Here is a 72089-nt window from a genome sequence, read left to right as displayed (position 1 = left end):
TAGGCCTACTGTTAAATATCAAAAATATCAATTTTTTAATCATTTGCCATAAAATGTGTATTAGGCCTACATTGCAAATTTCAAAAAATCAAAATTATTTTATATCAGAAGGACATTCTTTGAATTCAGAATGCAATTCGACATGTCTGATGAGCTCTAATGTCCCACAATACTGTCCAAACGTTCATACCCCATCCCTTAATAAATAAATAATAAATAAATAAATAAATAAATAAATAAATAAATATAACTAACTAAATATATAAATAAATGATTAAATAAATAAATAAATAAATAAATAATATGTAGATAGGCCTAATAAATAAATAAATATAACTAACTAAATGTACGTCATCCACCAGTGGAGCTCCTGCGCCCCTCCGCAGAACTTCCGGTAGTGGATGTTCTGCGCTCGGGGGCGCAGAACATCCACTATCGGAGTTGATGCGACCGGGCGCAGTCCCTTATATGTAACGGTGGATCATTGCTGCGCTCGGGCGCAGAACATCCACTGTCGGAGTTACTGCGCTCGGAAGTAAAATAATAGATTTTCGTATTATAATAACGGTGGATCATTTCTGCGCTCGGGCGCAGAACATCCACTGTCGGAGTTCATGCGCCCGGGCGCAGTCCCTTATATGTAACGGTGGATCATTGCTGCGCTCGGGCGCAGAGAATCCACTGTCGGAGTTGCTGCGCTCGGAAGCAAAATAATAGATTTTCGTATTATAATAACGGTGGATCATTTCTGCCCTCGGGCGCAGAACATCCACTGTCGGAGTTATGCGCCCGGGCGCAGTCCCTTATATGTAACGGTGGATCATTGCTGCGCTCGGGCGCAGAACATCCACTGTTGGAGTAACTGCGCTCGGAAACAATATAATTCATTTTCTTATTATAATACTGGTGGATCATTTCTGCGCTCGGGGGCGCAGAACATCCACTGTCGGAGTTGATGCGCTCGGAAGCAAAATAATACATTTTCTTATTAGGCCTATATTAATAAATATACATGCGTATAATAACTAGTATTAGGCCTATTATAACTCCAAATTGAAAGCAAAATAATACATTTTCTTATTGAAATTACGGCGGATCATTGCTGCGCTCGGGCGCAGAAAATCCACTGTCGGAGCTTCTGCGCTCGGAAGTCAAATAAATTATTTTCTTATTTTATTAATAAAATATAATTATGCATGCGTATAATAACTAATATTTTCTTATTATATTAATAAAAATAATCAAAATAATAGATTTTCTTATTATAATAACGGTGGATCATTGCTGCGCTCGGGCGCAGAACATCCACTGTCGGAGTTGATGCGCCCGGGCGCAGTCCCTTATATGTAACGGTGGATCATTGCTGCGCTCGGGCGCAGAACATCCACTGTTGGAGTAACTGCGCTCGGAAGCAAAATAATGGATTTTCTTATTGAAATAACGGTGGATCATTTCTGCGTTCGAGCGCAGAGAATCCACTGTCGGAGTTGATGCGCTCGGAAGCACAATAAATTATTTTCTTATTATATTAATAATATATTTTTTATTGTAATAGCTCTACGGAGAAGTTTATTTCTATTAGGCCTATGCATGCGTATAATAATAACTATAACTCCGAGAAGTTTATTGATATTTACTATTAGGTCTGCGCTCGGAAGCAAAATAATGGATTTTCTTATTAAAATAACGGTGGATCATTGCTGCGTTCGAGCGCAAAGAATCCACTGTCGGAGTTGATGCGCTCGGAAGCTAAATAAATTATTTTCTTATTATATTAATAATATATTTTTTATTGTAATAGCTCTACGGAGAAGTGTATTACTATTAGGCCTATGCATGCGTATAATAATAACTATAACTCCGAGAAGTATATTTATATTTACTATTATTTTAGGTCTATATAATGCGCTCCCAAGCTCAGATTATAATAAAACATATTATATTAGCGCTACGGAGAAGTTTATTACTATTAGGTCTATAGGTCTTACAAGTTTCATTTCTTTACTGTTGTCTTTCTTCTTCATTCTTTTTTCTTCATCTTTTTTTTCGTTCACGTTTCCTTGTCGGTTCTTCTCATGTAACCGCAAATAATTCCTATTCAAATATAATTCTGATTGACACATGACCACTTGCAATTCGGCCTTTGATATCAACATGATCAAACGAGAGATCCTATTTTACTCTTTATTGAAATTATGCGTTCAAAATCAATGTATTTCCACATATATCACCAAAAACATTTTCCAAATATATCGGGCCACATTCCTTTAAATTACTATGATGAAAATTGATAGTAATACCGTGTATAACATACATAATTATATACAAAAAAAGGAATAAAACACAATTAAATGTAGAATGCACAATTATGTCACAAAAACAATTAAAGGAGGATTTCGTGATCCATAGCATCCTCTTTTTATGAAATTTTTCAATAGATATCCACGAAAGTAGGTTATTCCCAAAATTTAAGTTGATTCCGAGTTTGCGTTTGTGATTTCCTTATTCGTGTATATATCGTAGGCCTTGGTGTAGCCTAGATACCGGCGACATGAAACCACGTTTATCGGTTCCTTTAATCTATAACCACAAAATGACGGCGCATAATTATCCTCATTGATATTGTTCTGTATTGTTCTGAATGTTTTGTGTGCCGTGGATTTAAATTTGACATTGATCTTCGGTTATTGCTAATTTTTGGACCCCCTCCGCTTGTTTGGGAATCCAATGGATTACACCTACTTATCTGTTGACTAACAAAGGCCGAATTGCAAGTGGTCATGGGTCAATCAGAATTATATTTGAATAGGAATTATCTGAGATAGCAATTACGGTTACATGAAAAGTACCGACAAGGAAACGTGAACGGAAAAAAAGGGAAAGAAAGAAAGACAAAAGAAAAAAAGAATGAAGATGAAATAAAACAGAAAATAAATGTAAAATGAGAAAAAAAACCATATTATATTATATTAGACTCTAGACTCTTTTTTTTTTTACGTCCGAGCGCAGTTACTCCAACAGTGGATGTTCTGCGCCCGAGCGCAGCAATGATCCACCGTTACATATAAGGGACTGCGCCCGGGCGCATTGGCAACTCCGACAGTGGATGTTCTGCGCCCGAGCGCATCAATGATCCACCGTTATTATAATAAGAAAATCTATTATTTTGCTTCCGAGCGCATCAACTCCGACAGTGGATGTTCTGGCGTCCGAGCGCAGCAATGATCCACCGTTATTATAAAAAGAAAATCTATTATTTTGCTGTCAATTCGGTTATACTAATAGCAATACACTTCTCGGAGTTTAGTTATTATACGCATGCATATTATATTTTATTAACATAATAAGAAAATAGCGTTTATGATTTCCTTATTCGTCTATAATATATCGTAGGCCTTGGTGTAGCCTAGATACCGGCGACATGAAACCACGTTTATCGGTTCCTTTAATCTCTAACCACAAAATGACGGCGCATAATTATCCTCTGCCGTGGATTTAAAATTGACATTGATCTTCGCTTATGCTAATTTTTGGACCCCCTCCGCTTGTTTGGGAATCCAATGGATTAATTTTGTTACCAGTGTGTTATTAGTTTTTGAGAAAAATGCAAAAATAGACACACATTTATCGAGGGGTGTAGTACCCCCTTAATTTTTGTACTAAGGCCATAATTTTGTATGTAGGACTATATTCAATTGTGTTATAATTTTGTTTATATATAATGTATATTTGTTGTTTTTGAACGCACCGCTGGTTAGGCGTGTGCCACTGATACAAAAGTGTATGTTCCAATGAATAAATAAAATAAATATACTAATAGCAATAAACTTCTCGGAGTTTTTTTTAATCTCTAACCACAAAATGACGGCGCATAATTATCCTCTGCCGTGGATTTAAAATTGACATTGATCTTCGCTTATGCTAATTTTTGGACCCCCTCCGCTTGTTTGGGAATCCAATGGATTACACCTACTTATCTGTTGACTAACAAAGGCCGAATTGCAAATGGTCATGTGTCAATCAGAATTATATTTGAATAGGAATTATCTGAAATAGCATTTGCGGTTACATGAAAAGTACCGACAAGGAAACGTGAACGGCAAAAAAGGAAAGAAAAAAAAAAGACAAAAGAATGTATATAGATGAAAGAAAACAGAAAATAAATGTAAAATGAGAAAAAAACCCAAAGCAAAACTAAAAACATATTATATTATATTAGACTCTAGACTCTTTTTTTTTTACTTCCGAGCGCAGTTACTCCAACAGTGGATGTTCTGCGCCCGAGCGCAGCGATGTTCTGCGCCCGAGCGCAGCAATGATCCACCGTTACATATAAGGGACTGCGCCCGGGCGCATTAACTCCGACAGTGGATGTTCTGCGCCCGAGCGCAGCAATGATCCACCGTTATTATAATAAGAAAATCTATTATTTTGATTATTTTTATTTGACTTCCGAGCGCAGAAGCTCCGACAGTGGATTTTCTGCGCCCGAGCGCAGCAATGATCCGCCGTAATTTCAGTAAGAAAATGCATTATTTTGCTGTCAATTTGGAGTTATTATAATAGGCCTAATACTAGTTATTATACGCATGGATATTTATTAATATAGGCCTAATAAGAAAATCTATTATTTTACTTCCGAGCGCAGTGGATGTTCTGCGCCCCCCGAGCGCAGAAATGATCCACCGTTACATATAAGGGACTGCGCCCGGGCGCATCAACTCCGATAGTGGATGTTCTGCGCCCGAGCGCAGAAATGATCCACCGTTATTATAATACGAAAATCTATATTATTTTACTTCCGAGCGCAGTAACTCCGACAGTGGATTCTCTGCGCCCGAGCGCAGCAATGATCCACCGTTACATATAAGGGACTGCGCCCGGGCGCATGAACTCCGACAGTGGATGTTCTGCGCCCGAGCGCAGAAATGATCCACCGTTATTATAATACGAAAATCTATTATTTTACTTCCGAGCGCAGCAACTCCGATAGTGGATGTTCTGCGCCCCCCGAGCGCAGAAATGATCCACCGTTACAGTGTAAATATTTTTTTATTTTTTATTTTTCATGTTTGAAACGTATCATTTGTATTTACTGCTGTTTAATTTTAAATTAATTTAATTTTGTTTTATATATTTATTCACATTGTTATTATTTAAATGTTTTTGGATGCACCATCATATTGATGAGTGCCACTGATGTAAAAGTGATATCCGAATAAAAACTAAACTAAACTAAACTACATATAAGGGACTGCGCCCGGGCGCATCAACTCCGATAGTGGATGTTCTGCGCCCGAGCGCAGAAATGATCCACCATTATTATAATAAGAAAATATATTATTTGCTGTCAATTCGGTTATACTAATAGCAATAAACTTCTCGGAGTTTAGTTATTATACGCATGCATATTATTTTTTTATTAATATAATAAGAAAATATTAGTTATTATACGCATGCATATTGTATAGGCCTAATAAGAAAATGTATTATTTTGCTTCCGAGCGCATGAACTCCGACAGTGGATGTTCTGCGCCCGAGCGCAGAAATGATCCACCGTTATTATAATACGAAAATCTATTATTTTACTTCCGAGCGCAGTAACTCCGACAGTGGATTCTCTGCGCCCGAGCGCAGCAATGATCCACCGTTACATATAAGGGACTGCGCCCGGGCGCATGAACTCCGACAGTGGATGTTCTGCGCCCGAGCGCAGAAATGATCCACCGTTATTATAATACGAAAATCTATTATTTTACTTCCGAGCGCAGTAACTCCGACAGTGGATGTTCTGCGCCCGAGCGCAGCAATGATCCACCGTTACATATAAGGGACTGCGCCCGGGCGCATCAACTCCGATAGTGGATGTTCTGCGCCCGAGCGCAGAAATGATCCACCGTTATTATAATACGAAAATCTATTATTTTGCTTCCGAGCGCAGCAACTCCGACAGTGGATTCTCTGCGCCCCCGAGCGCAGAACATCCACTACCGGAAGTTCTGCGGAGGGGCGCAGGAGCTCCACTGGTGGATGACGTACATACATGACTAAATATATAAATAAATGATTAAATAAATAAATAAATAAATAAATAATATGTAGATAGGCCTAGATAGATAAGTTAATAAATAGATAAGTTAATAACTAAATAAATAAATAAGTTAATAAATAAATAATAAATAAATCAATCAATCAATCAATCAATCAATCAATCAATCAACCAATCAATCAATCAATCAATCAATCAATCAATCAATCAATCAATCAATCAATAAATAGATAAATAAATAAATAAATAAATAAATAAATAAATAAATAAATAAATAAATAAATAAGATAAGTTTTGTTGTTGACAATTCTAAGCGGATCATCTTTTTTAGTGGTATTTTCATGCAAAAAAACATGAATTTAAACTTCTCACCACAAAACATGAATAGCCAATGAACCATCCAGGTTTTGAACCATACCCAATAGCATGGAATAATTGGTAGGAAACGGCACTATCTCATTAGCATGAGGTGCACTGTTATTTAAGGTGGCTGTGTACTCTCAGACATGCATGGAGTAAAAGTACAATAACTTTGTAATTATTCGCGCAAGACATATAAAAGTATACATTTTTATAAAGGCAAGACATCAATGAATCTTAATATAAATATAGATTTGGTGTAAAAACAACAGTTATGAAGAAAATCTTAAAAACGTGAGTTTTGGCAATATTTGTTCGGTACATCATAACAAAAAAACACTCTTTCCAAAATATTTTATTTTGTTTTTATCTCAATCTTGAGGCTCCATTCCAAAAACGGTTTTTTTATTTTTTTGATATTGGCCTTATTTTTTGAGATATTGACCATATAAGGCATCAAAATGAACTTTTTAAAATTCACAAACGCCTATTTGTACAAAATGATGCCTAAAATCGGAAATAGACCAAAATATACAAAAATGGGAAAACCGTTTCTTGAGTCGATCATGCTTCATACGATGATCATATTTGCTTACCTATAGATGCTGTATTTATTGAGTTATCGTGTACCTAAATCGTCATTTTACCGAGAAAATGAACATTGAAATAATGGCCGTTGAAGTTTAAAGTGGTCACATTTTGCACTTTCATCGAATCTCACATGAGAATGCGGCAGTTTTCGTTTTTCTACCTTACATTACATGAACATCGGATAAATCCACGGCCCCTTGAGAAGTTTGAGCGAAATCCATTCATAACTTGATATCTAAATCGGGGGAAAGAACTTGAAAAAAAACCCACATTAATTATGAACTAAAACGGAGCCATTTGACCACTAGGTTTTTGTGAAATCAGTGCTTGCGCGTGGTGTTTCCATAAGATGCGCCGCGCATGCAGATAAGCGTCGCGTATGCGTAGCGTATTTGTGCGTTAACAAATTGCGCGATACGCAACGCGATACGCTGTTGCGCGCGTGTACCCTGGCTGGTACAACAAAGATTTTCTTTCCTTTTCAATTTCAAACACGAGTGGAATAGTGAAATAAAATCCTTAAAATATTGCAGTTGGAGTTTACAAATCTGGATTTTCATTCCTTGTATTTATAAAAAACATAACAAAGTAAAAACATATCAAAAAAACTCAATTTCGCGTAAGAAACAATGTCTATAGTACACAGCCGCGATAGCGTATTGTTATTTAAATTTGGCCTCAGCTCGTATAGATGGCGCTAGTCATGGCATGCAGACGGAGCCTGTTTGAACCAGTGGAAGTGTACAGGCATGTTTAATTGATGCATAAATCACCGTTCTGTATATAGGTATAAGCTGGTATATTGTGTACACGATTTCTTTATACAACAATGGGGGTGATATTGAATGTATTAAGTTTATAAAATGTGACATTTACGTGCCTTTTTATTGTCTGTTGAGTGCAGAGCTCCGCCGACTGAAGCAGCTTGAAGCTATAGATGGTGCCAGCGTGGCCGTCCCTGGCTAGACTGCGGAACTCAGTCCTCAATGATAGTCAGTCATTTATCTTTTGGTCGTTATATGACTATCATTTGAGGGACTGAGTTGTTATAATGTATCTTCCGAGGTGCAATTTCAGACAATAGCTGGGGATTAGTGGGGCAGAGGTTATCTATTGAATCCTTTCATGACCACTGAAGCATAGTCAAGTCTGCCAAGGACACTCGGCACAAATTGAAAGACCATCACAAAAGAATGCATGCATGTCAGGTCATCGACACCAATTTGGTGTTTGTTATGACACAAATTTGGTGTCTGTTATGCACCTCGAAATATGTACCTTAAAGTCTGTATCTAGTCCCTGGCTGCATGTAGAATTCAATTCCAATATTAAATATTGAATTATATCAGATTCATTTCAAGCAAACACCCTTGGTCTGCTTTTGAAAAGATATGTTAATTCCCAAAGATATATAATCGAGTATCACAATGTCATTATATATTCCCTCATTTCAAATATATAGTTTTGGTTTCTCTATTGGGCTATTCCAGAAAATAGATACACACCCCTTATAGAGGAGTTAGGATTTCCGGAATTTATGTCCAGTCGTGACTGTTGGAAATCCAGACTTTTAAAGTGTCCAAAGGTGAAAAATCCAGCAGAAAAGTAGTTCAAAATCAGAAATCTCCAATAAATAAATAATTGAATAAAAGTCAATTTAAACCAGCTTTCACTATGATATTGATCTTCCGTCATGGGACATGCACATAAATAGAGTTGTGTATAATAGTGTTTATATCACTCAAGTCAAGTGTCTTTTGTAATGTATGTGAAAATATTTCGATGGTCTATATAATTTTCACAGTGAAATAAGCTGATTCGTAGTCTCAAGTCAATGCTTTCAAACTAAATCAATGCTTTCAAATGTAGACTGCTTTGTTCGACTTCTCTGCTCGTGAATACTATGCACTGCGAAATTTAAACATTTCTTTTGTATACTTAGAGCAGGTAACTTCAAATCCTGTAATTTTCTTCGTCACACCACTTATAAGAAACTGAAACCAAAACCGAAACTATCTGTCACAAATGTTTAGTTTTAAACAAAAGGTACAAACAATGAGTTCGATATCTTGTGATTCAAGTGGTTAGGCAGGACAATAGGAAACCACGTGACCAAAACCAAAACCAAAACTAAAACTTTATATTTGAAATGAGGCAGTCCCTCATTTCAAATATATAGTTTTGGTTTCTCTATTGTTCAGAAACCAAAAATCAAGGGATTAAAATGTGGAGATGAACTGGTATGCAATCATAACACTATTGTGCTGGGAGGACACAAGAGGGTATATATAATCAAAAGTATAATGGCCTATAACCATACGTATATAATAGCCTATTGTGCTCACATTTTCATTATCGATATCTATCAACGCGGGCGACTTTTGCCGTAGATGGCACACTTCCATGACACCATAATACACCCGAGTTCCGAGATTCGTTTGATAAGTTATGCATAGACATCGTTGGATATATACGAGACCTAGGCCTACATGTAGAAATCATGTGCATATATTGAGGGGTGGGGGGGTGTTTTGTTTATTTGTCTGAAATATATACGATGCATGATGATGTAGATGATTTGATTATGAATTAGATTATTCCCCGGAAAGCACAACCCATACCTCTTACCTATGTTCCCTCCGCCTCCTATATATAACCTCCTCCTCCCCCTCCCCCCACGCGATATCGACTCTTCCCTATTATTCCACTCCACTCTTGAGCCCCCCTCTCCCCCTCCTTCCCTTCCCACTTCCAATGCTCTCTCCCCTCTGTTTCTCTTTCTCCCTTAATACCCTTACCCCCTCCCCCCTCACACACACACCCCCGCCCACCCACACATACCCTCTTTCCCTGGCGATCTCTTCTATCTCTCTCTCTCTATTCTCCAATAAATAAATTGAATAAAAGTTAGTTTAAACCAGCTTTCTATGATATTGATCTTCCGTCATGCGACATGCACATAAATAGAGTTGTGTATAATAGTGTTGATATCAATGAAGTCAATCTGTCAAGTGGCTATTGTAATGTCTGTGGAAATATTTCGATGGTCTATATATTTTCACAGTGAAATCAGCTTAGGCTAATTCGTAGTCTCAAGTCAATGCTTTCAAACTAAATCAATGCTTTCAAATGTAGACTGCTTTGTTCGACTTCTCTGCTCGTGAATATTGCACTGCGAAATTTAAACATTTCTTTTGTATACTTAGAGTAGGTAACTTCAAATCAAATAATTTTACGATCCACACCACTTATAAGAAACTGAAACCAAAACCGAAACTGACTGACACAAATGTTCGGTTTTAAACAAAAGGTAGAAACAATGAGTTCGATATCTTATGATTCAAGTGGTTAGGCAGGACAATAGGAAACCACGTGACCAAAACCAAAACCAAAACTAAAACTATATATTTGAAATGAGGCCCTGTCAAAACAGCCGTAGATCTTAAAATGTTCAAGGACATTGGTTACGTAATTTCCACAACGGCGTTTGGTGATAGACCTATGAATAAGGGATGAAGTGGTCTTCATTTCTGATCGGTCAGATGTGGTGTAAAAGATTTTGACTAGAAATTGATACTACTTGTATTTCATACCTTCTCGAATTTCCATCGCATTATTGACAGCAAGTCCTAATTTTGACATTGCTGTTGTAAAAAGTCATTCCCTTCTCAAATTAGCAGACTTTCAATAAAAAACTTATCTCTGGTGCCTAATGGAAATACCAGTCCGCCATTACGGGTGCAGAGGTCAGTGGTCTCAGCTAGCTCTCATAGCGGGCGCACTTTCAAGCTTGGTACTCGCATTGAACAGACAAAGTTCGCATACTGAATGGCGGCTTTAGTTGTCAACCGTAATTAACATGATCAAGGGGTCGAACATGAATATTCATAACCGATCAATAACTGGACTTATTTTCTACCAAGCAAACCATCGGGATTTGTCATTGCTTTGCGTGTTTAATAGAACAACCGTGAGTTTAGTGTCACCCCCTTGCCAATAGGCATACCAACTGAAATAGACCCTATCAATTTAGGTATGTCACAGTGGCTGCACAATAATTCTGCTACACTGTGCATGCAAGCATAACAGTGAATTGAAAAGGGCGCGCTTCAAATTTGGCCAATTTTAGAAAACATCCATGTCGATAAATGAATTTCTTCATATGCTTCATTTATCCAATTTTTAATATGTGATGTGTGAAGCCTTTCCGAGGCTAACATCGGGTCCTCAAAAATTAAAAATTGTTTTGTTTAAGAGCTACTGCCTGTTTTTAAGGATTTTTGAAGATCGCTCATAAATCAGTTAATATAGGCCTATTGAAGTAAAGGAACTACCACCATTTAGCTGAAATACTAATCTTTCTTAGCATGTAAATTAATTCCGTCGACAACAAATAAAACCAGTTGAAGCAAAACATTAATCAATGTTTTTTTTTAGGGAGTAATTTTCCAAACCACAATAGCTCTAAGCCATCGTGTGTGTCCAAGGCCTTACTATTTTTGTACACGCGGTACAGTAAAATTGCTGTTCACTTTACCGATTGTCCTCCCATGTTAATCCAGATGACAAAATGTTAATTTAAAGTCTCATTGCAACTGAATTTTAATTTTTACTTTTCGGACTTGGCTTTGAGTAATGGTGACACATACCATGTTTACAGTAAAAATGAAAATTATATTCTAGACACCGTCAAAATGTCAAACTTTTTTTTTTTTTTGTATTGTTTTTAAATAATTAACTGCAGTTCATTTATTCAACCTCATAACAGGATCATACTTAAAAAATTATGATGAATGAACAGACGTTCATTAAATATTGAAAAAACCTAAAATTACTCATGCCTAATTTGCATAATAATATCATAAATACATAATTAGCTGTAATTACCTAATTTGCATAATTACTTTTTGTGTATTTGTGGTTATCAATTGAAAGAACGTTGTATACATATGTGTGCAAAAAAAACCGCACCTTTATATCATGTACGGTTTTCTATTGGCATCAATTTTGCATATTAATTAGCTGAACTTAGTCATTTTTTGAGATTTAATTTGTCTGCAGATTGGCCGAAATTGCTAAAATAGTATATTTGGTTAATTTATTATGATTATTCAATGATAGATTTTTAAATTTTGTTTTCTGTAACGAAGTCAGGAAAGATAGGCATTTAACATGTGATATTTAAATTAACGCTGCTTTTTCAAGCAAGCGTCAAAATATACCTTCAAAATCTCGAAATGTGCCAATTTTGTCATTACAGCCATTTGTGGCAGGATTTCATTCCATCTACGAACATCTTTAAATTGACACTACATCACAATGCATTGACCGATTTCAAATCTGTGTTTTGATTTTTGATGCTTTAATAAAGCTCAATAATGTAGGAACATTAAATAACGTGTTTCTGCTGCGATTATTTTTGAGGTGATATGATAGTATCATGAGTCGGTATAGTAACAAAGATTCGAATCCTGAATGGCCGTGGATTTTTTTCACTGGCTATATTTATATGATCGTGAGAAATTAATTCATTTATTTGACAAATTTACCCATGCACGTTTAGTCACTTTTCTGAAGTGATTTCCAAATCAGCAGTAGACACATTCAGTATACCTCATCAATACTGCTTCAGCTGTAGATGGTCCTGTGTCACAAGCTGGGGCACAGTGTCATCGCACCGATATCTTCATGGTAGAAATCGCCATGGTAGGTTGAATCCACAGCCACGCATGGCCATTTTGTTCGGACCTTATGAGACGTATAATTAGCCAAGTGACCTGACTAAGGCTACTGACAATAGCCGGGGTAATTGATTTATCGTTGTGTGAGTAAGCTTGTATACGACATTGCGGTCAATGGTCATACTGCCTCCACTGGAGCAGTGAGTGCAGCTATAGCCTGCGCACTGTAGTCCATACAGGACCAACGCAAAATAAAATTAGAATTTTGGTCAGATTTTGAGTTCAAGACGCACGACCTTTTCTCAAGACGCAAGCTAACGACTATCATATCTGTTCAACGCGTATTTTCAAGTGTATGAGACCAGATCTGGTTTCTTGAGACGAAATCATTTACGGGAGATATTCATCATTTTCTACCCCGGTATCCGAAGATTTTCGTCTGATATCAAAATCGTGCATAGCAATTCACGTGTATCGATCCCGGGTATTTATTTTAGTATCTCTGCTGCACCAAATAATTATTAGCCAGGCGATGTCGGTGTGTGGGGTACCTTTGTGTTACAAAGTAAAAAAATGAAATGTTTCAAACATTTTACCTACACGTCTCATTTGAAGTGGTTCATCCTCCTGAGCATTTTGACACCTTTTTTTAAAATGGAAATCGGTTAAAAAATGAGAGAGTGCGGGCAAAAACAATCACAAAGTAGGTGGGATTTAACCCCACCTCTTTTTTCCACATTTACAATCATTCTGAGCAAGTATTAGTAGGCATGTCACAGTGGCTGCACAATAATTCTGCCACACTGTGCATGCAAGCATAACAGTAAATTGAAAAGCGCGCGCATCAAAGTTCTTCAATTTTGGCAAACATCCATGTCGAAAAATCAATTTCCTCATATGTGCTATTTATCACAATTGTTTGAATTTTTGATATATGGTGTGCGAAACCTTTCTGTGACTACCATCGGGTTTTGATTAAATAAATATTACTACCTGTTTTTATGGATTGTTGAAGATCCCTCATAAATCAATAAATATAGGCCTTTTGAAAAATCAAGACCTACCACCATTTAGCTGAAATACTAATCTTTCTAAGCATGTAAATTATTTCCGTCGACAACGAATGGCACACTTGAGGAAAACGAGTTAAAACAAACCATTTTTAAAGTGAGTTTAAAGGGAGTAATATTCCAAACCACAATAGCTCTAAGCCATTGTGTGTGTCCAAGGCCACACCATTTTTGTATACGCGGTATAGTCGAGTGGCTGTGCCTTTTACCGTTTGTCTTCTTATGTTAATCCAGATAACAAAATGTTAATTTAAGGTCTCATTGCAAATGAATTTTTATTTTTACTTTTCGGATTTGGCTTTGAGCAATGGTGACACATACCATATTTACAGAAAACATTAAAATTCTATCCAAGACATCGTCAAAATGTAAAAGTTTGTATTTTTTGTATTATATTAAACTAATTAACTGCAGATTCTTTACTCAACATCATAACAGGTTCATACTTGACAAATTTATGATGAATGAAAAGACTTTCATGAAATATTGAAAAAAAAAAAAAATTACTCATGCCTAATTTACATAATAATATCATGAATACATAATAAGCTGTAATTAGCTAATTTGCATAGTTAATTACTTTTTGTGTATTTTTTGTTATCAATTGAAAGAACTTTGTATACATATGTGTGCGAAAAAAACCGTACCCTGATATCATGTACGGTTTTCTATTGGCATAAATTTTGCATATTAATTAGCTGAATTTTTTCAGCTTTAATTTGTCTGCAGATTGGCCGCAATTGCTAAAATAGTATATTTGGTTAATTTATTATAATTATTCAATGATAGATTGTTTTATTTTGCTTTCTTTGACGAAGTTAGAAAAGATAGGCAATTAACCTGTGAGGCTGTGATACTTAAATTAACGTTGCTTTTTCAAGGAAGCGTCCAAATAAACCTTCAAAATCTCGAAATGTGCCAATTTTGTCATTACAGCAATTTGTGGCAGATTTGCATTCCATTTATGAGCATCTTAAAATTGACACTACATCACAATGCATTGACCGATTTCAATTCGGTTTTTTGATTTTTTATGCTTTAATAAAGCTCATTCATGTAGAAACATTAAATAACGTGTTTCCCTACGCCTATTTTCGAGGTGATATACCTAGTATTAGTCTTTTAAATGACCTTCTGTATTTATTTATTTACTTGGTTTAGATGTCTGGAAGTTCATTTAGACATTGTTTTACTGAATTCAAATTTTTAATGGGGGTTTTAGATCAAATTTACGATACAAATCCCTCCCCCTAATCCTCCTCCTCCTAATCTTCAACCACCCTTGGCACATTTCATGCCAAACATCATAAGAAAATAATTAAAAATTATTTTAGAACAGGATAAAAACATGAGTAATATAGAATAAATTAGCCTCAATTTCAGACCTATACTCAAGCGACACTGTTTTGAAGTCCAAGCTGCACATCAAAATGTAACAAAACCACCTTTTTGGGTACCCCAGTATATGACACAGGATCAGATATACCTACTTCACAATATCAGCAGTACTATGGCCACTTCATCAATACTGCACGGTTGTTTGTGATGGGATCGTTTTATTAATTTGTCTAGCAAAAACATTATAATTTATAATGTTCAATTCTAGACCTAGACAATACGAACAGCGATCATACTAATACAAGCTAATACACATTTATTTAAAAAATTGTTTTTAAGATAGATTTTCGGTTTTTCTATCAAATTCATCTTTTTCTGCTTTTTGTGGTAATTTTCATTCTATAAAATGTACATTTGAGTGTAAATTGAGGGCGCTATTTACATATATTTAAAATTTAAATTAGCTAAATAATATGAGTTATTCCTTACATTTCATGATAAAAAGTTTTGATTTCCTTGCCATTTGTTAATCTTTTATCTGATGTTCTAATGCCATTTTTACAAGATGCGAACAAGGTTTTTAAATAGCGCCATCATTGATCAACTACTTAAAATGACACAGTTTTACATTATATTAGGGATAACCATCAAAATTTCATGTTGCCCCTATTGCTACAAAAGATTGTTTTCTGGATAGAACTCATCAACAGAAGTATTTTGGTGGTTAAATGGTCAAAATCGGACAAAAACTTTTCGAATTATGAATTTTCAAAGTTTCCCATTCTGACCGGTCATTGGAACGAAATAAAATGACAAGGTCCAAAAATAGCAATTGGGAGCAAAATTGGCATAAGCATATATTTACCTTTATATATTTCTTTATTTTAACATATATGCAAACATGAAACAAGCATATTGTGAAAGTATCAAAGGGGTTTCTTGTGAAATGGCACTTTACTAGTCAATGGCATAAATTATTTTTTCAAACTGAGGCATTGAAATCATGCATTTAGAGAACATTTGCCAAAAATCATCCAAGATGGCCGATATGGCACAAAATCAAAATTGCACTAAGTCCAGGTGAACTTTTTTTTCACAACCAAAAATTTCAATGTTATTGGGTTTAATATGACCAATTAGTAGGTGTATGCAAACAAAATCTTCAGTGTCATTGAAGGTCATTGACTCATTCACAACAATAGAGGTTAAATCCACTTCACTCATCATGCTCATGTGTGACTTCTAACAAAAGGTGCTGGTTCCCATAGTATTCTTCATTCAAACCAATTCAATGCATGACCTCGGAGTCACCTGCATGACTTTCGCGGGCTATTTTGAAACAGTTATATCTGCACATTCAGGTACTTCTTTTGAAAGTTCTAAACAAGGTATAGCCAGCAGCAAGTTGTATATAGATGGTATAGGCCTAAATATAAGAAAATGTTTAGGGTTGAAATCAGGTGAAAAATACATCGAATAAGCACGAAACTTCACATTTATGTTCAGAAAGGTGTCTTCTTAGCATGATTCGAAAGGAGTATGGAAATTCTAAAGGGAAGCTGGTGATTTAATTTGTAACTCGAGATCTACTTGTTCAATTTTTTTTTCTTTTTACAGAGGGTATGATAGAGGTATTACTGGCAACTCTGCCAAATTACAGCTCAGTAGACCACGTTTTTCACCTGAAATTATTTACATGAATATTTTGTGCCATTCTTGAGCAGTGCTGAACTCAGCCACTGGCAATTAAACGCACTGTGGCGATGGACCAATTTTGACTCGCACTTACAGAAAAATGAAATAAGTTGTGTTGCTGTAATGTGCAAGATAGTTACAAAATATAATTGGCATTCACTTCCCCAATTTTTACAGAAAAATATTGAAAAATAAAAGAATGAGATCAATTTAGAAATGTCTGTGCAAGCAGTGCACAGTTGAGCTCCCTGCATGTCTATGGGAGCGTTCTAATCAAGTTGATGGTTCATTGGTCATCCCTAATTATATCAAGCAACCGTGACTGATATCGTTATCGTCATCAGCAGTAGATAGCTACTGTCTGTTCAATTAGCTTAGATTCTTGAATTTTTAAGATATTTGAAAAAATAAAAACTTGTGGCCAAAGTCATCAAAGAAAAGTGTTAGCACAGCCTTAGACCTAACGTGATTTATACTTTTCAAATTCCAAAGTTCAATTTAAAACCCCATTTCTTTTCAATTTTGCCTCATTTTAGGCAGTTACTTGGGTCCACCGAAAGGGTTCGCGACCTTTTACAAATCGAGTGGGACGGTCCATTCTCAACTTAGGGCATAGACCCTATCCAATTTAGCAAAACAATCTGTCCACCAATCTGCCCTGCCATTTCAATTGTTATAGGCCTACCGTTCCGGTTATTGGATAGGTTCTATAGGTGATGATGGTCCACCGGTTTTTGTTACACGAAATTATAATGGCGCGATTACGTTTTATGCATAACATTATTCTGGGCATTATTTTTTCCTAAATAATAAATGACATTAAAATTATGGATTTCGTTCTTATTTCAACTGGTTTACAATGTAAATTGAGTTTTGTTTAGTACCACCATTCCTTCCCAAAAATATCAGCATTCGCTTGACATTTTCAGATACAGTGACTTTACAAGAAATGTTTTCTGTAACCTGATTGTTTTAAATACTATTTTCTTGTACAAAAGTTCTTTTGTTTCACAGTTTTTTCAGCTTGTATTCAACAAACAAGTACAAAACGAAATAACAAATTGAAAATAGATGTGTAGTTTTATGCCTATAGGCCTACACCTTCACAGACCCATTCGCACAATAAATAAATACATAAATAAATAAATAAATAAATAAATAAATAAATAAATAAATAAATAAATAAATAAATAAATAAATAAATAAATAAATACGCAAGGAATGTATTTATATAAGCTAGGCCTATCTTAGAAACCTTAGTTCGTAAATAATAACGTAATGTTTCAACAGTCAACACAAATTGGGCATACTGGCAAATATTTTGCTGGACAATACTTCCTGATGCGGATGGTCGAATAAATACTATCTATGCGCATTGTGACATTCGTCCCCATTGCTCTAGTGGATTGATTCAAAAAGTTTATGGTACCCGACGTTCTACGGCTTTTTATGAAAATATCGCAGGAAAAGACCAAAATTGAAAAGGAATGGGGGTTTAAATTGAACTTTAGAATTTGAAAAGTATAAATCATGTTAGGTCTAAGGCTGTGCTAACACTTTTCTTTGATGACTTTGACCACAATTTTCAATTTTTTCAAATATCTTAAAAATTCAAGAATCTAAGCTAATTGAACAGACAGTAGTATAATACAGTACTTCATCAATATCCTTTTCAGCAGCAGCAAATAGCTACCACTTTATCAATACCATGCATCAGCAGTACAGTTACCGATATCAGAGCTTATCAGCAGCAGATAGCCTTCATCAATACCGTGATTAGCAGTATAGATACTTCATCAATTATACTTCATCAACACCCTTATCAGCAGTAGAGATAGCTACTTCATCAATGATATCATTAGCAGCACTAATTCATCAATAGCATTCGCAGCAGCAGATAGCTGCTTCATCAATACCAACATCAGCAGCAGATAGATGTTTCATCAATACCAACATCAGTAGTATTAATAGGCCTAGTCCAATAGATTACCGCAACCATTGTGAAAATCATCAGACTTGAAAATCATGTTAAATTTGCCATATTTGACAGAGATACAGTACTCATAGAGCTCATTATTCATGTTATTATAGGCTATATATGAATCCATTTCAACAGGACCCATATTTTGTGGGAAAAGATCATTGAACTTTTACACGGGGTCAAGTTCAAAATTGCTCGGACTTGGTTAAAAACAACAATAATGTGTTCATCTAGTCATAAGGATTCAGAAATTTTAGCTCCACATGGGGCGAAAATGAAAATTGCTCCGATTTGGTTGACAATGGTCTCAAACTCTTTGTTTTGCCAGAAATCAGAAAAAGAATAGTTTTCTCCATGTAGGATGTTTCGTTATCATGGTAATAAAGCAAAATAGAATAATATCCAAAATCCGGCGCATACCGTGACAATTTATTGTTGTGTTATACCTGGTTAAGAAAGCACTCTTTGAGAGTTATATAATTATTCTTTTTCTCATTTCTTGTAACAAGTTAAAAAAAATTCAGACCATTTTCAACAAAATCAGATCAATTTTCATTTTGGCCCCACTACGGAGTCAAATGTCGACATTATGACGTCACAATGTTACATTTTTACCCGTAACTCCACAACCATACGTCATAAAGTATCATTTTGTCTGAAGTCTTATGGCGATGGTGTGGGTTGTGAGTAAGTTTGAATAGCTTTGAACTTGACCGCCTGTGCAAAGTTCAATGACCTTTTCCATTAAATGAGGGGTGTTGTTGAAATGGCTCCATAACTTATAGATTAATCACCTCTATAAGTGCTATTACTCTGCCAAATACGGCAACTTTAACACGATTTGCACGATTGTAGTGCCTATGAACTGAAATCTCTTGAACTATTAGAAACAGCGCTTAAGATCTTCTCAATGTGAAAAGACGAAGTAGGGGACAGGTATTTGAACTTTACAACATGAGTGGAGTCATTGATGTAGACCTCAAGCTCTGTGTGTCTTTACGAGCAAGCGTGAGGAAGCTGTTGTTTAGCCACTCAGCAACATGGGTGAGTTCATAGTTCAAAATGTCATCAATGGTCCCGATAGTTTTAGTTATACAAACATGACAAAAATAGCAATGTCATCAGCACATTTATAATGCTACCTTGGAGTCAAGATGGGTAATAATAACACATGAAAAGTTATAGATGTACAAGGTAAAAAGGAGGGGCCATAGTATTGATCCCTGCGGGACCAAAGTTTACTGAAGCAGGACTGAACTCACCAGTACCGCCGAGAGCCATTACGGGCCCGGGGTAAAATTATCGCATGGGTCGCCTTTTTATACGAGCCCCCTGAGGTCTCTTTCTTTTTACCCCCTTGTCGGCGGCACTGGGAGTCACTGTCACCAATTTTAGTGACCCTGGTGACCTGTTGGCGATCTCTAAGGTAAGATCCAAACAAGTCAAGTTCAGTGTCATGCACGCCTATGCTAAGTCGTTAATCATGTTAATCAGGACGTTGTATACGTGGTGTATTGTGTCAAACGCCTTCTTTAGGAGCTTTTAGGTCTAAAACGATAGCACAAGTGAAGAAACTAGAGTTAAAATATACAGTCAGCCACCTGGACAACCGATTCTTTAGAAATGCTTAGTCGCGCTAAAAGTCGATCGATACATGTTAAAATCAGCACAATTCAGAGATACACCGTTTTGCTATGAAATTAATTTTCTCGGTCAAATATAAAGCAATAATTTTTTTTCTTCAGTAATGTCAGTTAAAAACTTGGTGCTTGGATATAAATTTTTTTTTAAATCCTGGTGTTGAAATTAAGCATCAAATTATGTCTTTTAGTGTGATATTTTTGATTTTTATAGGCCTTGAATTCGCCCACGAGCTTCATGTTTTAGCGTCTCAAACTAATATAGTTTGCTAAAGAAAGATATTTCCCACCCCTGTAAAGCACATCGTCTGGGTCTATATGTTATAGTTTTGTCAGAATTTCCGTTTTTGTTTTACCCTTTTTCCCTTCATGCTCCGAAAATGTCTAACTCAGTACTTTTATCTCGAGAGCAACCAGCAGAAATAGTCGATATTTCCTTTGTTGTTTATCCAGGTCAATTTTCCATTGAAAGCAAATTGCCCGACCAGCGATTTGGTAGCCCAAATCCCCAATTGAGTGTTCTGGTTAAACATGATCAGTAGGGGCGCTATAGGCCTGGGAATTTCCCGTACAGAAAGACAGTAACACAAGTTGTCTCAAACAGCTTGATTTTTGTTCCGATTGGCAGGGATGGGCTTCTCCAAAGGCGTTCCAGTTTCCAGAAAGCTGCCCAGGCTAGTGCTTTTCTTCTTTTTAGGTCTCCAGCACTAGAGCCCATTTTGGAACCCAAGTACTTAAAGTCTGTGACATGGTTGATGGTACTACCATAAACTTGGTTGGGCATTACAGTTTGCAGTCATATATTTTGTCTTAGGTGCGCTGATGACAAGGCCTAGATCTGCTGCTGCAGTTGCAGTCCTAGTAAGCTGCGACTGGGCCCGGGCTGTGGAAGATTCCAACAGGGCAATATCATCAGCAAAATCCAGGTCATTCAGCATCCTAGCAGGATACCTGCTTGACCGACGTGGGTAGGTAACAATTCCAGCGTCAATTCCAGAAGTTGATTTCTTCAGAAGGTAATCTACCAGGATAATGAACAGGAATGGTGCTAACACATCACCCTGAAGCACTCCAGTTGTTACTTGGAAAGGCTCTGCGATACTTCCATCTACCATAACGGCACTATTGGAGTCCTTGTAGAGCACCTGGATGGCATTTACCACAACCTTTGGTATTCCATAATGCCGCAGCACTGAAAACATGACGGACCTGTTGATGGAGTCGAAGGCTTTTTTGAAGTCCACAAAAGTGACGGTCAAGGGAAGTTGGTACTCCTTGAAGCCTTCCATGATCCTCCTCAAAATGTGTATTTGCTGAGCACAGCTGCGACCTGATCTAAAGCCAGCCTGGTTGCTTCTCAGTAGAGGATCAACGTGATGTCGGATCCTGTTCAAAAGGATCTTGTTGTACACTTTTGCGGCAATGGACATAAGCGAAATACCACGGTAGTTTGTCATGAGAGAGAGGTCGCCTTTCTTTGGTAGAGGAATGATGACATTTGTGACCCATTGACGTGGCGGTGTCAGCGTTGAAAATACTTCCATGCAGAATTTGAGAATCATATCAATCATGCTATCCCCTCCTCCCTGAAGTGCTTCAGCAGCTGCTGCCTTGTTGGTCCTCATGGCTGCTATTGCTTTGACTACTTCTTCACGAGTTGGAGGCTCAGTGATGATAGGAAGATCTTCAACAGCTGGTGCAGGAAGTTCTGAAGCTGCTGTGCCACTGTCGTTGTTAAGGATTGAGCTAAAATATTCCTTCCATTCTTCAAGCAGTTCATGGTCACTGGTTGGGGCTGTGCCATCCCTCTTTTTGACTTTCACCCCTTTCCTTGAGTTCTTCCCAGAAAGCGAGTGTATGATTTTCCAGGTGGTGGTGTAATTCCCCATCTCGTCGGCCAGCTTCATGTCTTCCATCTGCTTATTGAGGGTAGCAAGCTCGTCAGCTTTATAAGAGTTGTTAAGGCTGGTGTTCAAGTTCCTCCATCTTTCTCTAGCTTGACGAGACTTTGAAATGGAGTACCGCTTTTTGGCTTCATCCCTTTCAAGTTTAAGTCTGATGTTGAATCTGATACCCAACTTGGCAGTCCGCATGGCTCTTGCTTTCCAATAACTTTGTCAGCAACTTCACGAACCGCTGTCTCAAAGGTCTCATACCTATCAGAGATGGGTGTGGCATCATCCATGCTCAAGACCTGGAATCTGTTTGATAGCTCCAGCTGAAATTCCTCCTTTGTTTCAGGATCTTGCAACTTCTTCCAGTTGAATTTTGGTCTCTTGCAAGGTTTTCCTTTGCTTGTTCGCAGACTGGCAGCTAGACGGACACTCACAATACGATGATCGGAGTCCACTTCTACTGAGTTGTATGCTCGACAGTGTGGATGGGTCCAAGTCCAGAGACGGTTCCTGGGTTGGGGGAATCTCATCTGGGCTGGTCTGAGATTGTACTCCTGGCAAGTGTTGACCAGGCGCTCACCATTGTCATTTGTTGAATCATGGTAACAGTATGGACCAATGACCCAAGGATGGGAAAGATGACTATCTGCTCCTATTCTGGCATTAAAATCGCCGAGGATGAGATAGATGTTGTGCCTTTTCATACCATCCAGGTGGTCAGATAGTGATGAATAGAATTCCTCCTTGTCAGAAGATGTTGAGCTCTCAGTGGGTGCATATACAACAGTGATGCTAAGCTGTGGGTTACCATGGTATGTTACAAATAGTATTCTCTCGGAAACAGCTTCAACACTCTTAAGACATCTGTGAATGTGCTTGGACATGACCAGACCCACTCCTCCATGTCTTTGCTTGGTAGCAGAACTGAATATTAAAACCCAGTTCCTATCGTCTGACCAAAGTTCATCAGTTGGGCTTGGTGTAATGAGACGATGTTCTTGAATTCCGGCAATGTCAATACCTGCATCAGCACAGCCCATGAATAGCTGATGGATTTTTCCTTGTTGATTTACAGTACGAACATTATAAGTAGATATTACAAGAGGTTTGAAGGTAGACAGGCGACAATAATCAGGGCCAACAGTTCGTGATGGTGTGCCGAGTTCCCGCTGGTCCGTCATGGAGTCAACAGTAGACTGCCGCTCATCTACCCTCTGTATTTTTGAAGATTTGCTTGTAGTTTTCGTAATCGCGGGTTTTGCTGGGACTTATTTTAGTCCAGTCCCAACAGCTTTACGGGTGATCAGCCCTGTTTCAGCTTCTTTTCTGAACACACAGCAGCCGAGATCTACCAATATGTAGTAGTTCGCCCCTGATCTGGAACATGTTGGCCAGTGTTGGAAGGTTGACCAATGATGACATGTTCAACACCAGCCTAATGACCGTTGAGAAGTAAATCTTCCTCTTCCGCTCTTTGGCCCATGATGAAAATTAGAAGCCATTGAGATAGGCTACTCCAATATGAAGAGAATCACTACCGTCCTTTACCCCTTAGAATACTCAGAAAAATGAAGATGGAGCTATTATTTTAAAGCAAATTGTTTGTTAAGTCAAAAACTTGAATGATTCTGAAAAAAGAACAGTTTACACTATCTGTCATGTAAACGTTACCGAGATAGAAGACAAATAACTTGACAATAAATGTAATTGGTTGACGAACAACTTTGCTTCAGTATTTTTCGAGAATCGCAGGCATTCAAAAACAAACCGGTATAGCAGCGTATGTATGTATATAATCCCACCGATAATACCGGGTCCAAATATGCAACCGGGATTTTTGTTGTCTTTGCTCCCCCTTACCAAAACCGGAAAGAAATTTTGTATTACATCCCCTTCCCCAAGCTGGCTACACCCATGTGTAGCACCAACACCAACAGTACAAACAAATAAAGATTAACGTTGTTACATCAATATTTAAGACAAACATGCATTGCATCCATCAATACAAAATTTCTATTCTTCCAGCAAACAACGTTAGCCCATTCAATGGACTTTGGATAGGAGCAACAAAGGTATCCGGAACTTGGATATGGACTGATGGGACCCAACCTAATCCACCGCAGACCGATTGGGGGTACTGTACGGCATCGTGGGGAGCACGATTTTATCAACCCGACAATACCGGTAACTGCGCTCACTTGTGGACTGGGAATTGCACACCCAGACCATCTTGGAATGATCTGCATTGTAACACCTACACTACATACTACATGTGTGAGAGACCGTCAGTAGAATGTTGCTTACCATGGCGACCAAGTGAATGTAAGAGATTACCAGTACTCCTAGTATAGCTATGTACCTGGACAGGACCCCCGCTTGACCCGTGGGTCCGATGAGTTCCCAGATCGGGAATTTGCAAGGCGCAAAACTGAGATATCGTCAACATATAGCGAATGTTGGGAGTGGCCTTCTTTTCTTATCATCTGATTCTCACTTATTTTTTCCATATCGGTCAGCATGCTCATATAGACTTTTTAGCCTAACTTGAGCATTCTGTTTGAGCTTGGTTCCATACACTCCCGGGCATACACTGTACTACATCTTAATGTAGTGTTGCAGGAATGCTGACGAAATCTCAATTTTGCTTAATATTTTTGTCAAACTCAATCCACTTAAGGTAGCTGTGTACTCTAGACATTGTTTCTTTCGCAAAATTGAGTTTTTTTGATATGTTTGTACTTTGTTATGTTTTTTATAAATACAAGGAATGAAAATCCAGATTTGTAAACTCCAACTGCAATATTTTAAGGATTTTATTTCACTATTCCACTCGTGTTTGAAATTGAAAAGGAAAGAAAATCTTTGTTGTACCAGCAGGGTACACGCGCGCAACAACTCATCGCGTTGCGTATCGCGCAATTTGTTAACGCACAAATACGCTACACATACGCGACGCTTATCTGAATGCGCGGCGCATCTTATGGAAACACCACGGAAGCACAAAAACCTAGTGGTCAAATGGCTCCGTTTTAGCTGATAAAATGTGGGTTTTTTCAAATTCTTTCCCCCGATTTAAATATCAAGTTATGAATGGATTTCGCTCAAACTTCTCAAGGGGCCGTGGATTTACCTGATGTTTATGTAATGTAAGGTAGAAAAATAAAAACGGCCGCATTCTCCTGTGAGATTCGATGAAAGTGCAAAATGTGACCACTTTAAACTTCAACGGCCATTATTTCAATGTTCATTTTCTCGGTAAAATGACGTTTTAGGTACACGATAACTCAATAAATACAGCATCTATAGGTGAGCAAATATGATCATCGTAAAAAGCATGATCGACTCAAGAAACGGTTTTCTCATTTTTTTATATTTTGGTCTATTTCCGATTTTAGGCATCATTTTGTGCAAATAGGCGTTTGTGAATTTTAAAAAGTTCAATTTGATGCCTTATATGGTCAATATCTCAAAAAATAAGGCGAATATCAAAAAAATAAAAAACCGTTTTTGGAATGGAGCCTCAAGATTGAGCTAAAAACAAAATAAAATATTTTGGAAAGAGTGTTTTTTGTTATGATGTACCTAACAAATATTGCCAAAAACTCACTTTTTGTGATTTTCTTCATAATTGTTGTTTTTACCCCAAATCTGTATTTATATTAAGATTTATTGATGTCTTGCCGTCATAAAAATGTATACTTTTATATGTCTTGCGCGAATAATTACAAAGTTATTGCACTTTTACTACATGCATGTCTGAGAGTACACAGCCACCTTAAGCCCCAAAAGACCGGCTGTTTGCGTAGCGATGGCGTAGTTCGCATTACGCACGCGGCGCCGACTCTCGGACAGACGCGCGGACGGACTAGCGGTGCTAGCGGTGCTAGCTGAGTGAGGGGGGTGCGCGATCACTAAATGGGAGGAATCACTGAACATGTGGCACACTGACTATGTCGATTGACACCATACGTGTAGAATAAGGAGCCTAATAGCTCTTAATATTACATGTTCAAACCGTGACGACTGCAGACTCATGCGCACCCCCACACGTTCGCGCCAACCTCACCCACAGACTGTATCTGACACAGAGGACGCACAAAGGACAGAGAGAGAGAGAGAGAGAGTGAGAGAGAATTGTTTTTAGAATGTATTTATCTATTTCTTCTTTACTCTTAGTTCTTCGTCTTCTTCTCCTCTCTGGTTCTTTGACACCTTCCACTTATCTTCATCTTTTGTCTACCTACCCTCTATTTCGCCTCCCTCTGCAATCTGCATACTTTGTCTTCTCTAGCTCTGAGTTCCTTTCATCTGTCCTTCCCGTGCCTCATCCTCACGGTCCTGGTCTTGGTCTGCCACCGGTCTGTCACATGATTGGGATCGGGTCATCAAGCAACTTTCTCATCGATTGACCTTGGATGACCCTCAATTTAATCATCCACCCAGCTGAAGGCCAAAGGTTTTGGCCGCAACGCCGGTATTAACATCTAACCAAAGTGAGTTTGTTTTCTGAAAAGGGAGTCTCCGGTAATCACAATATTATGCCTTATATGATAGAAAATAATTATCAAACACGAATCACGTGGTTTTATTTGAGACAAACACATATTGACCATAAAAACGAATTTATACAGCTGTCTCTCAACACGCGATATACAAAATTCTCGGGCGCCGAAATTGTTCGGTGCAATGACGTCATAATAAAACAATGAACGCTGACAACAATTGAACACAAGTAACCATGACGTCATTGCATTTCGGCGCGGGAATTTTGAATATCACGTGATAGAAAATAATTATCAAACACGAATCACGTGGTTTTATTTGAGACAAACACATATTGACCATAAAAACGAATTTATACAGCTGTCTCTCAACACGCGATATACAAAATTCCCGGGCGCCGAAATTGTTCGGTGCAATGACGTCATAATAAAACAATGAACGCTGACAACAATTGAACACAAGTAACCATGACGTCATTGCATTTCGGCGCGGGAATTTTGAATATCACGTGATGAGAGCCGGTTGTCTTTATTCGTTTTTATGGTCAACATGAGTTTGTTTGAGATAAATTCAAGTGATTCGTGCTTGATAATTGTTTTTTAAACAGACGAGGCATAATATTATGATTGCCGGAATCATCCTTTAAAACACAATTTCAAGTATTATGTTTAATTTGTCATAGGAAAACTGTAGCTAACTGTAGTGCACTCAATCAGTATTTTGTGTGCGCCGTGCCGTACAATTCAGTGTGTATGTAGAGAAGCAATGAATAAGGGTAATAAGTTTATAAAATATGTGACGTGCCATGTCAAAAGGAGACACTTTTGGGCAGGATCGTAAATGGAGAAATAGCCAAAAATCAGCACGGGGTGATTTTTTCACCATTTGGGTTTGTTGCGAATTTGTGATGTTAAATTATTGTCTGAGAGTTTCAGATCGGAATATAACTGACATCTTATAGTAGGTAATTCCTACTCTCAACATTGTCGATAATAGTTTTAAAGACCGACATCTCAATTTCCAATTTTATAATACCATAACTTACGAAACGTTTGTGAAGGTTGTCATTCATCCAGGTATAATCAAATATGTAATTAGATTCTTTAAACTATTCAACTGGACTCTCGGTTTTGAGAGGCAACGGTTTCACACCTTATCCTAGACAGGCCGCCTGTTGGTCTGACGGCAATTGGTCACTGCACTGACTGGCCAGTGGTGAGACGGTGTTGCCACTGGTCGTAGATTTTAAGCAAAACTTCTTTGCACTGACTGGCCAGTGGTGAGACGGTGTTGCCACTGGTCGTAGATTTTAAGCAAAACTTCTTTGGAATGTTCTTAATAACGGAATTGTAGGTCCCTGCCAAATTGTGACGCAGGCCGTCTCCCCTGTTGAGTGAAGGCTGTTCTTTCTTGACACAGATCACTTCCTTTACTCCCCTTTCGTACCACCTGCGCTCCCTGTCTAAGATCACAACGTCGTTGTTGTCGAAGGTGTGATTCGTGCTGTCCAAATGCATATATACTAGCCTGCAGAATCCCCACAACTGGTGCTGGCCCCGGTGCTGGCACGTCTGTGTTGGTACATACGCTGTTGACCTTGCATTCAATAGCATAGACAATATTGCTGTTTGTCTTTCGGTGGCTTGTCTTTTGGGTGAACCAGCTTTTGTCTCAAAGTGAGGCGGTCTGCGTCCCAATAGCGGGGGGCTGTCAATTCCGTTATTAAGAACATTCCAAAGAAGTTTGGCTCTAAATCTAAGACCTTTGGCAACACCATTTCGCCACTGGTCAGTGACCAATTGCCGACAGACCAACAGACGGCCTGAGGACGCACCTAGGACGGTCTGAAACCGTTGCCTCTCAAAACCGTGAGTCCAATAAAATGGGATGTGACACCCTTCTTAATTTTGTCGGCAAAAAGTGACTGTTGTCGGCAAAACCATAGGATTGTTGGAAAATTACAATAGTCCTTTAATAATTAAATGTGCCGTTGTTAGCAACTTGTGGTGGTCTTGTTTAAATGTAAAAGTACCGTAGTGACTAATGAAAAAAATGTTCAGGAAAATGTTTGATCGTTTCTCAACTTCTAGAAGGCTTTTGTTTCAATCAACAGGAGTGTCACCATTGTTTCATAATTACCATGATTACTAAGGTATAGGAATTTTTTGTTTGTTCTAGCTATATCCCCCTCTCCAGAAGTATTTAATTATATTTGTACTTGGTGAAGTAACATTCGATTGTGAATTTTGTTACACATTGTATGCGGTTCTTTTTTATGAGCATTTAAGTGCCTAAAATGGTCTAAAATGAGGCGATAGCACCCTTTATACATCTCCATAGACTTTACATGTAAAATGAAAAGGTCCATAAAAAAAAAGGATCGCATTCAAGTTTGTAATAAAATTTGTAATAAAATTTGCACAAAATGCTTATTGAGCAAGTACGTTTGCAATGCACTAGTTTTCGATAGGGGCTATACAAAATATTTTTTATGTACTGTATGTCACTGGTATGCATTGTCTTTACAAAATGAAATTTTGAATCTCTCTTGTGAATAGTGCTGACGGATGCAGTCTTCCATTGGCCTGGAAAAACTCTCTTGACATGCTAGGAGAAGCAAAGCTCAAACAGCAGGCTGATCTTGCAAATTCTGCGCTGCACTCCTTAATCAGGACTCTTGCAGGGATTTCATCAGGACCAGTAGCTTTATCTGGTTGCAGATTCATGGGAAACTTCCTAACACCTTTAACCGCAAAGGCTATCTTTTCCATTGAGTATGTTGCTGTATGCTGAACTTCATGAGCAGATTTTTCTACGCTGACATTTAGCGGCAAAGGTCTGGCGAAATGTTCAGCTTTGTCTTTGATGTGGTATAGACTTGACGCCCATCCTGGTATATCAACTCTGGTGAACTTACCAGACTGAGTGTAAACAGTGTTCTATAATTTCTTGCAGCTGAGACTGCCATCTGAGAGTTCTTTCATCAACTTGTTGTTGCAGCTCCTTCTGGCTACCTTCTCTGCATGATTATACTCCTTTTTAGCTTTTGTAATCTTATCCTTATTTTCCTTGGTGTTGTTCTTTTTTAGCTTCCTGAATAAGCGACGCTTCTTGGTTGCTGTTCGTTTGCAGTTGTAATCAAACCATTCCGTGTCACCAGACTTCTTGAAAATAAGCTTTGCTGGTATGAGAATCTCCATTGCATCACTGATAATATTGGTGATGTTGCTGCAGGCTTCTTTTGTATCATCAGTTTGGAGTGCAAGAGACCACCAGTCTGCAGATGCAATAAAACCTCTTATTCTCCAGTAGTCGGCCTTAATGTACTGCCACACTTTGCGCTTTTCTCTGTACAGCGCCGTTTCAGTTTAAAATGACCTGGACTGTGGTCTGAAATACCTAGTCTAGCATGTAATGTGCAGGTGGCATCTAGATCAGCGATATAGGTCTAAACCAAGTTAAGAGTCTGGTCTTCCCGGGTATGTTCTTAGACAAGAGCATTACACATTACAAATTAAATCGGGCAGTATCTAAAGTATGCGGCGTCCAGCAGCATCGGTTGTACGGCTGCCAAGCCATTCCTTGTGGTGGACATTTAAATCGCCAAAAAGAACTACCGCTACTGACGAACTACTAAGAGCTATACGTCATCAACCTTTATTAGCAGTAGGTAGCTATTTCGTCAACACCTTTGTCAGAAGTAGATAGTTACTTCATCAACACCTTTATCAGCAGTAGATAGCTATATACTTCACCAACATATTTATCAGCAGTAGTTAGCTCCTTCATCAACACTTTCATCTGCATTAACTACTTCATCAACCTTTATATTAGCAGTAGATAGCTACTTCATCAACGCCGTTATCAGAAGTAGATAGCTACTTCATCAACCTTTATATTAGCAGTAGATATCTACGTCATCAACCTTTATTAGCAGTAGATAGCTACTTCATCAAAGCCTTTATCAGAAGTAGATAGCTACTTAATTAACCCCGTTATCAGCATTAGATAACTACTTCATCAACCTTTATATTAGCAGTAGATAGTTACTTCATCAACACTTTTATCAGAAGTAGATAGCTACTTCATCAACCCCGTTATCAGCATTAGATAACTACTTCATCAACACCTTTATCAGCAGTAGATAGCTACTTGATCAACACCTTCATCTGCATTAGATAGCTACTTCATCAACGTTTATTAACAATAGACAGCTACTTCATCAACGCCTTTATCAGAAGTAGATAGCTACTTCATCAACCCCGTTATCAGAAGTAGATATAATTTTAAAAAATTATAGCTACTTCATCAACCCCGTTGTCAGCATTAGATAACTACTTCATCAACACCTTTATCAGCAGTAGATAGTAGTTACTTCATCAACTTTCATCAGTAGTAGGTACTTACTTCAACCTTGATCAGAAGTAGATAGCTACTCCATCAACACCCTTATTGGCCAACATGTGCGCGTTTCTACAAATTTACAAAAAAAGTTCCGGGGGATTTTAATCATTATTAATATCATATTTTGATGAATCCAAATGTGTGAAAATATTGGATCCAAAACATAATAATGATAAAATTGGATGCTTTACACCCAATATTCACGGGTCTCGCTATGAGTTTTATAATAATGTTAATAACCCATTTTTTTTACATAGGAAACAATAGAAAATCTTATATAATTACACACATAGATTCAATGGGCTTTAAATTGTATTGCCTTGTTACCTGTATAACGAAATACCTGAGATATGGCAAACTATTCTTTATTTAAAATGGTTTTGCAAGGCAAAATGCTGTGACCATTTTGATCAAAATCGACGCATTTTCAATATTTGACCACTGTGGGGTCAAAAAACCCGGTCAAAAACCAAACGAAAAGCAAAATTAAAAAAACAACCTAAAATCAAACTTTGAAATTTACATAATCGGCTAGATTGGTTATATGCAAATTAGGCCCCTTTCAACGCGATTCTTTGTCTTCTAGTATGGGGTTCTGGGACCTCGTATAAATGCTTGCAATTAGTTTAAAGGAAGGTGACCTGATATTATTTGGAAAATCAAATTCTTTAAAACTTACGTATAACATAAAATGTCATCCCTTTCAAGCACTCATGCAAAAGAACATGTAAATGTGTTTTTTTTTGTAAATGTGATTAATTCCTAATGGAATTACCGACATTTATACAGCGTGATATTGATAGTCTCAGTGTTTTTATTAATGATAATCATCATGATCATGTAATATATTGATTTCCAGTGAAAGACCCCATTTTTCTCAATAAACATATTGAAATTAGAAGTTCCAACTCCCGGTACCCCAGGTCAACATAAAAAGTGGTAACCATGTGTGTTCTAAATTTCGCAGAAAAGGGGTATTTTGTTGACTGAAATCGCGGACCGCGAAATAAAAAAAAAAGGGGGTATTCTGAGCATTGTCTCCGCGAAATTTTAAAAAAAAAGGGGTATTTCACAGGTTCGTTCGATCGATGTCTTCAGCCCGAGTCTTCAGCCTCCATCAAAGTAATGTTCATACTTGCACATTTTGTACTTAATATATTAAAATATTTGGAGTCATTGAAAAGGGGTGTCTGGAAATCTTCTCATTGAAAACCTTGAAAAAGGGGTATTTTTACCCTGATTTTGTCAGTGATTTGGCAAAAAAGGGGGTAAAATCAATGAAAAATCAGTGAAAAGGGGGGTTTTGAAAAAAGGAAGAACACACATGGTTACCACTTTTTATGTTGACCTGGGGTACCGGGTTCCAACTCAATGTATTTCCGAAGATATCATCAAAAAAATGCTGTTGTGTGTAGATATCTTAGCTGAAGAACAGATAATAGGCCCCCTACTTCTCATAGCATATTCAAATGTATCATGTGAACATTCTGAATATTTAAATTATCTTATATGCAAAACAGTTTTTGCCAGTTTTTGCCGGCAAAAATGGTAAAAATTAAAAAATTGATGAATAGTTCACTTTTTTCATCTCAAAACAAATTATTAAGTTACAAAAATACTTTCCTGGGTGTAACAAGGCCAGATTTTGTAATAATAAGTAACATATTAAGAAATAAAAGGCATGGGTTTTCATTGCTCACTAATGCATAAACTAAAATGCGGCTTACCAAATTCAAAACTTTTTTATTTTAAGGACTTGATGAGACAAAAATATGTTCAATGATTCGTTGAAAGTTGTGTTTTACTGTTTATGAGCTTTCTGTATTACTTTTTATTATTTGACTGACTATTTATGAGTTTTTGCCAGTTTTTGCCATTTTTGCCGGTTTAAATCGGGCAAAAAACTGGCAAAAACATCAGGTCGGCAAAAACAGAAAAAACAAACCCTGTTTAAGGGTCATAGTCTCTTTGAGAAAAAGAAAATTCCCACCGCCTGCTGTAAAGGGTTTTTTCGTCGCCTTAGACAGCTAAAATCAAAAACTGACAATTCAAATTGGTTCTCACACAAACAGAAGACCTTTTTTACGCTTGTTTGACGCACCCTGTTATTTACGCTTAACCGCTCCTACATTGAATACAGCAAAATACAGACATCATTGTTATTAACATACCTACGCGTACAGGCAATCAAATTCAAGTCGGAACTCTTTTGCATTATACAAAGCCTAATTATTAAATAAGGAAAATTTAAAATCCCGCCTTTTAAAAAAGAGACAAGATGGCCGCATCGGAGGCGCAGTTTAGGTTTATTTTTGGCTTCGTGGGATTTGTTAGTCTTGCAGTTTTAGGTGAGTATTTTTGTATTTGTTTTGCAAATGTAGGTAATTCATGTCTAGTATATATCTTTCTGCGAATTGCTCTTCGGAATAGGATTTCCCTGGTAAGATAGCGCATTTTTGTTAATCGCTGATATATAGGCTAGGCCTGATAATATTACATTGGGGCCTCATTTACATTACATTTAGAAAGAAAGAACGTATCCCCGAACTGAATGTATCACTTTACAAAATAATACAGGCCTACATAAAAAATTTATGTAAGCTGATTTGCAAAATATAAACTATATATATGTACAAAGCAGCATGTGAGAATGACATCAAGAATTTGACATCCATGGATGTGTTTTGTCGTTTTGAACAGCTATCAACAACACTATAATATTAAATATAATAATAATAATATACGTAAGTTGGTACATACGCTAATATTATTATTACATGCATGTATTGCTGCATGAATCGTATATGACCTTGAACTTACATGTTTCAGTTCAATGTTGGAGTATTAAGAAAATGGCGTATTAATTTCATACTGGGACGGCTGGCCGCGAGGCGCGGAACGCTGAGGGGGTGGGTGCGAGAGCTAGGTTGAGCACAGAAGCTTTAGAAATGCATGGAATTTACAAGATTTACATGAATTGTACAATGAATTATAGCTTTATAAAAAAATATGAATTTACCCTAAAATTATGCATTTTAGGCCAACCCTAAAATTATGAATTTGACCCTTAAATGATGAATTTCACCGTAAAATTATGAATGTTACCCTAAAATATGAATTTTTCCCTTAAATTATTGGGGGGGGGGGCTAGGGAACTTGGGCCCCCACCAAAATTATTGGAGCCTGAGCCGTGCCTCCAGCGTCCCCCGGTTCCGGCCATATTGCACACTTATCAATATGCCCTTTGTTTGAAGTAAATCGGTTTACAAAATATATCAATTTATATTTTCTTTGCTTCCTAAACATGTGTAGATTTTATGTCTAAAAACGTGGTGCAAGATAGTATTTAGAAAAGTGTTTAATTTCTAAACACACTTTTTACAGTGTAAATTGATGTATTATAAAATTCGTATGAATGATTTACTACAAGCAAAAGCCATATTGATCAATTTAGTTTGCCCTACTCAATTGATCTATTGAAAACATGCTTAGAGCCCGGGGGAACTCCCGCTTTGGGGTTGACGCGTATGTAGGGCTGTTAAGACTAGACCCCTTTTTCAGCATCGCTGTCACCCAAAGACCCTATATTCTTTTACGAACACATGCTCTGTCACCAGAAGACCCCTTATTTTTACATTTGATCTGTCACCGAAAGACCCTTATTTTTCAATTTGAACAGCAAATTTCATTTATCACTGATTTTGTTACTTATTTTGAAGCAAAAAAAAATGAAGCCATTTAGAACTAGAAATTCGACGTTTGAATTGAGGTTTCTGTGGCGCTGTTTCGGCTCTCACCCGAAGATTCCATTTAAAAAAAAGGTCATGTTCTCACCCAATGACCCCATATTTTTCACATTTTGCTCTCACCGAATGCCAAAATCATGCTCTCACCCATTGACCCCATATTTTTTACATTTTGCTCTCACCGAATGCCCCTACACCTATTCCTGTAGCCATGCCGGTATTCCTATTAAACCCAGGGATATCGATCCACAATGCTTGTACTAGCCTTATAGATTTCACGCGTTGATTTTGAAAAATGGTCAGCCGGTAGTAAAAATGGTGAAATGAAAACGCAAATTCTGACAAAACTATGATATATCGCTCACGGTGATGTGCGTTAGAAAGTTGGGAAAAATCCTTCATTAGCGAACTATCTTACTTTGAAAAGCTAAAAGGTTGATCCAAAAAAAAGGCTCGCGGGCAGAGTTTAAGCCTATCAAAATCGAAAATCTTACACTAAATGACTAAATTTCACGCCTAAGTTTAACACTAGAATTTGAAAAAAAATACAGTATCAAGCACTACAATTTTTCCTGACATTTACTGAAAAAATGAAAATGATTGCTTTTCATTTGGCCGAAAAATTAATTTTACATCGAAAAGGTGTAACTAAAAATTTAGCTCATTTCAACACCAAATTCGATCGTTTGTATTGCCTCATTAAATGACTGAGTAAGCCTTGCATAACAAAAGAATCGGTTGTCCAGGATGCTAACTGTATATATAGGCGTAGTCGGTGACCTCAAGAAGGCATGTTTGAGTGGAGTGCATGGCATGCATGGCCCTATATACCGATATCAGTAGATAGCTAACTTCATCAATATCATTTCAGCAAGCTTCAGCAGTAGATATAGCTACTTGATCAATATACATCAGCAGTTGCAGGACTTGATGTGTCACACCGGGGTGTCACAGGGAAGTAAAGCTTGGTCATTTATTCAACTTCAGCTAGGTCGAGTGGTGGCATATACGGACGGTTCACCAATTCCCAGTTTCCAAAGTGTCTGTTGTTGCGTGCAAGCCATCATATCGGTGACCCATCACATCGAAACACGGCAGTTGCCGGAAGCCCACACTTAAAGATTATGGAGAAAATAGGTATAAAAATATAAAGAAAATAATAAGGAATTTGAACTCTATTTGTCACATAAAATCGCCATTCTACATGCGACATCAATGGATGAGGTGTCATTTTAAAGCATAAAAGTCCTCTAACTTGGTGATGAAATCTAGCTCTTGATCAGAGCCCTCGCAGTACCTTAGAAGATCCAGAGATCCCCAAGTAAAATAAACCCAAGCAAGTGACTAGTATTAGTAAAGAAAATGTATATAGGCCAATCCATTCTGTAAAAAATTAATACCACTCCCATGCATCACCCAGCAGTAGGAGCTAGTAGGCCTAGGCCTACATGTATTTGTACAGAGCTTGCCCAAGGCAAGCTTCACTATAGGCAAGTCACCAACAAGTAAAGTAGGACCACTTATAGATCACTGTCTACCTGAGATATTGGTCTACCCCACACACCAACCGCGAAAGTCCAGTGACCGACGTTGACCTTCTGTATTTTGGGAGTGAGACTAAAATCTATGCCGTGGCTTTACACGGGGTAAACTTGCAAAATATACAAAGGCGACCTACAGCCGGTCTTTACTATAGTGTCAGAGGGCATATGGCATGGTTTTTTCATTTTTTCTTTCAATTGGATGGAAAATAGGTTGGCTTTGGAGCAAAGCTAGATGAAATCTAGAAATCCATTTTTGACGACAACTGCCCTGTTTTGATGTGATGGGTCAGAGAGTGTATGTTGCTCTTAAGGCTGTTCTCGCCACAGTATCCAGTGCCTTTTTGGTTTCTTTGTTTGTGAGGCAAAGGAACTTGAAGAAGGTTCGAAACTTCGAAGTGTGTTGTTTATGAATCCTCTTGATCCCACCTCTACTGGGAAGTTTTTCAGTTCCCATCCTGCTGCTTGTCCTTCCTGGATTAGATCTTCATACTGCATTTTCTTTCTGAGGATGGCCTGTGCTAAGTTCTCCTCAGCAGGTTTATTTGCAAGTGAGTTCAATTATGATTGCTTGTCTGATATGGTGAGTAGACAGTTATGCCTGGCCTATCTCTGGAGGGAACATAGCTGGGCGATTTGTCTTCATCCCACACTACTTGCCAGTCCTCACAGCTTTGGATGATGTTGTCTTTCTGGGTTCTGTGTCATCATGCTACATTTCTGTACTTTGTTCCAGTCTCAGTTCTGAATGAAATGCCGGTGACTTTCTCTTGATCTCCGTCGCCTACTGTCCCACATCTAGCTTTCAAAACAGCAGGAACTAGTTGGTTTGGTGGACTATCTCTCGGAGTACCATGTCATGTCTCCAGCTTTTCTAAGAGAGTACTGGCAGCAGTTGAATATGTACAGCATTGTGCAGCAGTTGTAGCCACAGAGAGTACACTGACCTAGTGGGTGTTTGTTCCAGGTCTTCAAGTTGGCAGGTGAGGGTAGTGTGTCTTAGATTGAGTTGAGGTAAAATTTCAGCATCTCAGGTGATCAGGAGTAGAGGAGACTATTCCATCTTGTGTCTATGCTCTTGCTTAGACATCTGCTCTTGGCGTTTCTGACCCATGTTGCCCTAGCTCTGCATAGCTCGTTAATAAAAAGATGTCTTTCTCTTTCATGCAGCTCTTTCACACCATTCCACTGTTTCTTTCCGCTCTGTCTCTGCTCTATGTGACCATAGATGAACTGTGTCTCCTGGTCCACAGAGTATTTCATGATGTGGTGCTACACCAACTGCATACATTTGAAATGCGTTGTTAAAGCTTTCAGTTGAAGGCCCTTGTTATCTCTCTTTCTGTAGAGAATAGAGGTGTTGGCGCATTTCGGTAGGCCTGCCCATCTCTTGAGGTAGCGTGTAGCCACAACTTGAATATTTTGGGCGAATGACACTGGGAAGCAGTAGATGATGAATTACCAAGATATCCTGCTCACAATGTGGGTTTCATATATCCACATCTTAGCGATACTGTTGACTTGGTCATTGTTTACTCTCTCTAGGAGAGTCTTCAGGTTGGACTCGACACCATATCGGACTTCTTTGTCCTTCAGATCTTTGAATATCTCTTGACCGAGAAATCGCATGGATGATTGTTGGATTAACGGGATGTCCTTCCCACTGATGTGAAGTTGTGGGTCATATGGTGCTTAGGTTGTTGATGTCCTTCCATATGTCCTGACAGTGTTTGACTTCATGGCCAGACTTCTATATTTAGTAGGTCTAGCTTTCATCGTTCTGGTCCACTTCAGGAAGGTTTCGACCAGGGTGAGAAGTTCTCTACATCCACCAACACTTCCAGCTATAATTGTCAGGTCATCTGCGTATGCTTTCTGGGACTGTTTGAAGTCTGTGTTCTTCAACTGGTATCCTTGATCTTGCTTGGTCTTCAGTTAGTCCAATAGGAGGTTGAATACCATCAGGAAGAGCACAACGGAGAGTGGACATCCTTGGAATAAGCCAATTTGGTACATAAACTGAGGTCCATTTATGGGTTCTCTACAAACAGCTCGTCATAGTAGTTAAAGATTAGCTTACGAGTGGTAGATGGGACGTCTCTCTCAGCAGCAGAGAGGGCGATTGTACATCGATCCTCACCCCTATCAGCAGTATAACTATACTTCATCAATACTGCTTCAGCTTGCCGTGGACTACTTCAATAATCTGTGACAAACAGGACATGATAGCTTGATTGGGACGCTCGGTGCTGTTGACTCTGGACTTACGTACGTAGCTGTCTTTTGGTCTTGGCTTGCCTTCAGTCCTATTTGACTCAGAAGTGACAGCTCCATCTAATGAGTCTCGTTCTTGAACCAGTTTCACACTGCTCAAGATCAACATATTTTTTGCACAACGCAGTTACAGTAAAATTGTTAACTTGATTGTTGGGAGTGGCCTTCTTTTCCTTGTTCTTTGTCTTCAAATCTGTTTCTCACTTCTCTTTCCATACAGGCCAGCATGCTTATATAGGTTTTTTTCGCCTGGCTTGAGCATTTTGTTTGAGCCTGGTCCCATCAGGACCCAAGCGTGTCTCCACACGGAGCGACCGTTTAAACAAACAAACAAACACTTAAAGTTAAAACACACTCTTTGATTCAGTTTGAATCCAAGTTTCCCCTGATATCGAAATTATCCACACTGTACACTACCCGCCGTCAATGCGACTTGCACACATGGCAAAGTCGGTACTCTTTGATGGAAACAAAGTGGCAGCACAACTAGAGAAATCGTAAATATATTCACACACATAAATTTTGGTTACCCAGTGTATATGTGGTGTTTTTTATTTGGGGTCAAAGATCATTAAGAGGTCACTTCCGGTCCGAGACGAAATACCTTCAAATTACATCTGCCACAAACAAAATAGCTGAGTAACGCTAATTGCACACATGAATTCACATTAGCCAGTATCTATAGGATGTTCACAGATTTGGGGTCAAAGGTCATTAAGCCGGCCGGCTTGTTCATGTTGTATGTAACACTAGTTTTAAAATATGTTTTCAAGTCTTCTTTGATTTTTTTTATGATCCGGCCTCATTGATAAAAAGAAAAATCCAGACCAACTTGGAAATTCCAGTCCATCCATAGTGCAGTGTCGTCCACAGCAAATTCACCGTGACCTTTCCAGCCATAAACCCACTTATTGAAGAATAATCCGATATATGCAGTACTAAACCATTATATAGTAATCTATTGTCCAATGCAAATTTATTACCACCTGATAATATTGATCCAATGAGCGACCGAATTGTCCGCTACGGACGACTAATCCAAATCGATAATGATGCTATTGACATGTACGAGCGGAGCTCCACTGACCAAGTTTTGGAGTATTTTTCACTGGTTTGCAGCTGTTTGCTGTCATTTACTCATCAAGGCGGACCACCGTTATTATAAGGACTATGCCAATTATTTAAAGATTGACATGTAGAGAATAAGCCATAATTGATTGACAGAAAGTACTAAATTTGTACCTATGACGGTTTTTTAGACAACAATCTTCTAAATACGACCAACAAATGGCTGCCCGGTGAAGCAAAATGTGCATTGGAATAATACGGCGAGTTTGGATAGATGGTGGGATTTCTTTTTAATAAAAATTGTATGTTCCCCCGTTATTAAAGCTTGTACCGGGTTGAAGATTCAGATATTTGGAAAAGAATAAGTAATTGAAACATAGAGCAAGTACTAAAATCATAGCTTTTATACTTTTTGATATACAGGGTGTCCCAAAAAAAAGAGGCCCCTCATTGCGCCCTCTTTTTCTCCTATTTCTGAAAAGTTGATTAAATATATTTTGGTATGTAAAGAAACCTTTAATCGTTAGCTTTAATAAACCAAAACAACTATTTCAATCGGCTCACAACTTTTGAAGATATGCCCTTTTGAAGAAAAGTACCGTTTTCACTCTGTCCACGGATAGCAAACAGAGTGGTTGGGATGGCTCATGCTGTGGAGTGGCCTGCACGATCACCAGACCTCACACCACTTGATTCTGTTCCTTTGTGGCAAAATCAAGATCTTCGCAAACGTATTACTGAATGCATTCGCAAGTATCCGGCGCACAAGGATGGTACGCAACGCAATTGATGCAATGAGGTCCAGGGCTGAAACCTGTATTCGCCAAGGAGGCAACCAGGTAGAGGGCAGAGCAGCACAGTAAACTCACTTCAGAAGAACTAAAGACAAACCAAACAGCCTTTTAGGGCTACCTTTTATTCTAAAAAGAGAAATGACTTATGTTGTAAATAAAAAAAAAAGCAAGAAACAATAAAGTAAGAAAGTAAGAAATATAATTAAAACAAAAAGGCATAAATAACCAAGAAAAAATAAGTAATTGCAAGTAAAGCAAAAGAAGTTCCATTCGGCATCCATTTTACCCACAAATTAATGACACTATTAACAAAATCAATTGCCCATAAACCCACCGGTAAAGCCCATTCTATAAATAAAGTTATTTTATAAAGTTATCATTGAGGAATGTTTGATATTCATGCATGGTATGTGTACTCTTTTCAATCTTTAAAGTATAGCGAAACCTTCTCCGTGGACAGAGTGAAAAACGGGTACATTTCTTTAAAAGAGCATATCTTCAAAAGTTGTGAGCCGATTGAAATAATTGTTTTGGTTTATTAAAGCTAACGATAAGGTGTCTTTATATACCAGAAATAGGAGAAAAGGAGGGCGCAATGAGGGGCCTCTTTTTTTTGGGACACCCTGTATGATGATAACTAGTTCATCCCGTATATAGGGTTCAATTGCCTATTGTGAGTGCCCCTGTGTTGTGTGCATACATGTAGTTAACAATAACTGCATGATGCCGGCATGGTGTCCGGGTTGTATTTTTGTCGCCTTATTATATTTATAGACAGTTTCAACAACTGAAAGTTCAAATTGGTTCTCAAATAAACAGGTGACTTTGCGTTATTGCCCTTTGTGTGAACATGGTGTGAATCACCCTGTTTAAATGTTACGTTTAACCACGCCTGCCTCATTCTGCGTGTTTACACTGAGCACTCTGTATTTTTACCCGATATTACCTGGTAACCCACAATCCGATTCAGGCAACAACCAGCACGTTTCCACTGATGCTTAAAATAAGGGTTGTGGTGTGTACCGGAAGTACTGAAAATATTTTCCTGACCCCCAAGCTGCTTTTAAGGTCACGATGTGATACATAAAATGTACATAAAAGAAGTTCAACACCCAGCAACCGTTAACCGTTGTGTTTCCACTGACAGAAATACCGGGTGTCACACCACATGGTCTACCTCATGAGGTGGCATGATGCAGTCATGTCTACAGTAGAATTCATCTCGACCTTTGCAGGACTTAACCCCATTAAAAGCTATTAAACCAAGATAACACTCATTGAAACAGCTCAACTGATTAAATCGGATCTTCTCTGGTTGTGCACAAGTGACTGTTTTCATGTGCGATATCGCAATAAAGCTGGTATTCATAGCTTCAGTTGGGTAACCGATTATAAAGGAAACGAAAGGAAACAATGTTATGTGTGGCTTTGTTCACGAAATCAGACAATGGCGTGCTTTTTGTAAACCAGCATTCTTGAAAATGAGCAACATAATGATTTTTGACTTAACACGGTTCACACCGACATCGCCTGGCTAATAATTATTTGGTGCAGCAGAGACATTAAAACGAATACACGGGATCGATACACGTGAATTGCTATGCACGATTTTGATATCAGACGAAAATCTTCGGATACTGGGTTCGAAAATGATGAATATCTCCGTAAATGAATTTTTCTCAAGAAACCAGATGTGGTCTCATACACTTGAAAATACGTGTTGAACAGATATTATAGTCGTTAGCGTGCGCTTTGAAAATTGGCCGTGCGCTTTGAACTCGAAATTTCACCAAAACTATCAATTTTATATTGCGTTGGTCCTGTATATGGACTACAGCGGGCTATAGCGGCACTCACGATCACTCAAGTGGAGAGAGTATAACCATTGACCGCAATGTCGTATACAAGCTTGCTCACAGAGCGAAAAATCAATTACCCCGTCTTTTGTCAGTAGCCTTAGTCAGGTCACTTCGCTAATAATATGCATCTAATAAGGTCCGAATAAAATGACCTTTCGTGGCTGTGGATTAACCTACCATGGCGATTTCTACTATGAAGATATCGGGGCGATGTCACTGTGCGGTTTGGAAATAATTTCTTCATATTTTTGGTGTTATCTGTCGTTTACATGTCCTTCCTAAAACACAAAAGTACGACCCTCTCCAAACACCTAAATTAGCTAAAAATTTAGGACATGTTACAAAACTATATTGTCTAGAATTTTAGAAGAGTACTTTTAATATTGGCCGGTTATTTTTCACACAGCGACGTTAACTAGGCAATGTACTATATATTACCTATAACATTAACTAAAACACCAAAGTACGAATATTTCCAAACATCTAAATTAGCTAAAAATTTAGGACATGTTAAAAAAACTATATTTTCTAGAACTTTAGAAGAGTACTTTTAATATTGGCCGGTTATTTTTCACACAGCGACGTTAACTAGTCATATCCCCATACTGTTAACGTAGGGCTATTTGTAAAGGTCACGCGTCAATGGGAAAGAGCACTGTGTATTGTGTATAGGAAAACGGACAGTAACTGCAGTATGGATCACGGTTGCCGGGTGTCCACACCGCATCACTCTGAACCGATCTGTTTCCACTGAGCACATTAACCGGTAACGCTCTACACTAAACCACATTACCCGCCAACCGTTCCCCAGTAGAAACACGCAGATTGTGGTAACATTACTGACGCACTTTTGGCAAAGTACATTTAAAATCCCGCTTTTAAACTGATACGCAAGATGGCCGCATCGGACGCGCAGTTTAGGTTTGTTTTTGGCTTCGTGGGAATGATCACTCTTGTTGTTTTAGGTAAGTATTTTTGTACTAAATTTGTTTTTGCAAATGTAAGTAATTCGTGTCGAATTTTATCATTTTGCTAATTATGCCTTGTATTAGATAGATAACCCTAAAACGCATTTTTATTCACTGATAATAATAATTTTATTACATATTTATACATTATTACATTTATTCTGATCTGAATCTAATTTGATACTCTCCAACACTCTTTGATTGCTTAGCAAAGGTAGAAGTACATGTACACTTTTTGTACAGTAAGCAAAAGAATTAAGGTAGCAGTTGTGTTCACCCTGTATATTATAAATAAAGACAAATGTGTCAAAATTAAAACAAGCAGCCGATGCCTGTACTTTTTAGCTCTGATTTAAGACCTTATTTGTTGAAATTGGTTGAGAATTAAAGAAACGGTAGTCCAAAACCTGATGAAGATACGAAATAAAAAGTTGCACTTTTGTGTTCTAATCAATGAAAGCACGATGCTAGTTTTTCGTCCTAATCAATGAAAGCATAGCGCTAGTTATCATGTTCGCGTACGCTTTGTGTACAAATCAGTAAGGCATGCAATGTGGTAAACTGCAACTTTTATATTTGCATCTGCCTTGGGTTTTTGGATCGTCGTGTCTTTATTTCTTGGACAATGTCAACGAATGGGGTCTTAAATTTGAGCTGAAAGATGCAGCTATTGGCTGTTGTTCCAATTATGATATACCGTATCTGCCTTTGTTTAGGATATACAGTGGGTGAACGTAACTGGTACCTTAATTTTTGGCTTACTGTATACATAGACCATTTAACGGTCTATGCTGTATTATATAGGCCTACTAGTAGCCTCTAGTGTCGGACCAGTTGCATAAGAGCTCATAAGATAGTTAAGGGTACTACACCCATTGATTTTTTTTGCATTTTTTGCATTTTGTGAAGAAATTACAAAAAAAATTGGACAAAGTGGTATGCAAAATGAAGGGCAAATCTTCTCGTTTTATTGGTGGCATCGGTATCAATGTAGCTTACATGCTTTTGAAGATAGAAGCCAAAAGGAGGTACATCACTGATGATTTAAATTCACTTCATTTTGGAAAGCTTACTATCAACGGATTTCGTTAAAATTTTGGATATGTGTTGCTAACACATTAGGGAAATAAAGTTGATATGTAAAATGGGAATAAGTGGTTCCTGATTTCTTTTATGACTTCATGAACTTGCTGCTGCACGACTATCAAAAAGGAACTGGTTAAAATGCTTCTATTTTCAAAGTTGAGCTATATTTTGTATTTTTAACTTGCAACATTATTGCACTGAAACTTAATTAAGCCATAGGTAACAGGTTACCACAACCATACTACAGCAATGTTGAAAAAAAATTGTATTTCTTGCCACCTATACAACCATATTGGATAGTTTTCCGTAAGCTTAACTTTCGTGATTTTGGTAACTATTGTTATATTTATTTGTGAAATCCATCTCAACCTAGGCATTCTAAATTGTACTCACCATTTACATCCCAAGGTATATTAGTATATCCACCATGCACTTCTCGATATATATCCAGTTAAAGACAGAATATCAAAATTATGCCTCATTATGATATCACAGACTCTCACATGTGTATTCAAAATTGATGCTTAAATTTGACCTGAACCAATTGACCTGTAACCTGACATACGGTGACCTAATAGCAGAGATGTATCGTTCGAGTCCGGACTCGGACTCGAGTCCGGACTCGAGTCCACTTTTTGTTGGACTCGGACTTGGCTCGGACTCTGACACAAAAAGACTCGGCTTGGCTCGGACTCGGACACAAAAGGACTCGGACTCGAAGGCGAGTCCGGTTCGAGTCCAGTCCAATGTCCAAATCTATGTAAAATGTGAAATGATTATCTAAAAATGTAAAAATAGATCTCAAATTTGTTGACTTTACTTATTTGGCCATTTTCCACATTAATTGGGGCTGTCAAATCTGTGACCTGTTATTATTCCTACATATCCACCAAATTATTTAGATTTATCTGTCACTTAGCTAGACATGATCACATTTTGAACATGTGAGGGCGGGCTTCATTAAGCTTACTTGTGATCAGGCGGCATAGGACACGCAACACGGACGTACGAGGCTGGCGAAGATACAGGGCTGACAGATAGATAGATAGATAGATAGATTTTATTTGGCAATTCAAAAAACATACGATACATCAGAACATAATAAATGCATTAAAATACATCACACAACATATTTATAAAACAACATACAATGCCAAGGATAGCCCAAGAAAGCCCTAAAAAGGGCTTATTTCCATTGGGGTCCTTATAGCCTCAGCCCCATTCACAATACACGGTTAGCGATTATAAATGGACAATTAACATACTTGCAGTGGGGTACTTTGCAGAACCCCAACGGTTTTAGAGTAAGATAATTTTGCTTTGACACCACATAACAAATTTAGAATTGTTTGTGAAGATTTCATGATTACTATGATGTGTTAATCCAATGGCGACGTCTAAAATAGCGATATCGCATCCACCACCATCTGCTTGTGATCCAAGATCCTGCCTTACCTGTGTAATCCAATAGGAAAATGAAGAAAATTTGGATTTTGACCCTCAAAGCTCCAACCTAGCATGATTTTTAGAAAATATGCATTTGAATAATATTTGATACTATCAAGTAATAAAAGCCACATTTCATGAAACATTTGCGCAAGTTTTGTAAAATGGCCCTTCGTGCTCAAAAATTTAGCCATAAAATGCATACACACATGTTATGACATAGGAAGCCATTGATAATGCTGTGACACACAATTTGGCCCATTTTGGGACATTCAGGCGAGCATACTTTTCCTCATAACATTGCCAATTATAGGCCTACATACATGATTGACCCCTCATTTTTTAAGTTAAATCCGGGAGTTAAATGATTCTCTTTTTAATGAAAGCAATTTTAGGTGAATTTATTAAATTTCAAAATTTTATGAACATGCCTAACTTAGTAGAATCATATTTTTGTTATCATTTAAAATGAAATAATTGATAAAAATTTCTACAATGTAAGACTTCTTTCATGGAACTTTCCAATCCATTAAGCCAGGCTTCCTCAAATAGATTTGTTGAAGCACCACATGAAATAAAAGAAAACTGCAAAGCGCCACTCAATGGCTGCGAAGTCGCCGGGGGAGTCAGAGGGGGGTGCCCGGGGGGGGGGGTGTCCCCACTCGGAAGCTATTGAATTTGTGAAATTTAAGGTGCAAATGATGTCATTTGGTGCAACATTTTGTACTATTTTAACCTGTCTTTACAAGGATAACATGCGAATCGCATTGTTTAATGTTAACATATAGAATATTGGAGATATTCCTGCAAAGTTTGATCAAAGGGTTTGATTTTTTTTTTAATTAAATTTTTTTTTTAAATCTAAGCGGCGCCACTCGGGAAGCCACGGCGCGCCACATGTGGCGCGCGCGCGGCTATTTGCTAGTCCTTCAAGGAGGACCACGCTTCATTTAATACGATAGTCCACGCCGTCAGGCGGGTCCTTCTACATTCGACAAATCCTTCCCGGAAAGTCGGGGGAAATGTCAAACTGATTAACCACGCCTACTGACAGCTACTAATGATATTCAGCCAATCCGATCGACTGAATATCGTCAATAGCTGTCAGTAGGTGTGGCTTGCCTACCTGCTACCAGAACACTAGCTTCTAGCTTGGGATTGACACCAGTATTGCGTAACAAAATTGATTATTAATCCTCTTCAGTTGCATATGTGTTAATGCTATTATAATACTCGGTTTTACCCTCAGTTCACTGACCTGTAGGTAGCACACAATCAGTTCCTTTTGTCATCACTACATTTAATATTGTCCTGGTTATCCACGATTCGTTACTATTTTGTAGAGGTTGTGCTTGAAATTATTGATTGGCTACAAACAAAGGATTTGAACCGATGTTCTTCACCGTAATCATTGGGCAGTGCAGTCCATTCAGTCAAATGTTGTCATCAACCTATTTGATCGTAGTGCATTTGTTATGTGTGTGAGACGAACTGTCTCGGTAGATTGCAATCATGCTTTTGTTGAATGGATTTGAGGAGTCCACCATATTTACGGTATGATACGTCATATGCACAACCTCTATTAATTGTGATAGTTGGCCTATTCGTTTAACATGTTTAAGAAAAATATAGAATTGGAGGACACACGCTTCATAAAAACTTTGGGTTTCACTCATTTATTTACTTTAAGGGTGTATAATACCATGATTTTCATCCCAATGACAAAGTTCAATAACCTCAATTAAATACTCAATAGTGCAAATTTGACCTCAAGTTGCAGAGTATGAGTTTTTGTACCCAAATTTTCAAAGGTCATTCAATGAATATACAAATGAATACCTGAGTGGAAGAAGGGCCCAACTCCATCAAAACTGTTTTTGAGATATTAAGAAAAAACTTAATATTTGGAAAAGTTTTATAGGCAGAACGTTTTTATCTTCAGGGGACCTTTAATACATGAACATACAATAGTACATGCATTCGAAATTATATATGATGTTTCCATGGCAACGGTACAGGTCTTAATACGAGCTGGAGTTGGGCCCTTCTTCCACTAATATACCACAAGTACCAGTTCTGTGTTATAAATAGCTACAGAAATTAGATAATCACCATTAATTGCACAAGTAGAACTCATGTAATAGATTGGCAAGAAAATTTATTGTAGTGAAAAGCAGATTTCATGGATGAACAAAATTCCTCTTTAACACTACTAGCGGGACACCCGCGCTTCGCGCGGGTCCCCGCTAGATGAGTAAATGGAAGCGTTCACTCAAACAGGAGGAATTACTGTACAGGTAGACTCATTGAATATTTCCTCATTCCTTCCGAATCATCTTGGTAATCTAGTAACCCCATCCCGTACCCTAAACCACAACCCCGTACCTGTAGGACCTAGATAATCCATCCAAAGTAGGCCTACCATTATCCCGTATGCACCCCGTGCATAAGTTGGCTAAGCGCACGCGCGGCACCCGTGCGTGCAAGTCAAGCGGCGCGCGTCGTGTACGCCGACGCGCAAACGGCGCGGTTTATGCTAGACATGTGGACGCGTTGGTTGGCATAGGCCGTAAACAAACTACCGCTATAAATTTGCCCGAAAAACTCACTTTTTTACTTATTTTGAGGCCAATACTTGACCGTTTTCAACCAAATAAAGTTTAAACACATTCCCGTATATTCCTTAGTCTCCCGTATGAATTTGGCGACATTTGGATCGAAACTGACGGAGCTTTTGCGTGGACACACATACAACATTTCCCTATTTATAGTAAGACTAGCGGGATACCCGCTAGTAAGTAGGCCTAAATGGGAGCGTTCGCTATAACAGGAAGAATTACTGAACAGGTAGAATCATTGAAAAGGTACATTTTATTTATATAAATCTGTAATTACATTTCCTTTCTTTTTTTCCATGTTATTTATTTAACCACATTCCCATTATTTTCTAAATCTGTTATTTCTTACATTTCCCTTTTAGCTTCTCTTTTTTATTTTTTTATTTGCTGCTTGCGATTTCCCGTTTCCATGTTTTTTATTTAATTCTGCTCTCATTATTTTATCTTCTTTTTTTCTTACATTTCCTGAATGGTTTCTATATTATCATGTCCACTGGTCTCTGGCTCGCAAGTCGCGTGGCTCTGCGCCGTTTACGCGCGCATTGGCGTAGTGCGCATTACGCACGCGGCGCTGACGCGATGCCTGCCAGCTGCAGTTTTTGCGCATTGGCGTAGTGCGCATTACGCACGCGGCGCTGACGCGATGCCTGCCAGATGCAGTTTTTCATAACAAAAACCCCGTTTTTACCCATATTTTCACTGTTTTTGCAGCGAATTCTTGACCGATTTCAACCAAATAAAGTCGAGGCAATTTCCCGTATATTCCTCGATCTCCCGTATGAATTTGGCGACATTTGGATCGAAACTGACGGAGCCTTTTACATAAACCACATACATACACACATACAACATTCCCCTATTTATAGTAAGATATTTGTGGAAGAAGGGCCCAACTCCATGGAGTTGGGCCTTTCTTCCATGAAAACCATGATTAAGTGTATGTGGAAGACTATTTGGAGAGTGGATTTTGGCTCATCCTTCACATACAAGGAAGATCAGTCTGCTGGCAATAAAATGCTGGGTCTAACTCATTTTTGTAAAAATTGGAGTTGGGCCCTTCTTCCACTCAGGTATTCAAATGTATTCGGGTTTAAGAATTGTGCCCTCATTAGATGAGCATGTTGTGGATCCTAGTGTAAGACATGATGACCTACCAATTGAGAGACTGATTATAAATTGAGTCGTTGCTTGACTCGATTACTTAATTGATTGATATTTTAACACCAAGATACGGTACATTAATTACGAGACTACAATGTAATTTGTTAATAATCCTAATTGATCGATTGATCAAACGAATGATTATCAATTGATGCTTGTTGAGTAGTTTAATGCTTGACTGACTATTAATTCGTATCAATCTAATAAGTTATTGTGATTCTATTTATATTATTATATTATATTGATTGATAGGATGACCATATCAATTAAATGATTAATCAATCAATTCATTAAATAATTCTGATTGTTTTCTTGATTGTTTGTTGAATACTTTTGACTGAGTGATTAATCTAAGAATCCCTTGAACTTGAAGAATGTCAGTTTGCAACCATTTTTCGAAAATCGGAGTAACTTTTAATTTTTCACCCCTAGCATGCAAATTGACCTTGGACCTGTCGAGCCTCAAAACTTGGTAACTATGTGTCCTACGTGCAAATATGTTACACTGTGATCCTTAGACTCAGACAAATAATTTGACATGTTTTTAGTGAATTTGGAGCATGTTTAATTTTTGCCTCCTATATGACTATGAGTAGGCCTACGGTATGTAGGGTGTTTGAGGGTCTTTTGGGTCTTTTTTGAGGGTCACGGAGTTCCAACTTGCCGCTTGATGCTTATATAAGCACATTTCCAAAATAGAACCAGACTAATATAATGACACTGATTTTACAAAATAAATCAATATGATATCACGATTTAGGCCTACACTGGTAAACCAAGCTACTTTAAAAGTGTGAAGTGTTTTGATCCATGCAATCTCAAAATCAATCGATTGAGATGACTAGCGTACTCGTCCCAGTTACATAACAGATGCGGTTAAATGATGGGCGGGGTTACCAACCATATTTGGAGTTATTACGTTGTCATTAACTGGGTTGGTTCAGGTCACTGCTTATGGTAATTCGATTGCGCTGCTGGGGGTAGAGCACCAATCTATAGACCTTTTTCCCTCTATCCCACAATGCACTATTCCAGGGGGGTATGACGTAGCTCATTAACCTCATAGATCGTGTGCATCCGATGGTCTTTGCAATTATTTTGTCTTAATATGGGCATACTGATTCCATATATGCGGATTATCGTAAAGGCCATCGATGTTACTAATTATGCAATTATTGAATACACGAATGATGCAGTTACGGAGCGATGCAGAACATCTGTGTAAGAGATTTATGTTTACGTCTTATTTTCATCTCCGAAAAAAAGTGAAACGGATGCCGACAAAATATCACTGCGTGTCCCGTCATTAGTTTTTCACCATTAGGTCTATAAAATGTATACAAAGTTAGGTTTCAATAGCAGGAAACTTTTTTGGGTGAGGACACCATGTCCATAAGGCATAGAATGTTGTTTTTTGCCCCCGAAAGGTATTAGTGATCGCGCGCCATTATCGTGATTATCGGGGATTCCTTTTTGTTTTTATGGCACCAGCCGAAATGTCCGTATTCCCGAATGTAATGAACATAACTCTGTACTCCCCCGGGGAGATGATGTATTTTGCGACACTCATACCCCCCTGGAATAGTGCATGATGGGAAAGAGGGAAAAAGGTCTATAAGGACCAACGCCTGACGGCGTTGATTATTAGTGCTAAATATTGCGTTGGTCCTGTATGGACTACTATTTGCGGACCCCTGCATTAAGCTCTTGAAAGAGAAACATGCACACTGGACCATACATCTCAGCTCCCACTCAGTAGGGCTATAGTTTGCATGTGCTCAGTAAGTGAGTAGGCCTACACATGACATTTGTGTGGGCCAATTTTGAAAATATGTTTAGAATTATAAAGGTGAATTTCTGTTAGTATTATTATAATAATGATGATGATGTTAATTTTCTATAATGTATTTGAATATATTGCTATTCATTTACATGTAGGCCTAATACTGCACACAGCGTATAGGTAATAGGTATGCCAGGCAAACCTATCTGCTAGTCAGCCAAATTTGCCTAGAACACAATACATATTTACATAGAAATGTAGGTCAAGGAAACCTACATAAATACTATTATGTTGTCTATACTCAGAGGAGGCTTAAAGGCATTCCTACAATGCACTATGATTGGGAAATTTGATTAATATAACCTAATTTTAAAGGCAAAGTCCCCATTGCCACACACACAAAATGGTAATTTTAAAACTGCAGCCAACGAGCTAATAGTTGAGACTTAGGACTGATATTTGATTTTCTTACAGGAAACATTCATATTGTCCCACTGCATTAATTTTATTCCTAAGTCTCGATGTTTTGAATGTTAAATAATAGGATGAAAACACCAGATAGTTGCACACAATCCCAATTCAAAGTATGATCAACAGTACCACATGTGTACAAAAGCCAGACATACAAGGTCAGAAACCCCATTGGGTTGTGGGAATGTCTTTAAACATCCTCTGGTCTATACTTCACTTGACCCAAATATATGATTTTTTTATGGCAATGAGACACTCGCACATGGAGTTTTAGAGGGATTTGACCCGCATTTTGATAGCAGTTCCACATAGAAAAGCTGCTATCATCATGAGACTAAGATCTAGAAACACCACCGAAATCCTAGACAAACTAGTACCTAGACCAGTGACTTTGACTCGCGTAGTGAAGCCGACACTGCTTTAATAGCAACGACTTGAACAAGGACGCATACCCGGACGCAAGCAAGCGATAACGGCGCAGTAACCACACAACCGAGAGCGTAAGAATGTACGTGATTATCTCCGCGCCTAGTAACCCCGTCAATCCGTCAATATCACCTTGGATACGGGGCTTCACCTCCCGCTGTGGTAAGGGATGGGCAGTCATAGGTCTAGGTGGTATGTCTATGACCGAAATGCTGTTTTGTTAGCTGAATCTTTTAGATGAAAGTCAATCTTTGACAAGATGTAACTTTGCTACAGAAAGTGCTATGACAAAACGGTTTTCAGTTTTGACTTTCTTTACTCAAGGGCTTTAATTTGATATATAAAATGATGCAGTTTGATGGCAAATTCACCTGGCATACCTACGGCCTTGTCCTTAGGCGCAATTAAGTAACTGTGAGTTTACATGTAGATACACACACACACAAAATACCCCCACATGCCTGCTGTCTGATACAGGTACTAGGTGGTCTGATACATGTAGTTTTTACCTTCAGGAGTAACCTGTTCATGGACATGGCTTTTGAAGAAAGTGTATACGGTTGGTTGGTTAGGTCAACAGTGTTGGGTGGGGTTTGATAGAGTGGTGTGTGGTGTGATGCAGTGAGTGACCTTCTCATCACATTTCTACAATGTTATCATCAAAATGCCATAAAATTATGCGGAAACTTTAAAATTGACCTTTTTCAGCAAATTTGTATTGTAAATTTTTCAAATAAGAAATAAAATATAAAATTGTGCTCCATTTTTGCAAATAATGACCCATTTTTTCAAAATGTTGTACCAAATGACCCCTTCTTTCAAAATTTTATACCCAATTACCCCTTTTTCATTTTGTTATACCCAAACTAAGCAATGCCAATAGGTAGATACCTGTCAGATTAAAGTTGAATGAACTCCCCCCTACCCCCCACCACCACCACCGGGCATGGACTCTCACCCCGAGTCCGGACTCGAGCCGGACTCGAGTCCGGACTCAGGGTCTTATTTTTGTTGGACTCGGACTTGGCTCGGACTCGGCACCCCAGGACTTGGACTCGAGTCCGGACTCGGACACAAAAGGACTCGGACTTAGCTTCGGATACAAATGGACTCGGCTCGGCTCGGACTCGGACAAGCTGGACTCGGGTACAAGTCTGCCTAATAGCCTTTTCTTCTCCTAACAACACATTATAGTATTAAATTGACTAATGACTATGCATCCATTGTATAAGTGTTTATTTAATTTATTCAGTGTTATATCATGGTAGGTATTTTGCATGCACCACTAGATTTTCTATAGAGAGTATAACAAAGGATTTAATGTAGGCCTATTCTATTCATGTACCCTATTTGAACATGTTGAAAAGAATAAATTATGGTTTGTTATGAAACACAGATCTGAGTTACTGAGGATACAGTAAACAAAAAATATATAGGGCTAAAATGACTTACTAAAATGGTTTAAAATCACTTTGTATGTAGATATATTTTATAAGTTCAGGACATCAGGTGATGAACATATTTATGTACGTCATAAATTTGCAAGAAAAAAAAGAAGAGGGGTACTGATGAAAATCAGGGTATTATTCCCCCTTCGATGACTTGTAGCCTGTAAAAGGCACTTATGAAGCAATTGTTCAGAGCTACCTTCCACCCACAGTATCTCGGAGTTAGTATCAAGATCTGGTCTATGGGAAGCTACTCTTATAGGTCCCCTTTGAGAGCAATCACAACTCAACCACCAGAAGTATTCATGTCTTAAGTTAAACACAAGGTTGTAGTGTGGTGGGAAGATGGGTAAGGATGGTCCCATTAATGTGTGTCTCTGTTCCAATAATAACATCGGGTTGGTGAATGTCTATGAAGGCATGTAATTGATGTAAATCATCTTTCTTGCTGCGAATTCTTTGGAAGTTGATAACAACTACTTTAAGATAATTATTGGTAGGTTTCTTCTGATTAGAAGCTATTAGACTTAGGTTCTGCTGGTTTCATACTTTCCTGCCTCTTGCCATAGGCGTAGATCCCGTGGGGGATGCGGGGGATAAATCCCCCAATATTTTGCCAGGGGGAATGTCCATACAATCAGCCCCCAAATGAATGTTGACGCCTGTATGTGCGTTTCTGACCAAATCAACCCCCAAAAGTGCAAATTTTCGCGCGCTTAGCGCGAATACCGTAAAACCTCGTCAACAAGCATATATATTGTTTTTGATGACAGCTCAATTAAAACGAGACAGCCGTAAGTATGTGAATACAATAGATTGGTCTTACAATAGTACTTGTTTGTACAATGCTTGTATCGTTAATTTGCTCGCCAAAAGCGCTTTATATGCTTGTAGACGGGGTTTTACGGTATATTCATATTTTGCACCATATTTCGTCATTTTAGCTTCAATATGGCAACAATTTTCGCGCGCTTCCCGCGCATTTGTACCATTAACTTATTTGGTAGAAAAGGGTGCTGGATTCACTATACTTCAAGAAATTTTTCCAACCCCTACCACCCCCATGTCAAAAAGAAATCTACGCCACTGCCGCTTGTCGCTCTGAAGATGATTTTACTTCACTGCGCAGTGCGCACCAGAAACGCTAGCAGTGACCAGCGACAAGCCGATGATATCGATCACTCCACCGCTGGGAGTTGAATTCAAATCAACTCGGAGCGGTGCCGACTCTGACGTATGAGAACAAAATACGATTTGGAGCGATGCTGAGCGGCAAGAGTGGCTTTCAAGCGCAAGCGGCATGATGAAATGTCATGCCGCTCAACGGCAAGCGACAGAAAGTATGAAACCAGCATTAATGTGAGTCTCTGTTCATCTGTGCTCTGTTCCAATAATAACATCGGGTTGGTGAATGTCTATGAAAGGCATGTAAATCATCTTTCTTGTTGCGAATTCCTTGGAAGTAGATAATGTGAGGGCACGGTGGCTCAATGGTTACGGCCTTAGACTCATAATCCGAGAGCTTGCTCGACGTGCGTGGGTTCGATTCCCCGTCCCACCCATAGACATACCACCTAGACCTATGACTGCCCATCCCTGACACGGAGAAATAAGCGTTCATGTCTGGAGAGAAAGACGCGCTCGTTTGCGTGATTGTTGCGCCATTATCGCTCGCGTCAAATGCAACATGTTCCATAGACGCGAACATATCGGGGTGCTTGCGTCCGGGTATGCGTCCTTGTCAAAGTCGTTGCTAAGCAGTGTCGGCTTCACTACGCGAACCAAAGTCATAGGTCTAGGTACTTGTTTGTCTGGGGTCCCACCACCGTGTCGCGCCCTTGGGCAAGGCGCTTTGCCTCGCTTGCCTCACCCCACCCAGGTGCAATGTGAAGCTGTTCGGGGTAGTCACAGTCGTTGTACTGATGGACCATGCGCCACTTGTAGGCTGCAAACATGGTTCCGACATATTCTAATGACGGCGGAATAAATGTAAAGCGCTTTGAGGCTGTATACGGCATAAAGCGCTATATAAATATCTACATTTATTTACCTAGCAACAACCCCCCCAGCTAGGTACTGTTATGCTATCCGATTCTTACCTAGCTGGGGGGTTTTCAACCCCCCAAGCTAGGTACTGTTTTTCTATCCGATTCCTCTTTACCTTAGCTGGGGGGTTTACACCCCCCAGCTAGGTATTCTAATGCTATCCGGTTCTGCTTTCTTCTGGCAACAAAAACTAGGTAATTTCAAAATGCTTCTCCTCCTACATGTTACACCCTACAATTACGTAACTTGCACATATGTATCGCCTATATCCAGTGCCTATATGGTGCAAACAGAATTGGGATCAAAGGTCATTAAAGGGGCATTTTCGGTATATAACCAAATATCTTCAAAATGCTTCTTCTGCCACGTATTACATAGCACAATGACGTCACTTACACATGTGCATCGGCTTTACCCAGTGCCCATACCTTGCACACAGAATTGGGGTCAAAGGTCATTAAGGGGTAAAATCTTACAATTGCATTATCTGGACATCTGTAAGGAGTATGGGGCTCAAACTCGATACAATAAATCTCATGAACAGGGGAACATTTTGCGGGGGTCAGGTCAAAGGTCATGCAAAGGTCAAATTTTAGAAACGCATTTCCTGGACATCTGTAAGGGGTACGGGGCTCAAACTTGGTGACAACAAACTTATTGATCAGGGGAACATGTTGGAACACTTTGCAGGGGTCAGGTCAAAGGTTATCTGGGGTCAAATCTTTATTTTAGACAATTTTTACAAAAAGTTCATGATTTGGGGTATATGACGCGACGCCTATGCCAAAATTTATTGAAAATTGTGTAATATTTTGCCTAAATTTGAAATGGGCTAGGGTTCGCGGGTCGCCGCCCTACCCCCACCCCCACTCTGTACGGGCCTGTATGTGAGGTTGCAGAGACCGTAGTTTTCTTTGAGAAGTTGGACACAGCAATATGTGTCAGAGGTCATGTGGGAGTCATTTATAGAGAACATTTGGTGAAGTTTAAGTAAGCTATTTAACCTTTAGGGTTTAACAGTAATAAAAGGGATGACTGTATGTAATAATTGTAATTACACCATTATGTAAAATAAGATTGATATTAATGTCAACCAATGCACAGACCCTTCACAATTAATTTGTAGCATCCAGTCATATTTGATATTCAAAAAACAAGTGAGGCAAGTATTTTACACACCAGATCAGATCAAAGCTATGCATGGTGAAACCATAGACCATTTAAATGGTGAAACTCACAAGATTTGATTTTACTAGTCCCTTATCTGGAAGTAGGCCTACCCTTGGTTGTCAATTAGCACCTACACAGGTGGTGTCACCAGGGATATGGTGTCAGGGGGGGGGGGTCACTTTCTCTCATGGCAAAAAGCACACTGTACCATAGACTGTGATTGTACTGGAATGTTCATTGTGTCAAGCTATTTTAAAGTGGGTTTTTTTTTAATACCATATTTCACCAGAAATTTGTAAGAAGTATCCCCAGTTTCAGTGAAAAATCTCAATATCAAAGAGGAAAATGCCATGTAATTAAAGCATAACAAATAATTAAATCATGCAGCACCCATTTTTGAATTGATCATAATGGTCACAGGTCTTAGTTTTGTAGGTCTTAGTTTTGTAGACAGGGTCTTAGTTTTGTAGGTCTTAGTTTTGTAGGTCTTAGTTTTGTAGACAGGGTCTTAGTTTCGTAGGTCTTAGTTTTGTAGATAGGGTCTTAGTTTTGTAGGTCTTAGTTTTGTAGGTCTTAGTTTTGTAGGTCTTAGTTTTGTAGGTCTTAGTTTTGTAGGTCTTAGTTTTGTAGGTCTTAGTTTTGTAGGTCTTAGTTTTTGGGTCTTAGGTCTTAGGTCTTAGTTTTGTAGACGCCCTAATGGCGGGTCGTTTGCGAGTAGGCCTACCTGCGGCATTGCAACGGTGGTCTGCGATGGGTTACGATTTTTAAACGATGGTCCACGATTTTAAACTTTTTGAGCTCTATGCTGAGATGGTAAAACGCAAAGAAAATAAAAATCCCTTAAAAAGGGATGAGCAGCGACAAAGTTCATCATTTAGCTATAGGCCTATGGGGAACAAATTTAGAGTAATCTTTGTTTAAACAATCTTAGCTTATTTTTTTTGTCACATCAGGATCAAATGTCAATATTTCGAACGACAGTACAAGCTAACTATAATTTATTTGGATACAAAGGATTTCATGATTTTTTTTCTGGTAGTCAAACCGTATACATTATAGTAGTCATATCTTGGATCCTTGAAACCATTCAGAAAGACACATAGTTTTCATCAAGACTTTCTTGCCATGTTTAATACTAATAATAGACAAAACACACTTAGTGCTCCCTTTTAGCAATATGGCTAAGGAATAGTAGGCTAATATCACCAATATATAGCAATCATGCATACCCTTAGTTGTGGTGCAATTCAACATATAGGCCTACATCACTCTAGCCAATGTAATACACATTATCATGCATAACTCGCAAACGCAATATCGGAATCAACTGAAATTTTAGGAATATGCTTTTTTCGTGGATATGTAGGCCCTACTGAAAAATGTCATAAAAAGAGGATGCTAGGATCACGAAATACTCCTTTAAGTGATGCTTATCAGGTATCATGTTGACTTTTTGTCTCATCTGAACTATGTTCAGGAAGAGACCTATTAAACTACCAGTTTTGGGTTTGTTCGCATCAACTTTGTTCAGTAAGAAACCACGTGAATAAAGTGCCCTCTCAAGGATGTCTAGGCCTACTCTCTGAGTGAACGGCAGATTTCGTTTTTCGTTTTTGTAGATTTGAATGGCGCTTTCAACTCAGAAGGTTATTTGCGCCAGTACTCACTCCTATCATCTTGATGCCACGTTGTATGTCTCTTGCTGTATACTCATACGGTGAATCCAAATTCCTTGCAGACGTATTTAAAAACCAAACGGTGTCTTTTCAGAGCCACACCAGACTGAGTCAGCCGAGGCAGAGCTAGAACCAAGGGGTGACACTAACTTCACGGTTTTCAATTATCAACGCAAACCTATGACAAATCCCGCTGGTTTGCTAGTTAGAAAATGAGGCCAGTTATCGATCGGTTATGAATAATTAATTTCGACCCCTTGATCATGTTAATTAGGGTTGGCAAATAACGACGCCGTTAGTTTTACGAACTCTGCCTGTTCAATACGAGTAGCAAGCTTGAAAGTGCGCCAGCTAGGAGAGCAGGGAGTAATCCGGTGATGGCGCACTAGTATTTCCCATCAGGCACCAGTGATTTGTTTTTTACAGAAAGTCTACTAATTAGATAATGGAATAACCTTTCGCAATAGAAATGTCGAAATTAGGAATCGGTGTCAATAATATACGACGGTAGTGTATCACTTGAATTTGATACGACATCCAGCCAACGATTTAGCGATAAAAAACCTTTGACCACTGACCTAACCTGAAGCACGTGAGGCCCGGGGGGGGCACATCAAACATTTTTGGTGGGTATGCTCCCCCGGAATTTTGAGGTGGTGGGTCTTTGGGAGCTGACAGCGTACCGGTAAAAAGGGTCTTTCGGAGCTGCGAACCGGGCTGTGAACAAGTAAAATGGGGTCTTTTGGAGCTGCGAAAAGTCAAAATCAAGGGTCTTTCTTGGCTTTTTGGTTGAAAATCGCCTGAAAAAACAAGAAATATGAGGAATGAGCAATTTTTGGGTCTTTTAGAGCTGAAATTATCAAAATCAAGGGTCATATTCGTTTGTTTTTATTTCCTCATGTGATAATAAATATCATTCAAACTATAGTTGTCGGCAGTGAACGTAGTTTATTACTGGCCTAAGAAGTTTGTTTTTAAAAACAAGTAAATAATCATCACTCACCGTTCTATTTGATCTTGTGGATTTCCCAACACGTAATAAATTGAAACGCCACTACCGGATTGCTCTCAGGTAGTAAAGCGGGCGCACTCTCAACCTTCGAAGCTTGCTATTCACTACCGGTAGTAGGCCTAATATTAATTAAGTGATGTCACTGATGACCAGCGTTTCTGGAATAGCACTTGTATCGTGCATGTATAATTTGAATCTCGCTGTATTTAATAATGTGCAGGCCTATTAAAAGAATTTAGGCTCATCGAAAAAACAATTGAATAATTTAGATTATCAGGGGCTGTGCAATAATTATGAGTCCTGGGGAGGGTAAAATTGGGGTGAGAGGGGTGCGATTTTGGCCTTAAAACGCTTTAAAAGGCTTAGGATAACCGGGGGGGGGGTACTTGGATTATTTTTCGACGGAGATGTGCGGCCCAAGCTTCCGAACCCATAACCATTTCTAAGGGTCACGATTTTACCGAAAATAGGTAACCATATCTGAGGATTGTCAGAAAAGTAAGGACCCATACGGTATCTAAGGATTTGAGCAAATAGTAAAAGCAACATGTTTTCCCGTATGATGTTTTTCACACATAGCACGGAAAATCTAAAAGGGAGACCCATGTCTAAGGATTTTTTCTTCAGTACACCCCCCCCGGGTAACAGTAAACGTCCGGAAACGCTTATGATATGGAAATTTTATTTTGAACAAAAATTCTTTAATCACTATTGACGGTTTCGCCTACCATGGTCAATAATGAGTAAAATATCGGTTTAGTTTGTTTTTTTACTGTAGGCCTACATCTACAAATCTGATGTATTTAATCATTATTTGGGATCCCAATAATTTGAATGTCCAACAGGGGGGTGGTCACAATATTTTTGGCAGGCTGAGAGGGGAAAGCGATTTATTTATTTATTTATTTATTTATTTATTTATTTATTTATTTATTTATTTATTTATTTATTTATTTATTTATTTATTTATTTATTTATTTATTTATTTATTTATTTATTTATTTATTTATTTATTTATTTATTTATTTATTATAATTATTAAGGCTTGTTCAAGTTACTCACCTCTAACATTTCACGCACTCACTTGCACCGGCTCAACAAATCAATCAATCAATCAGTTAATTAATCAATCAATCAATTCACAAACAATGAATATGAATAAATTATATGATATTCAATTTCGATCAATAGACGTATCAAACCATCAAACAATGAATAAATGAACTGATCGACCACGAGCCCTTTTTCTAAAGAGTGTGAGTGAGTGATTAAACAAAATAAATACATAATTATTTACATAAATAAACAAATAAATAAAGAAATGAATAGATAAATAAGAACAATTTGAATAAATGGTATCGTAGCATTGCATTCACAAAATTAAGGGATCTAAAATGATCGTTTATTGCGTTTCGACAGTATTTTTTGTGGGACATGAGAGCACCTCGGACCTATCGAATTGCATTCTGAATACGAAGCATGTCTTTCTGATATCAAATAATTTTCATTTTTGAAAATCACAATATAATACAAATTTTATGACAAATTATAAAAATTTGATATTTTTCAAATTTTGATATATAACAGTCCTCGAAGTAAATTATATAAATCTAATGATATATTCTTAAAGTGTATGTAGCAGGGAGGAAAAGCCGACGGTCAATTGAAAATTTTGACCTTTCATATTGAAGATATGGATTTTTTTTCCCAAAAAGACCTAATTTTTTTGGGTGTTTTGGGAAAAAATCCATATCTTCAATACGAAAGGTCAAAATTTTCAATTGATCGTCGGCTTTTCATCCCACCTACATACACTTTAAGTATAAATCATCAGATTTATAAAGTTTACTTCAAGTACTGTTAAATATCAAAAATATCAATTTTAATGATTTGCCATAAAATGTGTATTAAATTGCGAATTTCAAAAATCAAAATTATTTGATATCAGAATGACATTCTTCGTATTCAGAATGCAATTCGATATGTCTGATGTGCTCTGATGTCCCAAAATAAATACTGTCCAAACGTTCATACCCCAGCCCTTAAACAATACTGACAGGAGGACTCGAACCAACGATCTTGACATCACCAGTCTGATGCTCTACCACTGAGCTACGACGGGATCTAGTGGTGAGGATCTAGTTTTTAGCCTATACAGTGTTCGCCTGTGACAATGCCGCCTCGTGAAATAAATAAATATAAAAGAGACAAGTTATTTTGATATCAATCTTTTTTTTCACTAGAGCCGTAACATTTTGTTTAAAGATCTCAATTTTTCTTTTCTGTAGAACAGGGACAAATATTTCCCATTTTCTACAATTTGAGCCCAAAATAAGAATCTACTTCTACTGATTTAATGTTACATGTCTCACATCAGATATTTAGCTGGCTTAGTGGTCTTGCACTGTGCTTTTTAACCGGGAGGTACCGAGATCGATTCCCACCTCTGCCTGCAATTTTTTTTTTCAAGCCTGGGAAATAATAAGTTTATGTGGCTTCACAATGCTAAATTATTCATGACTTGCCAACCTGGTGGTGTAAAGTGCTCCTAATATTAAGCAATAACACAATGGCTAATTTAAATAAGAATCCGGCACATGCAAATGAGGGATTGCCCTCCAGGAATTGCTTCATGCTAGAACCAGGGCTACGACACTGAATAATTTGCATGGCAAAATTACCCGTCTCCTCCGCAGCCAATTTGGTTTCGCTCCATCGAAATCAAGCTGGCCACGGAGGAGACTACCCTCCTTTGTGTTTGTTCATTTGTGTATGGAAAGCCATTCTTGGAGTCTATAATGACTTAGGCTACGCTCTCAGCTAGAGTCCGACACTGCATTGTACTAGAAATACCTTGTCTGTGAAATCGCTATAGAGCCAACCGGGAACACGTATTCGTTTTGAAAATATAGCATTAAAATTAGTATCACCCTTGTGGCCCCCGTGCAGTGGAAAACCTTAATTCTTTCATTAAAAGAAATGAAAATTAAAATAAACACGGATCTACCTGTGCACCTTAAAATGGGCACAGCAATTTGTCTCAAATATGAATGAATTTTAAGAAACATACGGGATAATATGATGAACATTGACCTGACGCCTGAGGATCTATTAGTCGTTTTATATACAATGTATATACCGTATTGTCCCCGGTATTGTCATAATAACAACTGATATTTGTCATAATATATAATGAGTAATATTTAGCAACGTAAATGTGCACTTCATATGCACAAACGAATACTGATCTTTATGATATTCAGGTTTTTGTACATCACATATAACATGTCACTTAGGAAGTCATACGTGTTGACCTTCATCTATTGTATTTGTTCAACTGTGTATGGAGAGGAGTTTGCAAACCACCAAAATTCGTGATCTTTTAGCGTTGGAAAAGAAACCACGTGAATAGAGCGCCCTAAATTACATTTACCTTCATTTAAATATTTATGACACGTACGTCAAAACAAATATTCAAACGATGATAATGTGTAATATAATAAACGTGAAATTTTAGTATTTTCAGAGTTTTTGTATATTTTAGACGTTCCATGACTTTTGTTTGCTGTGTAGATAGTCATGGGCAAATTGATTGGGGTGTTTGATAAAATTCCCTTTAAAGGGAAAGCTTCCTGGAAAGCTTAAGCAACATAATACGTCACTAACTTTGTCCGATCGGGCTCAAATTTGGTGGGTGGAATCCTTGATACGAGGGGAAGATATCCCCGAAATAAAATTGAGGTCAAGCGAGGTCAAAAGTCATTACGGAGGGGTCAAATTTCAAACTTTGTCCGATCGAGCTCAAATTTGGTGGGTGGAATCCTTGATAGGCCTACGAGGGGAATATATGCCCGAAATAAAATTGAGGTCAAGCGAGGTCAAAGGTCATTACGGAGAGGTCAAATTCAAAACTTTGTCCGATCGGGCTCAAATTTGGTGAGTGGAATCCTTGATACGAGGGGAATATATGCCCGAAATAAAATTGAGGTCAAGCGAGGTCAAAGGTCATTACGGAAGGGTCAAATTTCAAACTTTGTCCGATCGGGCTCAAACTTGGTGGGTGGAATCCTTGATACGAGGGATTACATGCCCGAAATAAAATCAAGGTCAAAGGTCATTACGGAGGGGTCAAATTTCAAACTTTGTCCGATCGGGCTCAAATTTGGTGGGTGGAATCCATGATACGAGGGGAATATATGCCCGAAATAAAATTGAGGTCAAGCGAGGTCAAAGGTCATTACGGAGAGGTCAAATTTCAACCTTTGTCCGATCGGGCTCAAACTTGGTGGGTGGAATCCTTGATACGAGGGGATTACATGCCCGAAATAAAATCGAGGTCAACCAAGGTCAAAAGTCATTACGGAGGGGTCAAATTCAAACTTTGTCCGATCGGGCTCAAACTTGGTGGGTGGAATCCTTGATACGAGGGGAATATATGCCCGAGATACAATTGAGGTCAACCGTGGTCAAAGGTCATTATGGAGGGGTCAAATTTCAAACTTTGTCCGATCAGGCCCAAACTTGGTAGGTGGAATCTTTGATACGAGGGGAATACATGCCCGAAATAAAATTGAGGTCAACCGAGGTCAAAGGTCATCACAGAGGGTTCAAATTTCAAACTTTGTCCGATCGGGCTCAAATACAATAAAACAAACCTGGGGTCGTACACCTAACAGTATTAAAGTTATAAGAAAAATCATAAAATTTGGGTCCCTATTTTCAAGGTTACCTATTTCTCCAATGCTTAAGCAATGAAATATATATACGTCACTTATACGTTGAACACGGATCGATTGGCGCGAGGTTCATATTGGTGCGTATGCACCAAATATAGGCCTATATCTTGTAAGAATAGGTTCTCTGTGCTAGAACGTGCATGGCCCAAACTTTACATGATCCTTCGCTAGCTGACTTCCTCGCATCCAAGCCGTGTTCTCCACTGCCAAAGCTAGCGTTACCCATCCGACACCACGTGGAGGTTTGGGTTGAGTTGCCCGCGAACAAATACTAAGCCAGCTCTGCGGACCTTGCCGGACATGAACGGCAGAAAATTCCAGTGTACGTTTTTTTGCTTGAAAATATAAAATCCGTGGTGCTAAATATTGTTTGCCCAGCCTTCTATCATCCGTGGTTTTTGTTTACCTTATCTTAATTTTTCTATAGTGGTCGGCGACCGATGCTACGATTGTACTACTGAGCGAAACTCTGGGCCACCACAATGCATCAAGATGGAAAATTTTGCTGTCGATTGTGTCAGAGGCATGGATCCCGATCCTATCTATGATATAAACGACCCGGATAAATGTCCACTAGGAAAACATAGATATGTATACACGGAGTTTGCTAAGGGTAAGAACGGCAGATTGTTTGCGATCAGTTCCAATTATTTAAACTCCCGGACGTATTCATCAACTGTAGTACACGTGACCCCAGTGTTCATTCTCCATGTTCATTTGTCCCAGATGAAACGATACTCAAGTATTAGACGGGGGGGCAAAGTGAATTGGCGTGGGGCAAAATCAACCAATAGTGTACAAAAAGTGGAAATTTGTGTGATTTGGGTTTTGTACCTCAAAAGTAGGGGAACTGGGGGAATGAATCAGATTTGAAAAAAATCAATATCATATCATAAGATCGTATACCGTAAAACCTCGTCTACAAGGATATACCCAAGAAACGCCCTCAATAAAATTGGTTGCTTGTTGTATTTGGAGTTTGAGCAAATATATACTGGCACTGGGTGGCTATGCATTCCATCTAAGTATGTTGTAACACCAATCAATTGTATTGACATAATAACGACTGTTTCGTATATCAGGATCGTATAGCTCAATTGATAGAGCGTCAGACTTTGGAACTGAAGACATGCTGAAGAGAGCATGGTCCGGGCACCGTTTCCGTTTTTCATTCTCGTTTAATTTTAACTTTTGACATGTTCTTTTATCTTTCTTCAAATCTACCTTTCTACTTTTAATTTTAGGTGCGTTTTTATTTTTTTTATTTTTTATAGTTTTTTTAGTAATTTTGTGGTTTTATAGAAACTAGTAAAAGCATTTATTCTAAATAATAGCGAAACCCACGGTTAGACAGATGTGTTGTAACTACTTGTCTGTCCTCGTCTTTGCAATAAAACCTATGTTGCACCTTTGTGCCATCCCAATTCTTGAGGTAGGGTGCGTTTTTTACTTAAGCACGATTTTGTTTCTACTTTAAATGAAATCAAAATAAATATTGTTCTGTTGCCACAATTGCAGTTTTTTCAATAAAAAAAAATAGATGAGGAATAATAATTATTCCATATTTGAATCTATTGTCCCATCAAGAATAGAGTGTCTTCAAAAATTTAAATCAATTCATCTGACAAAGGAAACTATTCTGGTCATTCAATTTTGTTTCGCTTGCACCTGTTATATCACAGGCGTTGGTAGAGAAGGCACACTTCTCTTGTCTTCACCGAAGTAGTGATGTAAACACTAACATGATTAATTACCATAGCTAGCAAATGGACATACACTATTTTTTGTTCCACTTGAACCCATACTATAGGCTATTCGCTGTCGATGTGACGTAATTAATCGGATTAACTACCATAGCAATTGATGAATACAATTTCGAATATATAGCCCTGCACTTCATCGTTCACGTGGCACCTATGCATTAAACCATAGTTGTCAAAGAAATGCTAATCACTCGCCATGTAAGATTAGTATTTATGAAAAGAGTGGTATTCAATCTATGTTTAATTGGTGACATACGCGGGTGATTAGTGCAATCTGCTTGATGGTAGTTATTGCGATTATTACGTCACTTCGACAGCGAATTGTAGTATAGACGAATCCAACAAGCCAAGTGATGGTCAGAATTTATTCGGCCATTATACGCTGGTGAAGTTGCGTAATTAATCGGATTAATTACCATAGCAATAGGTGAAAACAATTTTGAACATATCGCGCTGCGCTACAAGCCACGGCCCTGCAATGTGCTAACACTTCAAAGTGTTCATAGTTCTGGTCGCTAGGGTTCAAATCCCCGCTCATACACATGTGGTTCTTTGATGTCAATCGCATACAATATAACCCGTGATCAATAATGAACGTTGGTCAAAAGACGAGCTTACTGAAGTGAAAAATGTACATGCAGATTCATCATTTATGCATATTGCCTTGAAAATCATAAAAAGCAACTGCTTAATCAACCCAAATGATTTTATTAGCGTTATTTCTAAACCAAATTTCAAAACCACTAAGTGATTTACCTGACTTTTGACCCAGAAATGTATGAATTTGATGAGAAATTGTGATGAAAAATAATATTTTACAAGTCAGATTCAGAAAGAGAAAATCTCATTACACACGTTAATTACATCACAATCCAAACATAGATGGTTACGTTCATGGAGAATGTTACAAACTGTTGTATGTTTTGCCATATTGTTTTTCTATAGGGAATAATGTTTTATCGTTAAAATCGGACATGAAAACCTATCAAAAACACAACAAAACGTGCATCGCTATGTGTATGCATGAAACAAATTATAAGAATTGTACAGAAGTGACCTAACACTTATGAAGGCTGTATCTTGAGAAAGCGCATGGTCTGATGCTAGAATCTTGGCAAGGACACTCTGGTGAAATAAAGAAAAATATATGTGATTGATTTTGTGTGACTTTTGAGCGTTAAATGTTTCAAAATTTAAAAATGAACAAAATGCGAGTAACTATGATATCATCAACATGACAATAATATTCATGATAAATAATTATTGCTCCCTAAAAAAGAAATGGTTAACAAATGGTTTGAATACATCGCACGACCTTATTATAGTAACTGTATCTAGAAATTTGTGCAAGTAACTTGTCAATTTTCGCCAGAAACGAGCTTTTTCTACGGTTACTGCCCAGCTCATTAGCGCGATATGGGATATTCTTTACCTCGAGTTTACTGCCCTCTGTTGACGACAGGGCTTCGAACTCTTATCAAGGCGATCTAAGAAGTGCAGGACCGTGAAGCAGGTTACACTCATCACCTGTACTGTGTATGTCTGCAATCATAGATTGAATACAATACTGGTCTTTTCAAAGATCTTACAGGTGCAGCATGATATGGTTCAATAAAGAGGTACCGCCTGAACGTATCAGTGTATAACGCGGTATATTCAAAAATTGTTTTCACCTATTGCTATGGTAGTTAATCCGATTATTACGTAACTTCGCCAGCGTATTGGAATAAAACAGGAGGATGTGAGTTCATAAGGGCAATGTCGGGGATAGGTCACAATCGATGTGGAGAGATGAGAGGTCCGACCAACAGCCATAGCGATTCAACTAATTCCAGCGGACGGTCTGTGGCTAGTAAGGAATCGTCTTTGACCACATGCGCAGATCTGTCTCGTCAGGAAGATATTTAATATCCCGAATTTATAATAGGCCTATGCCTACTAGTTCCATCGTATAACCGATCTGCTAGAGAATATTTGTTACCATGTTTAATAAATTCGTATTTATCGTATAATAAAATGTAGCCAAATGTATATTATGTGTCACACGGTTTTCTGCTGAACCACTAGCAGGCTATGTTACCACATCTATGACAATGACAAAGGTGAATTTTGATGATTTTTATGATCGTCCGGATGAGCAAATCACTGAATGGGTCTTTAGTTCCTCCTCTCCTTATCCTGCCAATATTATATGAATCAAAGAAAAATAAAGAAAAAATAAAATTAAACAAGAAAAAAAGACAAAGAAAAGAAACAATAAAAAAACAACAATAGAATAAATTAAACTAAATATGAAAAAAAAAAAGATCACGAAAGGAGTCTTTAGAAGATGCAAGAAAATATAAATGAAAAGTTTGAACAATATTTTGTTTATAAAAGTTTGTGTGACCGTGATGAGGCTCGAACTCACCATCTTCCGATCTAAAGAACCAAAGTCTTATGCCTTGCCAAGTGAGCTATGCTCGTGAGATGCGAAATAAAGATAAAATAATACATTGTATACCTGCTTGTGTCGGTAAATGATTTGCTCAAATTCCATAATGATATAATATTGTGGAGGGCGCTAGCGTGAAATATGCTATCATCACAGTCGCTTCTATTCCTTATAGACGGGTTTCTACGGTATTAGATCTTACATTATGGCTTTAAGTTAACATTCTAATCATACCATAAAATGATAAAACAAAGTGTGTGTTTCCTCTAAAACAACACATTTTGGAGACTAAATTAAGTTAAAAGGCAATCAAATGATGATAAAAATTCCTTGAAATTTTGCAATCGGCAATGTATGCGAATACGGTTTGTATACAGACCTGGTCAATTCGGCACAGAAACAGTGGCGAAAATAAAACTCAAAAATCACTTGAAAAGTGCCCCTCCAGATTTCAGATTTAGGTTGAGACAAGTTTTCTAGAAATTTAGAGAAAATTGCAGGACGAGATTTTGTTGTGCACGAAACGGAAGCACGTTTTACTATCGCTATGAAAAATCTCAGCCCATCATAATGATGCAACCAAGATTGTTTCGTTTTTGCTCCGTTTTACCCCTCCTCCAGCTAGCTGGCTACGCGGCCCCTGCCCTGACTATGAACATGCTGAAATAGATTTTCCGATGTGGTATTGCTTGGAACTAACTTTGAACCAGTTATCATCTACTTCTTACTTCCTATACAGGAACGTGGCCCGTCACGCTGTCCGTTCAATTGGATTGTCCGGGGGATTGTCCGGGTGATGGCATGGGAGATACAGACTTACCAGAATCTCTCTCTGTCTGCGTCAGTGAGGAAACATTGATCAGAGAATTTCAACAGATGGTTGATTCATGGAGCGGCAATGTACCCGAGCTAGTTAATGGAACTGTTTGCTATTGTCAGACATCTCCATGTACGGCAGACGGAATGATTCCTGGTGACGGTAGCTCTGACCAGGATCTGTGCTCTGACGGTGTTACGACGAAACGTATTTCGTATACAGTAATCATTATAAATGTGATTTTTGGAATTGTGGTAGGTTGTAACCTAGTATGATCGGGACATAACTTACCATGCTTTCTGAAGAATAGTGGCGTTGTCAAGTGGTGCAAGGAGGATAGCTCCTCGCACCCCCACCCTCTTACCATGCTTACTAGTGTACAATATTCTTAAAAGGTATAAGGGGAGGGAGGGACAACTTTTTTCAAAAAACATGGTAGGAACATACTTATATCTTTGGGGAAATAATAAGTATCATGTCAACATCAAATTTTATGCATAAAATTACCTAATTTGCATATTTAAATTGTATGTGTAGGCCTACTCTTCTTTTAATATAATATCGTTATGAATTCGGCAGACGGCCGAATCCGGATTCGGCTTTTGGTAAATTTATTTTACGCATGCATTACATTTTAATTAGAGAACAAGGGATCAATGCTGTACATAATAGAGGGCAGCATATCGATTTTTTAACGGAGGCACGGAGGTTAAGATGATAACAGCATAATTATGTGCGACATACAGGGTTAGCTAACGGTGCATCGCAGTGCGGTCAACGACGATAACCGTTAAAAATCGATATGCTGCCCTCTATAGGTAAAGCATAGATCCCTTGTTCTCTAATTCGGATTCGGCCGTCTGCCGAATTCATAACGATATGTACAGTGTGATCCAAAAACAACTTTACCCACTAAAATTGATTTTTGACAATTGAAGACACTTTCGTTATTGCAAATTATGAAAAAAACATCTTTCAAAGAGTATTTTGTAAAAATTAAAAAAAATACTGAATAAGAATGTAAATTACACTGACAAATGTGGCGCAAGTTTTCAGTCAAAAAGTCCAAATTAAGTTTGTCCACACGTAGGCCTAAGCCTAAGGGATGTGTAATCAGTGGTGCAATGTCTAACATTCCTCATTTCAAATAATAAGTTTTGGTTTTCTCTTTTGTTCAGAAGCCAAAAATCAAGGGAATAAAAAGTAGAGCAGATATGATCAGCAATCATAACCGTGCTGGGAGGACATAGCATAGGGTATATAACCCCGTATATAACTATAAGTAGGCTATATAATGGCCTATTGTGCTAAGTGTCTCCTTCTCCCCTCCTCGTCTCCCTCTACATTCGATATATCCCCTAACTCGAGCTCTCCCCTTCCCTTTCCACTTCCAATGCTCTCTCCCATAATGTTTCTCTTTTACCTTACCCCCCCCCTACACACACACCACCCTCTCCTGCAATAAATGTCACTAGCTTATACTGGAAGCCATCGATTATCCTACATGCGATAAGGACATGAATCGATTTTGTTTATGAGTTGCCCATTTTGTAATGTCGAATGCAAATATTTCGATGGTCTATATTTTTCACAGGTAAAATAGCCATGGCTTATTGGATTTTCTAAACCACGTTTGTTAATGTTAATCGACATGCTCGATTTCTCTGCTCGTGAATATTGCACTGCGAAATTTAAACATTTCTTTCGTATGATACTAAGATCAGGTAACTTCAAACCACGTGATTATCTTCTTCACACCAGTTGAAACTGGATAGAAAACTGAATCTCCTCGCTACATGTACAAATTTTCTAACAAAGGGTAGAAACAAAGATATCGATAATCATTCAGTCAAGAGCTTAGGCATGATAATAGGAAACCACGTGACCAAAACCACACTAAAACTAAAACTCATTATTTGATATGAGGGTTTTCATGAATCAAAATCGATTCTCACAAACTTATCTAACAAGAATCAACAAAATCAACTTTGCGTTTGGAATAGGGATGAATTTATTGAAAATCAATTTTGATTCTCGCAAACTAATTTTTGGTGAGAATCGGTTCTCTGTCTCGCCGAATATGCAGCCTTGTGCATTGACATTACCGGTGCGGCGGTAGGCCTAGTACGTCAGCCAATATTACAGACTTACGCGTGGATAAACTTAAGTTCAATCCTTTGACTTAAAACTGGCGCCAGAATTGTAAATTTAAATTTTTTTTCATTAATTTTTTTCACCAAACGCTCTTAAAAAGATGTTCTTTATGAATTTGCAGCAACAGATGGAAACATACATTTTGAGATTGGGTAAAGTTGTTTTCTGACCACCCTGTATAATAGCTCGCCTCATTTCCTTTTCCCTGGATATTTTGCGTAGCATGATTTCACATCTGCGATCACTTCACAGTTTAATTTTGTGTTGAATCTAAGTGGTGCGGTCCGGTTATCTGGTGCTATAAATGGATGTCTTTTTATTGTACTATTACTTTTAGTCATTTATTGCAAACATTTTCAAATGCATTAGGTTTACAAATACTGCA

General features: G+C 38.1%; 1 protein-coding gene across 2 annotated transcripts; it reads left to right on the top strand.

Moving 5' to 3' along the window:
• The first annotated feature begins 33347 nt into the window (after nt 1-33347).
• LOC140137400 (uncharacterized) lies at nt 33348-69971 on the top strand. Of its 2 annotated transcripts, none has more exons than XM_072159043.1 (3): nt 33348-33555; nt 64964-65149; nt 69473-69971. In XM_072159043.1, exons 1-3 carry the CDS (start codon nt 33486-33488, stop codon nt 69823-69825), a joined length of 609 nt encoding a protein of 202 aa, XP_072015144.1. In that variant the 5' UTR covers nt 33348-33485; the 3' UTR covers nt 69826-69971. The 2 variants fall into 2 exon arrangements, with proteins under 2 accessions (XP_072015144.1, XP_072015145.1); XM_072159044.1 differs by lacking the exon at nt 33348-33555 and adding an exon at nt 42772-43454.
• Nucleotides 69972-72089: the final 2118 nt, after the last annotated feature.

This window comes from Amphiura filiformis, chromosome 17, assembly GCF_039555335.1.
Source record: "Amphiura filiformis chromosome 17, Afil_fr2py, whole genome shotgun sequence".
Classification (NCBI taxonomy): Eukaryota; Metazoa; Echinodermata; class Ophiuroidea; order Amphilepidida; family Amphiuridae; genus Amphiura; species Amphiura filiformis.
The sequence above is the reverse complement of the archived record's forward strand: the minus strand, read 5'-3'. Positions and strand labels throughout refer to the sequence as shown.

Excerpts from the sequence above, each read along its gene's own strand:
- LOC140137400 (XM_072159043.1), top strand. The coding sequence starts at position 33,486 with ATGGCCGCATCGGAGGCGCAGTTTAGGTTTATTTTTGGCTTCGTGGGA. Across the intron at positions 33,556-64,963 it reads TGTTAGTCTTGCAGTTTTAG|TGGTCGGCGACCGATGCTAC; the intron begins GTGAGTATTTTT and ends ATTTTTCTATAG. Across the intron at positions 65,150-69,472 it reads ATACACGGAGTTTGCTAAGG|GAACGTGGCCCGTCACGCTG; the intron begins GTAAGAACGGCA and ends CTTCCTATACAG.